The 71645-nt window shown below is 45.4% G+C and overlaps 1 protein-coding gene and 1 long non-coding RNA gene across 8 annotated transcripts; one reads left to right on the plus strand and one right to left on the minus strand.

Moving 5' to 3' along the window:
* The first annotated feature begins 3052 nt into the window (after positions 1–3052).
* Positions 3053–50786, plus strand: LOC128330709 (pleckstrin homology domain-containing family M member 1-like). Of its 7 annotated transcripts, none has more exons than XM_053263938.1 (13): positions 3070–3151; positions 12704–12863; positions 20970–21065; positions 21995–22242; positions 23278–23910; positions 26390–26834; positions 35433–35673; positions 35849–36772; positions 38459–38604; positions 40104–40297; positions 47724–47787; positions 48454–48611; positions 49968–50786. In XM_053263938.1, the coding sequence occupies exons 3-13, from the start codon at positions 21012–21014 to the stop codon at positions 50077–50079; spliced, it is 3219 nt and encodes a 1072-aa protein (XP_053119913.1). In that variant the 5' UTR covers positions 3070–3151; positions 12704–12863; positions 20970–21011; the 3' UTR covers positions 50080–50786. The 7 variants fall into 7 exon arrangements, 6 of the variants coding, with proteins under 6 accessions (XP_053119917.1, XP_053119913.1, XP_053119912.1 ...); XM_053263937.1 differs by having other exon boundaries at positions 3071–3217; XM_053263939.1 differs by having other exon boundaries at positions 3087–3217; positions 12719–12863.
* Positions 50787–60523: 9737 nt separating this feature from the next.
* LOC128330711 (uncharacterized) lies at positions 60524–61514 on the minus strand. Its single transcript, XR_008310220.1, has 2 exons — positions 61446–61514; positions 60524–60895 (listed from the first exon to the last, which is right to left on the minus strand). It is a non-coding gene; the product is annotated as an uncharacterized LOC128330711 (long non-coding RNA).
* Positions 61515–71645: the final 10131 nt, after the last annotated feature.

A 71645-nucleotide genomic window follows, 5' to 3' on the forward strand; every position in this document is an offset into this window, starting at 1 on the left:
TAGAGGTTTGATAATCAAATGAAAAATTAAAGTACATTGCTAAAAATATGTTTAAGATGTTTGAAATGGTTTTCTGAACAATGTCACTCATTATCTTTAACACATTGAAAATTTTTGGCGCTTTGTGAAAATGGACAAGCCTAATCAATTGTGCAGCATTGCTGACTGCATCTGTCACGTCCCCTTATGAGCAGGTGAAGAGCTGTCATTGTGTGTGATTGCAGGAGAGGCGTGCCGTTTGCACGCACAGGTCCTGAGTTCCAGTCCTGGACTCCAATCAGTTTCCAGGGACCAGGGGTGTAGCTAGCCAACCAGCGGCCCGTGTGCGGCCATGGCAGGCGCCCCGATAGCCCCGCCCCCTGCATCTGACATCAGACACAGGGGATAGCCATGCCCCCCGCGTCTGACATCAGTGGTCTGGCTCCCGAAAGGAGCCTTGAGGCTCCGTTCGGGAGAAGCAGCTTAACTGTTGAAGGGGCCGTGTGGCCCGTTCGGCAGTTAGACAAAAGCTGGTGCTGCGTTCGCAGCACAGCCCAGGAGCGGCTCTTCCCTGCAGGGAAGAGCCACTTCTGGGCTGCATTGCGAACGCACCCGTCTTAGCTCCTGAAGGGGCCGCGCGGCCCCTGCTCTGGAGCTAAACTACCACCCCCGCGTTTGATGTCAGACATGGGGGGCGTGTCAGGGCCGCAAATGGCAGCTCCTGATTGGGCACGGCTCAGGTTCTTTGAACCCGTTTGCCCAATTATAGCTACGCCCCTGCCAGGGACCATGCTTCCACTCCTGGGCTGGGGCCCAGCAGATCCCACTCCCCCCGACTTTTAACTTCAATAGGTGCTCTTTTCTGAAGGACTGTCAGTGTTCAGCACCCTCTCATACTCCTCCAACCCCACAGATTTCAGCCAGGTGGGTGGGCTTTTCTGATGGGTGCTGTTCTCTGATGCACAAGTGCTGTCTGCATGCACAGGTCCTGAGTTCCAGTCCTGGACTCCAATCAGTTTCCAGAGACTGTGCTTCCACGCCTGGGCTGGGACCCAGCAGATCCAAATCCCGCCCCCTGCTTTTTAACTCAAATGGGTTCTCTTTTCTGAAGGACAGTCAGTGTTCAGCACCCTCTCCCATTCCACCAACCCCACAGATTTCAAGCAGGCAGGCTTTTCTGATAGGTCCTTCAAAATGTCTAATTGCCCATGGTAGTGCAATATGACAGGGACAGGGAAGACTGATAGCAATTAGAGCACTTGTGTAAATCTGTTCTGTGTGTAATTCTAAATATCCCAAAGCAATAGCTGCTAGTTAAACATCATCTAAACACACACACCATGGCACACACAGTATTTTTAACATGGTTCTTGAGTGCACAAACATCAACAAGTTAATGTATCGTGACAACACATTGTTGCCAAGCTAAGCCAAGCCAAGCTTAGACAAGCTAAGAAAGGCAGGGGTAGCCTCGTGCATCAGAGTGGAAGCATGGTCTGATTGGAGTCCAGTGCAGGACTGGAACTCAGGACTTGTGCATGCAAACAGCTGTGCCTCTGCTGCAATCCCACACAATAAAAGCTCCTCACCTGCTCATAAGGGGACATGACAGATACAGTCAGCAAAGCTGCACAACTGTTAATGAATGACATTTTTCAGAAAACCATTTCAAAGATCTTAAACGTAATTTTTTAAATGTAACTTAATTACCCATTTAATAACCAAACCTTGAGTAGCTGCACCTGTGTCCAATAAATATGTTGGGGGTAGTGCAATCCGAAAGGGACAGGGAAGACTGTCAGCTGAGTGCATCTTTGAAGAACACTCTTCAGAAAAGCCCTCCTGGTTGAAATCTGTGGGGTTAGGTGCTGAACACTGCCAGTCCTTCAGAAAAGAGCAGCCATCGGATCTGCTGGGTCCCAGCTCAGGAGTGGAAGCATGATCCCTGGAAAGTGACTGGAGTCCAGGACTGGAACCCAGGACCTGTGCAATCTGACAGGGAAAACTGACAGCCTTGTGCATCAGGGAAGAGGACCTATCAGAAAAGCCCACCTGGTTGAAATCTGTGTGGTGGGTGGAATATGAGAGGGTGCTGCATTGACTGTCCTTTAGAAAAGAGCACCCACTGCAGTTAAAAAGCGGGTGCGTGGGGGAGTAGGATCTACTGGGTCCCAGTCCTAGAGTGGAAGCATGGAAACTGATTGGAGTCCAGGACTGGAACTCAGGACCTGTCCGTGCAAACAGCAGTGCCTCTGCTGAAAATCCACACAATGACAGCTTTTCACCTGCTCATAAGAGGATGTGTCAGTTGCAGTCAGCAAAGCCACACAATTGATTGGGCTTGCCCATGTTCCTGCAGCACGAAACGTTCTCAGACAATGTCCAGATTACGAAATGTTACCAATGTTAATAACAACACATCCAATAGCTGAATATGTGTCCAATAAGTTCTGCTGGGTTCACAGACTATCTCTTGCAAGCTTGTGGACTACACAAGCTTCTCTTTACTAATTCTGAAGTTGGATTCACAGACAATCACTTGCAAGCTTGTAGACGACACAAGTCTCTTTACTAATTCTGAAGTTCTGAACAACCAAGCTGTGCTGTTGGGAAAAGGGAATCCTGCTGCTCTTCTCTTCTAGTGACAGTAGACTCCACAATACAAAGAGTTAAAGGCTTCTGACAGGTTTCAGAGGGACTGAGCATGCCAGCATTCAAGATGTCAGTCGCGCAAGACAAGTTTAAGAGTTTCTGATAGATTGACCTTTAGGGTAAGGGCACTGGCTTCAACTGGAGAGACTGAGCATGCTCTCTTCTTGCCAGTTCTCCAGGCATTTCACAAAAAGTCACATTTGTCCTTTGGATGCACTATTGTAGTCATTATTTTTTATGTTTCAGAGTAATTTTGATGCAAAATCACACATACAACCACATCGGATGTTTTTCTGCAGAACCGGGATTGCCTTTCTTCGATATTTTAAGCAGGAATGAAAAAGTGAGATGGGTTTTGGGCAGAAAACGAATAGGAGCTTCATATGACCATACTGAGCATGCTCCGATGCTTAGGAGCATGCTCAGATACACAGGGAAGGGTTCGTTGAGGAGTAGGAAAGCAGAACGTCGCTACCGGATTCCCTCAGTCTCCTTTCGTCGGGGTCGCGCAATCGAGTTGGTGAGGCTCTTCCCCTCCCCCCTTTTCTGCTGTTCTCCTCAAGCTCCGCCTCCTGTGGGGGGTAAGGTGAGTGGGGGAGGCAATATTCTTGAGAAAGGGTTAAGAGAAGCTGTGGGGCGAAGTGGGGGCGAGCTAAAAAAAAAAACCCTATCAAGTTTGGGGGAGTTAATAGGAGGGGGGAGGGAGGTGCCGGTGAGGGAAAGCATCAGTCTAGATCTGTCTCTCACGTTGTAGCGTGACCAAGAAACGGCTCTTGCGAGGGGACTGTGTAGAGAGGAGCAGGCTTCATTCACGTGGTTGGAGTCCCCAGGAGAAAGGAGCAATTCATCTCCCCCACACAGTGCGGTGGCCTGGAGTGCACCCCTTTGCTTTCTCTCATTGCAAGTTTAAGAATGCTGGTCTCTCTTTTGGAGAGAAATAAAGCACTCCTCTTAGGAATGTTTGCCGTCAGCCATCTCCTTTTCCTTCCCCCAACAAAACTGGAGGGCCCAACCCCCACTGACAGGAATTTCACGGCAGCAGGGAGTAATGTGTGTCTGTGCACTCCAGATGAGCTTACAATGCATAGACCCATCATCACCAAGACCTGTCATCATTTAGGTAGGCTGTGTGTGTGTGTGCATAAAGAAATATTAGCCCATGAGTATTCATTGCATAATCAGATGTTTAACAGCTTTGGTCACTCTGGTCGATGACTTGTGTTAGGAGAGGAATGGAGGTTTGTGATCCTGATTCTCCTGGACCTCTCAGTGACTTTACATACTGTCACCCATGATATCCTTCTGGAGCAGTTCTCTAGGAAAGGAGGAGTGTTGTGCTCCAATGCTTTTGTCCCTATTGGAGTGACAGTGTCCAGAAAGTGGTCCTGGGGACTGTAGTTCTATTCTGTGGCGATTGTGCTGTGGAGACTGTTTTGTCCCGCATGCTGTTTGACTTCTACAAGAAACAGTTGAGCGAGGTCATCCAGGGATTTCAGATAAGGAATTAAGGATGTGTTGAACCGCTGTCTGAGATTGATTGGTAGTGGACTGGATGAGGGTCAACAAACTGAAGTTCAATATAGACATGATGGAAATGCAGCAGGTGGCTTATTTGTCTGACCTGGAAGGTGTTGAGTCTATACTGTATCCTGTGGATCAGGATGCTTTTACATGGTGGTCTCTTATTGGAGGCCCAAGTATGCCCTGTGGCATTAAAAAAAACTTTCACCGGATTGGTGCTGGTATGTCAGAGGTGACCTCTCTTGGATAAAGATATTCTGGCCACAGTTTCCATGCTCTGGTAAGTCTGGACTGTTGCAACACATTATACATGGGGCTGCCTTTGAATACTATTCAGAAACTGCCATTGATTCAAAATGTTACAACTAGGTTGCTGTACGAATTGTATATTTTACATGTTTTGAAGCAACTACACCAGCTCCTGAATCATTTCTGAACACAACTCAAAAGTGTTGGTTTTAACCCTTAAAGCAAAACAGCTTGGGACCTGACTATTCCTGCAACAACTTGGCTAATTTTAGGCTCTCCTCGGAATTTTTCTCCTATCAAGAGATAAGGTTGTGATTAGAAATAGGGCCTTTTTGGTGCTTGCATCCACTCCTTGAAACTCCCTCCCCAGAGAAAGGTGTGCCTGGCTTCTTTATATTTCTTTTGGCAACAGGTGGAGACCTTTTTTATTTGTCTGGGCCTTTTAGGTTGATCAAGGTATGAGTTTTAGTGCTATGATATTTATTTGCTTCCCTGTTGTGATGCTTTATTTTTTTTAAATTTTTTTAACTTAGCTGCTCTGAGAACCTGATGGTTAATGAACAAGACTTACTAAATAAACATTCCATCACACTCTAGTATGACCAAGAAACAAAGTGCACAATAAAATTATGCAGATAGAGGGATTGGCTATATTTATATTTCATTTATTTTTACATCCCACTTTTCTTCTAAGGAGCCCAGAGTGGTGTGCATGATTATGTTTATCCTCACAGCAACTCTGTGAGGTAGGTTGGGCTGAGAGATAAGTGGCCCAGAATCATCCATATTATAGTTGAACCAGGATTTGAACTCTACTGCTACTACAGATATTTATATACCGCTCTTCAACCAAAGTTCTCAAAGTGGTTTACATAGAAAAATAAATAATACATAAATAAGGTGGACTTATGTCCCTAAAGGGCTCACAACCTAAAAAGATACCAGCAACAGCCACTGGAGGGATGCTGTACTGGGGGGTGGATAGGGCCAGCTGTTCTCCCTCTGTTAAATAGAAGAGAATTGCTGCTTTTAAAGGTGTCTCTTTGCTCAGTTAACAGGGGTATGTTAAGCCCCCCCCCTCCTAGTCCAACACTCTAACAAATATACCACACTGACTCTCAATGTCTGGAGTTTCTGAGAACTTTATTTCATATGATGATGCACTAAAATTGTCCCAAGATATCTTGAGTATCAAAACTCTTGAACAGGGAAAAAATATGCTTAGCTTGATTTCTGTAGTGCAACTTCCAGAGAGCAGAAAGATCACTTCTATGTTTTAAGCATATGGCTGTCAGTGCTTCCTGTGCAGAAAAGTAAACCTGTGGGTGCTTGAGGTCAGTGCTGTAAATGAAGGACCCGGCCCTTCCCAACAGGGGCCCCATGGGGAAGCAAGGTGCCTCTGTGTGCCTCCCCGCCAGAGGCATTGCATCTTTCCAGAGATTTATTGCAATTTGAGCCCGTGTGTGTGTGTGTGTATATATATATATATATGTGTGTGTGTGTGTGTGTGTGTGTGTGTGTATGTATATACCCAGCTTCTTCTACCTGCCACCATCTACCCATCACAGGCATTTTGCAAACACAGAGATATGTCAGTTTCCAATACCTTTTCCACTTCAGTGTGACCAGAGAAAAATAACCCATGATGAGGCTAGGCAGGGCTGTGCTCCTCTATGCAAGTGAATGCTTGGAACTAACTCAGCTCATTCTCTTCAGCCGCAACTTCTGTAAAGGGTGAATGCCTCCATTCATGGCACTCTTTCATTTATGTGAATGTGCTGTCATAAAGCTGTGTAGGCCTTAAGGATTATGGGAGGGTGTGGAGTTTGGAGTCTCCCCCCCCCCTTTGATAAGCCAAGTAAACTGAGCTGCTTAATTGCTTCATTAGAAGTGATTGTTTCTACCCATCTTTGAAAGATGTCTCTTACCCTCCAAAAATAATTGGTTTTAAGTGTGTAGCAGTACACTCTCTGCAAGTGGTGTCTCTCCCCCCCCCCCCCACCGCCCCATGAGTAAGCTAGGAACCTACGGATCACTTTGGCTACCTCTCTCAACAGTGCTTAGTGTGTTTGCCAATTTTGTCCTCATTTCTCTAGACAGGGAAGCAGCGAATCACACTGAGCTACCATCATTGCTGATTGATTGTGGTTCTGATTTCATTCATCTTTGTAACAATGCTGAGAAGTCCATTCACTCTTTGTGCGAAGAATATAGACATTTGTAAAGGAATTAAAGGATTGGCTCTGCCCCTCCCACGGAATCTCTCCCCCCCACCCGCCCTGCTTATGCTTGGTTCTTTGAACCCTTGTTTTTGCACCCACTGCTTTTTTTGTTTAAAAGATGGTGGCAGGGGGCATGACTTCTGTGTCTCCCAGTGTCCATGTAGATGCACCTGTGCATTGTGGGTATATTTACAAGGCCAGCATCTCTCCCCATAACTTCCTGTTATGAATTCCATGCCACTAAATTTTTTTTTATGTCTCCTCAGTTGCCAAAGGGAGCATGGCCACTCAGATACTGAACGTGGCTCTCCTCTCATAGGAAGTTGTATATGGCATCTACATGGAAGTTGTATAAGGCCCATGGGTATAAGGCCCATCGTTGGCCCATCGAGCTCAGTATTGTTTACCCAGATTGGCAGTGGCTTCTCCAAAGTTGCAGGCAGGAGTCTCTCCCAGCCCTGTCTGGAGATGCCAGGGAGGGAAGTTGGAACCTTCTGCTGTTCTTCCCCATCTCCTAAGGTACCATGTAGTGCTCACATGTAGTCTTTCATTCAGATGCAAATCAGGGCAGACCCTGCTTAGGACAATTCATGTTCACTACCACAAGACCAGCTCTCTTCCTCTCCGTCTCCATCCTAATTTATTTTTCGGAAAGCTTGGATAAAGATGTTAGGAGGAAAGAAAATGAATACTGGTGAGATGGCTTTACTAAGAACTGTCATTCTTCCCAGCTGTAGTTAGTAGGAAGTGGTAGCAGGCTGTCATAAGAACAGGAATAACCATTGCTGGTGTCAGTGGTCCCTCTCTACTGAGAGCATGCCCTGAGGACTCTGAAGCATAATCCCCATTACTGGCCATGCCTCCACACCCTTGTGTTTAAAGGGGCTTAGTTACTCAGCTGGTTGACTGTACACTGGTAAAGTGTACCATCGATTTTGACTCCTAGCGTCCACAGAGCCCTGTGGGGTTTTTTTGGTAAAATACAGGAGGGGTTTACCATTGTCTCCTGCGCACTATGAGATGATGCCTTTCAGCATCTTCCTATATCACTGCTGCCCGATATAGTAGCAGCGGGGATTCAAACCGGCAAATTTCTGCTTGTTAGTCAAGCATTTCCCCACTGTGCATTTAGTCAAGCATTTCCCCACTTGTTTTAGGAACCCACAAATGCCTAGAGCTGCACCTGGGAACAGGTTGCCCCTGCATTTCTTGTCACAAGACATGTCGAAAGGATGATGCAAGGTGAGCATTCTGAGATCAACAGACATTGAATACTTCTGGAGAAAGTACAAAGCCAGTTTGTACTGGGTGGAGAAGCAGTTTTTCAAAGTAAATGTGCAGGTGAATTGTTGCATTCTGTAGCAGTGAAGAAAGCAGAGAGTTGCCTCCAAAATTGGTGCAAGTCTTGTAAACCAACACCAGGCAACAGGGGTCAAGAACCAGCCAGACAAAATTTTTTAACTCTTCGAGTTATGTTGGTACATTATTCATAAGAACAGCCCTGCTGGATCAGGCCCAAGGCCCAACTAGTCCAGCATCGTGTTTCACACAGTGGCCCACCAGATGCCACTGGAAGCCTACAGGCAGGAGTTGAGGGCATGCCCTCTCTCCTGCTTTTACTCCTCTGCAACTGGTACTAAGAGGCATCCTGCCCTTGAGGCTGGAGGTGGCCTATAGCCCTCCAACTAGTAGCCATTGATAGACCTCTCCTCCATGAAGTTATCCAAACCCCTCTTAAAGCCATCCAGGTTGTTGTCTGTCACCACGTCTTGTGGCAGAGAATTCCACAAGCTGATTATGCGTTGTGTGAAAAAGTACCTCTGTTTGCTGGTCCTAAATTTCCTGGCAATCAATTTCATGGGATGGTCATGGGATGACCCCTGGTTCTAGTGTTATGTGAGAGGGAGAAGAATTTATCTCTATCCACTTTCTCCACACCACGCATGATTTTATAGACCTCTATCATGTCTCCCCACAGTCTTCTTTTTTCTAAACCGAATAGCCCCAGATATTGTAGCCTTGCCTCATAAAAGGTGCTCTAGGCCCCTGATAATCTTGGTTGCCCTCTTCCGCACCTTTTCCAGTTCTACAATGTCCTTTTTTAGATGAGGTGACCAGAATTGTATGCAGTACTCCAGGTGTGGCTGCACCATAGTTTTGTATAAGGGCATTATAATATTAGCCGTTTTATTTTCAATCCCCTTCCTAATGATCCCTAGCATGGAATTGGCCTTTTTCACAGCTGCCGCACATTGAGTCGACACTTTCAACGAGCTGTCCACCATGAACCCAAGATCCCTTTCCTGGTCAGTCACCAACAGCTCAGATTCCATCAATGTATACTTGGTTGGGGTTCTTCGTCCCAGTGTGCATCACTTTACATTTGCCAACATTGAAGCGCCTTTGCCATTTTGTTGCCCACTCCCCCAGTTTGGAGAGATCCTTTTGGAGCTCCTCACAATCCATTTTGGATTTCACTACCTGAAAGAGTTTGGTATCATCTGCAAATTTGGCCACCTCGCTGCTTACCCCTGCTTCTAGACCATTTATGATTAAATTAAAAAGTGCCGGTCCCAGTGCAGATCCCTGGGGGACCCCACTTCTTACTTCCCTGCATTGTGAAAACTCCATTTATACCTACCCTCTGTTTCCTGTCCTTCAACCAGTTAGCAGTCCACACATGTACTTGTCCCCTTATCCCATGACTGCTAAGTTTTCTCAGGCGTCTTTGATGAGGAACTTTGTCAAAAGCTTTTTGGAAGTCCAGGTATACTATGTCAACTGTATCACCATTATCCACACACTTGTTGACACTCTCAAAGAACTTCAAAAGGTTTGTGAGGCCAAATTTACCCCTGTTCTTCTATGTGCTTTACAATTTTATTCTTGAGGATGCTTTCCATCAATTTTCCTGGAATGGATGTTAAGCTAACTGGCCTGTAATTTCCTGGATCGCCTCTGGATGCCTTTTTGAAAATCAGTATTACATTTGCTACTTTCCACTACTTTCCAGTCCTCCAGTACAGAGCCTGATTACAGGGATAAGTTATATATTTTAGCAAGGAGGTCAGCAATTTCACATTTGAGTTCTTTGAGGACTCTAGTTTTCAGTTTCCCCAGACAGTTTAGAAGATCATATCGTGTTACTTCTATCTGACTCAGTTCTTTAGCCTCCATCCCCGAAAAGCCTGCTTCAGAAACAGGTATATGCTCAGTATCCTCTGCCGTGAAGATGGATGTAAAGAAGTCATTTAGCTTCTCTGCAACCTCTATATCCTCCTTAATAATCCCTTTTACTCCCTCATTGTCTAATGGTCCAACCACCTCCCTGGCAGGTTTCCTGCATCTGATGTATTTAAAGAAGTTTTTGTTATTCCGTTTGATGCTTTTAGCTAAATTTCTTCAAACTCTCTGTTCGCCTCCCTTATTGTCACCTTGCATTTCTTTTGCCAGTGTTTGTGTTCCTTTCTGTTCTCTTCATTTGGACTGGCCTTCCAATTTCAGAAGGAAGTCTTCTTCCCTTTTATGGCTTCCTTGACATTACCTGTTACCCATGCTGGCATCCTCCTGGACATAGTGGTACCTTTCCTCCTTTTGGGTATACAGTCTAACTGGGCTTGTAGTATTGTGGTTTTGAGTAAAATCCATGCATTCTGGAGCAAAGTGACTCTCCTGATTTTCCCTTTTCAGCTTTCTTTTCACCATACTACTCATTTTGGAGAAGTTTCCTCTTCTGAAATTCAAAGTGTCTGTTAGACTTCCTTGGTGATTCTCTCCCTGCATGTATGCTGAATTTGATCGCACTATGGTCACTGTTCCCTAAAGGGTCGATGACACTGACATCATGCAGCACGTCCTGGGTGCCACTCAGGATTAAGTCCAAGGTCACCTTCTCTCCGGTTGGTTCCAAGACCAACTGTTCTAGGGCACAGTCATTCAGTGTATCTAGAAATCTGACCTCTTTATCATTACCTGACTGAATTTCCCCAATCTGTGTGGGTAATTGAAGTCACCCATTATTACTGCCCTGCCTCTCCTTGACGCCTCCCTGATTTCCTGCTGCAACTCCCAGTCACTGTCAGTGTTTTGATCCAGAGGGCGATAGCACATCCCCAGTAGAACATTTTCTTTCAAGCCTTGTATTGTCACCCACAGGGTTTTTGTGGAGGACTCTAGTCCTCCTAGGTTTTCTACCTTGTTAAGATTCTTTCCCTTATTTAACATACAGTGCTACTCCACCTCCAAGATGCCCCTCCCTGACCTTTCTATAGAGTTTATATCCAGAGATAACAATGTCCCACTGGTTCTGCCTGAACATAGGAACATAGGAAACTGCCATATACTGAGTCAGACCATTGGTCTATCTAGCTCAGTATTGTCTTCTCAGACTGGCAGTGGCTTCTCCAAGGCTGCAGGCAGGAATCTCTCAGCCCTATCTTGGAGAAGCCAGGGAGGGAACTTGAAACCTTCTGCTCTTCCCAGAGTGGCTCCATCCCCTGAGGGGAATATCTTACAGTGCTCACACATCAAGTCTCTCATTCATATGCAACCAGGGTGGACCCTGCTTAGCTAAGGGGACAAGTCATGCTTGCTACCACAAGACCGGCTCTCCTCATGTTTCTGTTATGCCCACTATATCTATTTCTGTGTTGGCAACTATTAGAAATAGAAATAGTTTCTAACTATTCCTGTGTTAGAAAAATTTGTTAGGATTCCCCCCCCCCCCCATCACAGACTGGTAGACTAGTGAATTTCCTGAGCCTTGCTAGGCAGGTTTGTGGCACACAACATTACAGTGTCGATGACTGCTCTGTTTTTTCAACCAGATTTTTTAAAACCGTTTGAGATACTTCCTTCGGGCCATTGGCTCATAGTGTTGGAATCCCTGGGCATTTCATAATAACCTCCTGCACAGGTGGTGGAGAATGAGTAGTTTCTCAATCCCAAGCATTAGGTTGTTTGTCACACTGGCTGACCTAACTAAAAAAACCCCACCAGCCCTGAATGCAAAGCTATGAGCAACAGCAAGTTGGAAAGTTGATATCTGCTGCTGACTGCTGCTCCTGCTGTGAGCCATGGCAGTAGAGAGCAAAAATGAAGGTGTCTCTGCTAGCAAGAATTACTGGAAATGTTTCTTTTATTACCAGCTGCCTATTTATCAAGACTGTTGCTGCAGTCTGAAGAGAGCAGGTGCAGGGGAAATCATCTTTCCTTAGGAGTGGGTGGGCTTTTGAAGATGGAGAATGTTCCAGCTAAGCTGGAGAATAGCAGTTCCTTCTTGTAAATCTGAGAAGCATCCCTGACAAATGCTTGCTGAAGAAAACCACTGAGCAAACAGATGCCACCGTTTCTCTAGTCTAGAGCCTGCTCAAGTTCTGAGCTGCTTTTGCCATTCAAGAAGTTTTTCTTAAGTGTCTCTGCTTTTCTGGGTTAAAGGTTCAGCCTCTTAAATTTGGCATATTGTGTTTGTCCCATAGAGTTGTTTTACGGAACTATTATTATTAGACTGGTAGCAGCTCTCCAAGCTCTCAAGCAAAGACTTGGCTGCACAAGATCCTTCCCTTGGAGATGGAACCTGAGGCCTCATACACTCAAGGCATGTGCTCCGCCACTGAGCTGTGGACCCTCCAGCATCCCCCTGCACAATCTTCAGAGAGGGGTTTTGGCCTTTTTAAAATAAATGGAAGCTGGTTCCAGAAGGACAGTGGACAGGGTCTTCCAATCTCTTTCTGTTTATGTAGAAGGAATGAGATCTGGGAGGGAGGGAACTAAGAGGTCCTTGCTCCCCAGCCAGCAGACTGGAAGGGTTCCTAAAATTCTTCATAAATCATCATGGATGAAGATGAATGTGCTGACTGAAGGGCATCACCTGTCACTATCCCAGGTAAAGGCCCTGAATGCAGGAACAGGCAGTGAGGAGAAAGCTTCTCATTCATGTTGTACAGAACAAAGTGTTCGTGTCTGAGAGATGAATGGCTTTTAAGTTTCCAGGTTCTGATGAGTCACCCTGTGACTTAGCTGTTGTTGCTTACAACCTTCTGTCTCAAGATAATGACCTGGCATCTGTCATCTGCTCACAGCTTCCCTTTTCTTAGAGCTGAAAAAGAGGAGATCCAAAGGAGGAGGAATATGACCACCTCTTCTGTTTCAAAGGACTACTTTCTGGAGAACACCAGTAGCTAGCAAGTATCTGAGACCCAGTTTTAATATCTGTGCGACTGCCTTGCTGATAACATCAAGGTGAGTAGATGAAATTATGCTGCCGGAATCTGTCACTTTAGGCACATTTCTGCTTTCTGATCATGATGTTATTCCGATTGTCGTATTGTGGTGGTTGATCAAGGTTTGGGTCAAGTGAGTGTGCCCCACAATGTCCTTCCATTTTTAACAGTATTTGTTATAAACATCCCAGGGAACTGAAGTAAGCATTCAGATTGCTTTGTTTCATGGTTTATAAAATGCTCAGGTTCCCACCATTCCCTTCTTCCTTTATCGTGTTTTCTTCTAGTGTTTGTTTGAAGAGAGGTTTTTGGGAACAGTGCCTTAGAACTGCTGCTCATTCTGGCACTCAGCCCAGTGTTTTGCGGAAGTCAAAACATTTCTTGTCTGCAGTAGCTCAGCCGTCTACCAGGAGAAGTACCATGACAATGGGAATTGATTCCCTGTTTCTTGGTGTCGGCAATCAAGGCTTAATCTGCAACCAACAAGCGGTTGTGGCAGAACCTACCGACAGTTCTTTTGCTTTGCTCTGTTGTTCTTGCTGAGTTTGTGTGTGTGTGCACGCACGCGTGTGTGTAAGTGTAAATATTGGTATCTGAGAGTGCCCCCATATTGTTCTGGACTTGGAGACAACAATATTTATTTTCAATCAAAGATCAGCTACAAAGTTTAAGAACAAAAACTTTCAGAAACAACTGTATTGTGACTGAGTCATTTGTTGCCATATTTTCACTGCTTCCACACAAAACTTCACTACCGTACAAGTTATAAATGGTTTTGTATCAGAAAGAAGTAGCGTGATATAAAACCCATCCAGTTTACACAGATATTTCAACAATGTCAGATGGGAGACATACTTCATGCAAGAGTCCTTATAAAAGGGGCAATCCAACAAAACATGCTGTATTATAGGGATGTGCATGAAACGCTTCATACACATCCAGGGGAGTGGCAAGCGGGGGCTTTAAATGGAGGGAGGGAGGTCTTACCTGCCCTTCCAGCACTCCTTTGCCACTCCATCATGGTGCTGTTGCTTCCAAATGGCTGCACCGTCTCTGCAGATAAGCCATGCCACACCACACCAGGAGATACCTGCATGGGAACAGGAAGTTCCTTGTTCCCAGCATCCCGCGAGTGTCACCATCACATAAGTTATGCTTGCTTGCTCACCCCCAGCCGAAACGTTTCAGCCAGGGGGACTCAAATACCTACTGTTTCGTTTCAGTCTCCTCCAAACCCACAGAGACAAGTTTGCTCTGCTAGTGGCACTTTAGAATATCTACCCTGCAAAAATGCTAAAGGAGGGATGTTGTGTCTAGCCCTAGAGAACTCCTCTTTCAACTTGGGGAAATTGAGTGGTGTTAAAAAATTTGCAGGTTCCCAGGCAAAATTTTCAGCCCAGACCTCCATATTCTGTTAACTTCATTTTTATATTCCATATCCTTCAGCCTCTGAAGAAATACTTGTTTGACCTGATTGTATCCTAGAGAAGTAAGGAGCTCTATCAAAAGGACATGTGAAAGTAACTTCTTTGCAGTTTGACTTCCAATTGGACAATTGCTCATCTGACAGGACTAGTGAAACTAATCCTGTTGAAAAAATGGAACCTTGAGCCTGTAGTTGATTATATACCTCCAAGCCCTCACCTCATTTTTGGGCATCCCAGTCTCTAATCTGAGTACTGAGTAGGGGCAGAAAGGATGGTCCTTAAGAATTTAATTAGAACTGTTGCTATGGCATCCTGATTAATATAGATTCCCACTTGTGCCCCATATAGAATTTGGGCCAGGGTTTTAGCCTCAACCAACTTTAAAGCTGCTGGAATTATTTCTCCTCCTTTTGTTGAACAATCCCTCTTAATGGTCATTGAAAATTTTAGTGCCATTTGCATAACATGCTCAGTATGGGACTTCCATATCCCCATAGAATGGAATACTACTCCCAGATATTTAAAATTAGGAGCCTGTTCAATTCTGTTTCCCTCAACAATCAATTTTTGTGGTCTCACTCTTTTTCGCAAATACCATGTGTAGCGGATTTAGCCCAGCCTTTGTCTCAAAACAAGCCCACGAGAGGGGAAGAAACATGCTGAATCACCCTCTCTCTTGCTTTCAGCTATAAAGGCTGTTCCTTTAAACTTAAACCGTTCCTTTAGTAGCTCAATCGCTGCCACTATGCCCACATTTTAACAGTTTAATCCTGCCCCCGATGGTGTGGGCAAAATTCCAGGGAACTCTCCTTTTTCTATTGGAAAAGTACACAGAAACCTCCACGTGCAAGCCTACACGTGATGAGAAAACCTGGTAGAGTAGCTGAGCAATCAAATTTGAGGCATGTATGCACCAGAGTAAAACCCCTTTTCCTGAGTTAAAAATCCACTCAGAGGCAGGTAAAATACAAAGAACAAAAAGAAAAAAACTTTATTCAAAATACTGGAGACTGCTTCAGTCTGAGTGTCTCTCAGCTTTTTGTACAGGTAAAAGAAACAGTCAGTAGTTGCAAGAATACATTAAAAAGCACCCTCAAACGATATTGGGGTGGCACACTTTAAAAATCGTGGTTACCCAGTTGCAAAGAACATAAATGTAAGAAGATACAAAAAACACCTTTGAGAGTCTTTTGCAACACCCTAGTTGGAAAGGGCGCTGGCTCCATTTTCCTTAGCTTAGTTACGTTACAGATAGACAAACTTAGAACAATAGCAAGGATGAGCAGAGCACACAAAAAGAAAGATAAGTTTCTGACACAGCTGACTAACAAATTGTTCTCTAGACTAAATCCCCTTTTGCTTGAAAACTCACCCTTCACCTGATGAGCTTCAAGTATCCTACAATCTTGTCTCCCAAGGATCTGCAGTCCTTTTCAGTAGCCAACTCCATGGCTATCCATCTTGTTGCAAGCCGAGCCTGGCCTCAACTGAGGACAAAGAAAACCTTCCCTTCCTGCTGCAAGGCCCTCTAGGTTCTGCCCACCGTGTGCTGAGTGGCTGATCCCTAGCCTGTCAGTCAGGATGGAGTTCACTTTCGGTTCACTCTTTAGGGGAGGGGAGTGCTGATCACTACACCATGATTTTTTATTTTTGGAAGTTGATAACCAACCTGTTCGCTTTAGAGTATTGGATTATAGATCTCACAGATGAGGATGTGCCCAAAGTGTTTCGGTGCCTCTTTGGAGAGGCGCTGAAATGCTTCGGCTCCCTGGCGCTGAAACATTTTGGCATCGGGCACAGGGTTCTCTTAAGAGGAGGCAGACATGTCCTACCTGCCTGTCCTCAAAGCCCTAGCTGGCCCACCACAGTGCTATTGCAACAGAAAGACTTCCCCCTGTTTTATTTAATTTTTATATAAATTCAATAGTTTCTCATCTGAATGACCTTGCTCTTCATCCCCCTAAACTTGCAAATAGGCATGTTTTGTTACTGCTTTATGCTGACGATATTGTCCTATTATCTCAAACCAAGATAGGGTTAAGCTGTGCCTTAACTTCCCTGAGTGTCTATTCTGTGAAGGAGGCCTTGGAGGTAAACTATACCAAGACTAAGGTGATGTTTTTTGCAAAACGCCCCCAAACCCATAAATGGACATAATATTGAGCAGGTCAAGGTTTTCAAGTATTTAGGGGTTGTATTTCATTCCACTGGATGAAATCTCTTCAGGGGTTTTATTTCATTCCTCTGGATGAAATCTCACCTTAGCTTTGTTTTTCACAGTGCCCAACAGACGGCAAATGTGATTAAATCTTTTTACTTCTCGAGAGGTGCTCTTTTGACAGCCAGTGGCTGTCAAATTATTGAAGGCCAAAATATACCTTCAAATTCTTTATGGTGCACAAATTGGGCCTTTTAATAACTTTTCAATATTAGAAGCGGTTCAAACTAAATTCTTAAGGGCCATCCTTCAAGCCCCCAGAGGCACAGCTAATGTGGCTCTTCATAGAGAGGTTGGGGTTACCACCTTGAAAATGAAAATCTGGTTTTGTATAATCAAATTCTGGCTGCATTTGGTTTTCTTCCCAGTCAGTTTAGCGCCTTTAGTGTTAATTGACAGCTTTACATCTAAATTGGAAATAGCTCTGAAAACGAAATTGCATCAACTGGGCACGTCCCAAGAAAACCTCATAGGGAGGGATTTAGATCAGGTGATATGTTTTGTTAGGCAACGACTATTGGACATAGATCTGCAGGAGGAGTGTGCTTGACTACCAAGGGGAATCTATATAGGCTCTCAAAACTTCATCCACAAACTGGCTGAATATTTAGATCATATGTTTTTACCTAAGTTTAGGAGAGCATTGACCCTTGCTCGTTTGAATGCCCTTCCCTCTGCACTCCTAGACGGGAAATATAAATGAGTTCCATATGCATTGCGTCGTTGCCCTTGTGGCTCGGGGGATATAGAGTCAGTTGTTCATGTTATTCTGTATTGTTAGTTTTATAGGGGTGCTCGTATTAAGTTTATTGCTCCTCCCTGAAAGAATCATCCTGGCTATATGGATTGATTTTACTTGGATTTTTTGCTGTCAAATTTTAAATCTGTTACTTCTATAAATGTGTCCAAGTTTTGTTTTGTTGCATCCAGACTTCAAAGAGCTTGTATTAGCAATTTGAATATTTTGTAAATTATAAATATATTATTTTAAATGTTAAGTTGGTCTAAGGACCGTAATTAATTTACTTACTTACTTACAGAAAGACTTCTGTGCAAGCGGCAGCTTGTACCTCTTGCCCTTCTAAAATGCTGCGCAAAGGATGCCGGGGACATATCCCATCACTGTGGCATTCTAGAGGTGCAAGCGGCAGAAGCTGCCACTTGCATGGAAGTCATTCTGTCTCAATAACACTGTGGCAGGCTGGCAGGTGCTTAGACAGGCTGGTAGGACCTGCCCACCTCTTTTTAAGGGAACGCCTCGCCACCCTTGGATGTGCACCAAAGCAGTTTGGCGCACATCCCTACTGACAGCTCTTTTAAGACCAATTGGAGTACGTCAAATGGCTGCAGCAGCATCTGCGTACAAAAATATGGGATATTAATCTCCACAATGTTAGGTGGATGAAAATCTGAGTAGTCTAACCTTTTGGCCAAGTGAATGTAACAATTAAATAAAGAGGGCACCAAGATACAGCCCTGCTTAGGTGGTAATCATTTCCAAGAGCAACTCTTGCAGGTTGCATCTCACCCTTAGGGAAGTGTTCGTATACAACCTTTGGATAAGGAAGGGTAAATGCCTGTCGATGGATGACTTAAGTTTTCCCCAAAGGATCGCTTTCAAAATTGAACCGAAAGCAAATTTAAAATCAAACAAGGCCACATATAAAGCAGAGTTAGATTTACAAATATATTTATTCTGTGATGTAAAACTTGGATATGATCAATGGTTGAGTGCCCAGATGTAAATACAGTGTGCTCTTCCCCAAATATACCTTCAAGTTACAACCAATCGTGGCGATTTTGATTTAGGTGCCTTGCGTATAACTTACTCACTACGCTCAGTAGACTAATGGGGAGGTAATTAGCCGGGTCACTCTTGTTGTCCTTTTTATATATATGGGGTCAACTATCACTACACCTCAGTCCTTGGGATGCTAACAGGTGAACCCACTAATCTAATCATCCAGTTTCCACCCCAGCTCAGAGTCTGCATATAAAGTTCTAAAGTGTTCTTCCCATGCATGTAGTGGGACTTGGTTGATTGGACTCTACTTAGAATTTTACCAAGGCCTCTGGCAGTGATCCGCCAGAAAAGAGAGGAATCCCTCTGATTTGGAAACAGAAAGTGGAGTGATAAGGTGACTGGATCCCAAACTTAATCTGGAGCTCAAATTTGTCTGGAGAATGAGGGTAGTGGTTAGTCAGTAATAAAGGAAAGGCACCTCTTTCTCTGCTGCTGGATGAGGACATCTCATGCGGGTTATCCTCTAATGTATTTTAGGTATGTTTTTAGGAGCTGGTAACTTGCTCTGGGCCTTTGTGGCCAGAACGGGCTATAAAACAAAACAAAATCAAATTAAACCCTTGAGAGCGGCAAAGGAGAGAGGCATGGAGGTTTTAGAAGTCAGGACAAACAGCTTCTAGGAAAACAGTTGAGGTTAGGGGCTGTTGAAAGTGAAAGCATTTCAGAATCTGATCTGTACTCTTTGCCTTCTTTATGATTATTTTAAGTTGTACTTCCTAATCTGCCCTTTGTACAGAGCCCAGATGTGTGAGCACTCCATGTTATCATCATTCTGGAGGGAAGCCACTGTGCATGCTCAAAGGCATACTCATTTGTATCTGTATGACAGTAAAAACAGCTGTTTTTACTGTTCTTTTAAATGTTTCACTGCTAACATCAAGCACCAGCCTTTGCCGCCTCCTATGAATTCCAGCACACTGGTGATAATGAACATTAGGAGTTGCCTTTTGCCAGTCCTCTGTCTATCAGAGCTATTTAATCTGACCAGCAGTAGCTTTCCAAGGCTTCAGGCGCAGTCTTTCACAGCCCTGCTGCCCAAAGATTCTTCAAATGGAAGATTCTGGGCATTTGAACTTGGGGCCTTCTGCATGCAAAGCAGGTGGTGATCCATTGAGCTATGACCCCAACTCTCCCACAATTCTGAAGAATTCTAATCTCTTGGACGCCTTGGAATTCAATGCTGGTGCTTAAGTACTTGCTGTATTATTCCATTGTGCTCATTTTTAGGCTGAGGGGTGTGTGACTTCTGGGCATCCTTTTAACTTATGCCAGAGGTGGGCTATATGAAGTTGGGCTTCTGAGGGGCCGAGGTTTAACGACTGGACCACTCCATCTACACCCTTTTCTCCATAAGGGCATTACATTAATGCAGATGATCGAATCAAAGATCTTTCTTGTCCCTCTGAACCAGCAAATTGACCAGCATATAGGTGAGAGGTTGAGGAAATAGCTGTTCATGGCCGCTGTGCTCAGCTTTTAAAACTGCAGTGTCCAGAGTTCAGCGAGTCTTGTGACCAGGCTAGTCTGCAGGCAGAAGGCTTATTCTCCCCCCCCCCACTTCTTCTCCCCAGGTGACTGTGCAGCCTTTGCTAGTGGCTATAATTTGTCTGTTGCTTGAACTTGGTGATGCAGCCCAGGCTGTCTTTCTGAGTGGGCTGGTGTTTGTGTGTCTGCCGCCATGTCTGCCTGTGTTTTGAGCGTTGAAGAGCCGCTGCTTATATCCGGGAGTTCTGGCTCCCGTGACTGGCAAAAGAGACAGACAACTGAAGAAATGGGGATGGGGAGGGGAAGAGGAAGGCTGGGGTTGGTGTGGACTGCCGCCGAGAGTGATAATATGATATTGGGTGCTTTGCCTTCTTCCTCGGAGGCATCTGAGAGTGGTGCAACAGGGACAGGTTGGACACTGGTGAAAGCTCAGCAGAGTGGAGTTGCTTGTGCTCAGATCCTGCCTAATGATCACATTTGGGGTGGAGAAGGGAGTTTGTCCCTGGGTCAAATTGGCTAGTGGCTCAATGTGATAGGTTGGGGATGGAGGGTGGGGGTGGGGTGTCCTCTGCTCTATAGGACCTTCCTTGAGTCACCAGGAAGCTTTGCACACCCGGCTTTTAGTTCACATCTCCTCCAGAATGGAGGGTGTGCGTTCACATATCGGCCAGATTTACCCCAAAGTCCCTGCAAGCTATTGGGGACCACTTCACACACAATTTGTGTGTTTTTTTAATTGTGTGTTAGAATGTAGCCCGATTTATATCTGGGGTAAAAAAAATAAATCACTTTTTGCATTGGTTTTGGGGGGCAACTTTGAACTCTCAGTAATCCCACAGTAAAGCCTGCTGTCTGGGAAAGCTCTTGGAGCCAGTGCTCTTTCAGCACTAAAAGAAACTCATCTGCTTTCTGAAACTCACCTGCTTTCTACTTGTGGTGGTTTGGATTGTGTAGACTGATTGCTTTGGGGACTTCTGGATGGATAGTGCTATTGTCCATCAGAGGCTTGGACTAGATGGCCTTTTAGTTGCTTCCGAGTCCAACTCTATTGTGTCTCTCCAGGCCCCAAATGTGTGTTGATGATTATGTAAACCAAGAGAGGGTAACTGTTCCATATAAAATAACATAGAGGTTGGGGTCTTGCACATGTGATGCTCAGCTATCCTTCTTTCTGTCTGTTTTCCCCCTCAGGTTAACATGTGATTCCAGAACTGGACAGAAGCAGTAGCAGACATGCATTCCAGCCACACAGCTCAGAATAGATACCAGCCACAAGACGCCACTCAGGTGAATACTGATATGAATACGACAAATATTACCGCTTTTCAACCAAAGTTCCCAAAGCAGTTTATATTGAGACAGAGATAAATAAAATGGCTCCCTGTCCCCAGATGACTCACAAGCTAAAAAAGAAACATAAGATAGACACCAGCAACAGACACTGGAGGGATGCTGTGCTGGGGATGGATAGAGCCAGTTGCTCTCCCCCGATCAGTAAAGAGAATCACCACTTTAAAAAGGTCCCTCTTTGCTCAGTTAGCAGGGGATAGTTCACTCATCAGTGATGATGTGGGTGTATTGGCCATAATGAGAGGAATCTCAAGTGGCAATGGAACAGTGTGTCAATGGAAGGAAGCTACCATTTTTGTCCAGCTGTTAGTCTTCAAGCTGAGCTCCTTTGGTGGTAGAGCACGTGTTTTGCATGCAGGGGGTCCCAGGTTCCATCTCCAGTTTAAAAAGCAATGGGTGATAGAAAAATCTTCTGTCTGAGATCCTGGAGAGTTACAACCAAGAGGTGTAGACAGCGTTGGACTAGATGAGCCAATGGTCCGACTCGGTATAAGGCTGCTTCACATCCTTGAGGCATTCAGTGGACTGATTTTAACCTGTTGTGGGGCTCATTCTGGACACAGCTCATTGGCCTATCTCCCCAGTTTCCAAATGGGACACTGACAGTCTTGATCATTGCCAGCATTAATTTCTTCCCTTCCCCCTCATTTCTTTTCTAATTTAAACATATCCTGGTCCCTGTAGTGATCTCTTATAGACCAGTGTTCATCTAATTCTTTTCTGAACCCTTTTCAGCATCTTTCTTAGAGCCCAGAGCAACACAGTGTTACCTGCCAGTCTTTGCAGAATTATAGCAATATTCTTGGAGTTGGATGGTTAATCTTGACTCAAGCTAATGCAGTCTGTGTTCTTTCGTGCTACTCTAGATGATCAAGAAGCAGCTGGTGGCCTCCATCAAGGCCCTGCAGAAGCATTATGTAACCTCTGATGCACTCGTAACCAGTGATGATGGGGACGCCAACACCCTCTGCTGTGCTCTAGAGGCTGTATTTGTGCATGGATTGAAGGCTAAGCACATCAAACCAGAGTCTGGAGCAAAAGGGAGAAAACTTGGGGGGCGTCTACCCCTTCCCCAGCCAGTTTTCTGGGCCCTGCTAAAATCTATCACCCACAGGTGAGAGTGGAGAGGTGAATTTACAACTGTCACCAAAACTTGCTAACTGTGTCTTGTTTAGCATCACTGCTGGGAGTGAGTGATTTGGGGTGAGGCTTCTAGATAAAGAAAATAGCTACAAACTCAAGGGGATATGGCTGATGAGGGGCCTTCTCCTCTTGACAGATCTCTGCAGTATATCAGCAAGGGTCTCTAATTCACAATAATTTAACAGTAGCAGCAACAGCAACAAAGGTCTTTTTTCTTAGACATGCATCTAGGGGTAGAGAGGATAGTCCTTCAGAACTTAGTTTGAACTGTTGCTATGGTATCCCGGTTTAATATAGATTCTTAATTGTATCCTATGTAGAATTTGGGCCAGGGTTTTATCCTCAACAATCTTTAAAGCTGCTGGAATTATTTCTCCTCCTTTCCTTAAAAAACACCTCTTAATAGCCATTGAATATGTTAGAGCCATTTGTAGAACATGCTTAATAGGGGACTTCCAAATCTCCATAGAATGAAATACTACTCCCAGATATTTAAAAGCAGGAACCTAATTTCCAAAGCTAAATTGCTGAAATAGAAAAAAATTCAGAGGGAAATCAGGAGTCCATTTTGTGTGCAAAAAGACTATGAGCTTAGTTGTACTGAGAACAAATTCCTGAACTATGCATATGCTCAGAGGCACCCTGTTCTTTAACTGATGTGTTAAAGAACTCATCCCTTGAGCCGCTATTTTGCATCTAACTCCGATTGGGATTTAAACCTTGGGATTTTAAAGACAAAAACAAGTAGATTCTGCAAGCCTGAAGTCTGCCAATCCTTAAGATAGATGATATCCAGCTGATGCAATTGCCTGTGTCTCATCACCTCATAATCTCCTGGTGTTCTTCCCTTCATTCTGTTAGTCCTTTGAGAGTGCATCACACCCTGCCTTCCCTCAGGTTGGTTGCACCTACAAGCAATACCCAGACCACCTTGCTTTCCACTCCCCTGTGGAGTTGCAGCTTTAACAGGTATCTCTCTCGTTTTCCATCACTTTCCCCTCTTCAGAAACATAATTTCTGAGCTGGAACACTTGGATTTCATCAACACAGACGTGGGCCGCTGTCGTGCATGGCTGAGGCTGGCTCTGAATGATGGCCTGATGGAATGCTACCTGAAACTCCTATTCCATGAAAAAGCCCGCCTCTCTGAGTATTACCACTCACCAGCCTTGCTGCTGGACACAGAGGAGGGTGAGTTCCTCCTGAGTTACCTGCAGGGCTTGTCCTCCCTGGCGTTTGACCTGTCCTACAAGTCAGCAGTTTTGAATGAATGGACTGTCACGCCTTTGTGCTTGTCAGGCCTGTGCCCAGCCTCAGAGCTCGTGGACCCCCTTGTGGGGTTGGAGCCCCGAAGGAAGGAATCGCTGGGCTCCCTCTCACAGTCTTCTGGCTCTGATGAAGCCGAAACTCATCCTGCCATCCTGCCTGTCACTAAAAGCCGACAGGCAGATAATAAACTCACAGCATCCAACCTTAGCATCAGTACAACAGGTTCCTCACAGCTCTCTTCTAGTCTTGGCTCAGACAGCCTTCCTCCTGGAAGCTTCACCCAGAGTCCTGACAGAGGTGAGGAGCCCGTTTCCGATGACTCTGAACTTGGCATGGCAACAGCGAAAGACTTGGACCAGTCCCTTCAAGAGTGAGTATGTAGATAAGAGATATGGACTCTGCTTGATCCAGGCCATGTAAATTCCATTGTAGTAATTGTTGCTTGTGGGGGGCGGTGTTGGGGGTTACCTTTTTATGACTGGCAATTTTTATGACTGGCAGTTATATCTATATGAACTATAAATATATTTTATATATATGTTTATAAATACCAATTACAGTATTCATCAGCCCAATTAAACATGTATAAATTGCAAAATCAATAACACATTGATACAAAGCATAAAAGCCAAAAATTGCTGGAAATCATTTTCAATGTGTCTAGGATGAAACGTAGCTGGGGATGTCACACTTCAATTCTTGGTACTTGGGTGCCATTTTTTAAAAATGGGACCTGAAAAGGTGGGAGGAGGATCTTGTTACTTTTGTATTATTTGCTTCATTGCTGTTACTACCGTATTTCCCCGAAAATAAGACAGTGTCTTATATATATTTTAGCCCCCAAAAATGCACTAGGGCATATTAGCGGTACATCAGAAATTACTGCTAGGTCTTACTTTCGGGGTAGGTCTTACTTTCGGGGAAACAGGGTATTTGCTTTCCACTGTGTGTGTTTTAGTAAATCTATAAACTGCAAAAGCAGCAGATAATAAATTATGCTCTACTGATAATGCAGTTATAGTGTGATGGTTTCTCTTCTGGTTTCTTCTTGAACAGTCACTGATACAGAAAGATACTGTCCCCAGTTCTGATAATGCTTGAACAGAGCTACAATAACCAATCTACTAAGTATATTGGACAGGTTACTTGTCAAGCCAATCTGACCGCCATTTATTCTGTTCATGGTCATGTCACTGGCCTGGTCTGGAGTCCGTTTGCTGTAACTGTCTTTCCACTCAATGCAATTGAAAATATTGTAGCTATGTATGCCTTTTCATCTTTTCTCAGTGTGGTCATTCACCAATAATGCAAGGACAGGTATATTGGAGAGCAGCTTGTGGAAATGCCAACTGTGGAGCATTCTACAGCGAATTGAGAAATACTTTTCAGAATTTGTTCCACTGGGATTAGGCGGTGGGACTGTTGAAAAAGCTACACACTTCAGACACTGAATGCGTCAATTCATGAAAACCAGCTGAATTGATTAATTCATTTTGTCAGTCTTCTAAGTTATATCTACTAATTGCACCAAGCTATTGGCAGCTTGATGCACTGCTGGAAATCTTCATTCTATTTCCCTTTACCCATTTTTGTCACTGTCCCTGATTTCCTTAAGTTTTTCTCTCATGCTGCTTGTAGATGGGTCTGCAAAATGATTTCAAGCAGTCTTTATATATTCAGTGCTGCCACTACAGAGCCAGCATGGTGTAGTGGTTAGAGTGCTGGACTAGGACCGGGGAGATCAGAGTTAAAATCCCCATTCAGCCATGATACTAGCTGGGTGACTCTGGACTAGTCACTTCTCTCTCAGCCTAACCTTCACAGGGTTGTTGTGAAAGAGAAACTTAAGTATGTAGTACACCACTCTAGGCTCCTTGGAGGAAGAGCGGGATATAAAATGTAAACAAACAAACAAATAAATAAATAAATAAAATACTGGTATTCCACCATTCCTGTTCCAGTAAGTAGCTTTAGGTCAGGCTATAGATTCCTTTAAACATATAGATTGAGCCTTCTGAGCGCGATATTTTAAAAACAAAAATAGCACAGGTGAGAGTTGGCAATCAGGTCTTTGGCTTGGAGGAAAACTCTCCCCCACCTCCATAGTCCTGATCTAGAATGAACACTCACATCACACATGCTATTTTCATTTAAAAAACAAGCATGGAAACTTAAACTAATGTTAAAGTAATGTAATTCTGGTTCTATTTCCTCATCTTGCCTGAATTGGACTGTGCCCATGAATGTTTTTCAGGCATTGTCTATTTCAGTTCAGTGAAATTTTGCAGATTTCCTCTGACCTAGGGAGTCTCTAGTGCTCCTCCCATCCAAGCATTCCTTACAAACTGCCCACAAGAAACTAATGAGGAACATCCTTGACCACTACTTGCTTGCAGTCCAGGTGGTTCATCAGTAACTTCAATATCTGTTTCTTAACCTGAAGAGGCACATGATCTGTTAATATCGACATCATTTAATTTACAGTTTTGATGCACATTTCCTATAAAACTTTCTTGTGTATGACAACAACCTTCACCATTCCACTTCAATGAAAGCTAAAATTGTTTTCTCTAAGCATGTTATCTAATTCAGTAGCTAGAACTAGCATGTCTGTATGCATGTTAAACTGGTCATATTAAAATGCCTTATTTTAGGGTGGAATTGGTGTAATGGCCGCTGGCAAAGTATGTGGTTATATTGGGTAAGTTGTATGTGACTGAAGACCATGTGGTAGATAAAAGATTATTGCACACTTCACCTGTTGTATCCATGTAGGAGAGAGGGAGATACGGTCGCCAAAGACCTAGTTTTCTCACTCTTGGATTTTCTTTTCTTATTTTTCCTTCAAGTGTGTTAGCAGAATTCAGCAGAGCACAGAGACAGTCAGAATCCTTTGGAGAGAAGCAAGTTCACATCCTGCCTGACTCTTCCCCATCACATTGCCCCTGTCCTGTTGCCAGTTCCTGCACTGCACATCTTCCTTCTACTGTACCAACTGAAGATCCTGCTGACATCAAACCACCTCCTACCACAGCAAACTCACAGCCTCTGAATGCAAGTGACTCACTTAAAACCAGTGAAGTAGAGGAATCCTCAATACCTGTTAACCCTGGGATCCAGCAGGCCTCCCAGGTAATCATACCATGCTTCAGCAAAAGAGAAGCAGATGCATCCCAGACTCATCACAACATCAGAAGAGAAACTAAGACTAGGATCGACCAAGTTAATGGCCATGAGAGAAGCCATCTAGAATCAGGACAACTCCTCTCACCAGTTTCACCACCTGCTTGTCCGGTAGGAATTGCTCTGCTTTTCTTTATACAGGAGAACCTCGTTGCTCGCGGGGGTTCCGTTCCTCACCTACTGCTGCGAGTAACGGAACCACACGTAACGAGGCATTATTGCTATGGGGAAAGGGAGGTTAGGTTCCAAAGTGGAGGGGAAATGGCAAAATAACTTACTGTAGCATGCTCCACAGCCTATGTATGTGCCTAGGAATCCCTCCACGTGCCCAGGAATGCCCCGAAATGCGCCTTCAAACCATGAAAAATCACAGGGGGAAGTCCATTTTTTAAAAGAAAGGAGCCACAAAATGGCTCCTGAAGGCAACATGGTGGGCGAAAATGACCTCCGCAGTCACTTCTGGCCCTCTAGGAACTGCAGATATGTGGGTTTTAACCCTTTCATATCCACAGATACTGAAAATGGGTGTCAGTGTGTCACCCCACAGATACGCGAAACAGCGAATAACGAGTTTCTTCTGTATTTCTTTCTGCAGAAATAGTTCAGTGGGAAAAGCTGTTGGGAAATCAAAATGAGAACTAAATGCTGTATGGCTTACTCTCTCATGAGCATTTATAAGCAATGGCCCATATGCTTTATTAGCTAGCAGTAGCCCTGGAGAGAGGGCAGATTAGAGGTCCAGCAAAGCAAAATTAATATGGCTTCTAGTTCACAACTTGCCCCCTCCAAAAACTTCATGAAGTCCATTGAGACGCTGTTAACATCGTCAATGTTATATTGGTTTTTAAACTGAAAACTGAGCTTTCATACAGCTATGGTGGCAAATGTAGAAACATGAATGTTTTGCTTAAAATTTTCAATAACTAGTAGTAACAACCTGTGGGTGAGTGATAAATGTGTGTGAATTAGTGTGTGTATTTCATGGCTTCTTGGCCAACTTTGGAATGTTAGTAGATGGTAACAGGCTTTTAAGAATAGTGAAACCCGGTGTGACAAGTGTTGGTATAAGCCTGTGTCCCAATATAATTCCTTTGGGAAAGTTCTGTGGATGGGTTTTGCTCATGTTCAAGATCTGACTGATCACTACTTCTGCGTGGGGTGAGGGTCAGAATGGCTAGTACTTTTGGGGTTGAGATTTGCCTTCCCCCGTGGATATGTTGTATGGGGTTTTTCTGATATCCTAATCTGACTTGTATTTCTAGAGTGTTCTATTTAAGTGCTTGCAGTCTTTCACATTTACCATCTTTGTAATCCTTTTACCATACTATGTAAGGTATTATCCTCATATTAAGAATGTAGAGGTGGGATGAGAATTGCATTTCATTGAGAAGGCCTTGCCAAAGGCTACTCAGTGGATTAATGGCCGGTCTGAGATTTGAACGCTGGAGCCTTGGCCTGATAGCTCAATCTCACCCAACACTATTCTATAAGCATCATTTGTATTGCAGCTGTTTTCTTCTTGAGGTACATTGTGTAGATGGATGGAGCCAGTTAGACTAAATGGCCATCTGGTTCCTAACAGCTCTTTGATTTTCAGCAGTCTCATAAAATTATGTGTGTCATTTTGCAGGGCCAGCTAGGGCACTGCAGTAGACATTTGTGGTGAGGAAGACATCTTACTCCCAAGTCAGATGAACAGCACATCTGGGGGATTTTAACCTTCTTTTTAATGGTATGGGTTGGCTCACTGGCTTGAGTCATCTGGAGCCATGTGCTCTTAAACAGGGGTGGGCAGACTTAAGGAACTGCTGCTGCTATGATGATTGATTGCCAGAACCTTGGGAGCTACCACCACCAGATAAAAGTTTGAGAAGGTAGAGCCAGTCAAATGGTGGCTTCAGAAGGTAGAGCCAGTCACAAAATAGCGGCTTGTACAAAAATTTCCATTGACCAAAACCCCTGAATTCTAGGATAATTTTGCTGCATTCCAAGAGGGAAGGGAAAGAAACTGCTTTGAGGGGGGAGGAAACTGGAGAAGAATCTATAGAAGAGAAAGTAAAAGCGACTCTGAGCAGGGAGAGAGAGAGAGATTAAAGGTGGCATGGCCATACCCCCACTCAGCCAACCAGCCAGCCAGATTTGCAGTGTTGGATGGATGGAGGGGAAAGTTAGACTAAGTGCTTGGAGAGCTGAGCTACTTCAGATCTGCCCCGAGCTACCAGAGCTTCTGAGCTACTTGCCTGCCCCTGTTCTAAAGGCACCTTTTCTACAAGGGCCTTAGAACTCTGCCTAGGTTACTAAGGACCAGATAGAGAATCCTACCTGACATCAAACTGAGCAGTTGGTCAGGTGTCCACAAGCATCTTGTAACTATTATGAATGAAAGATCTGAAAATTGGCAGAAGCCATTTAGCTCATGAGCAAGGCACTTGGCACTGAAAGAGTTGTGTGATGAAGCAATTACTTTAAAAATCAGCAAATCTTCTTCCTTGACGGTAATCTGGAACTTCCTCACTTCATTTCCATTTCCCCCTGCTATGAATGCCTCCAAAGGAAGGAAGCCTTTCTCATGGCTGGCTGATAGCTATTCTATATGTCTCATGCACATGTCAACAGGAAGTGATGTCATCCTGTTTAGCTCACCCTTCTTGAATACTATCTGCTCCACAAAGTTTCAGAGGTCAGCCCTTTTGAAGACTGAGAGATTGCTGGGTACTTCAGTCCTAGCTATGGAAGGTTCCTTGGCTTGGAGTCCCAGAACCAGCTGACATAGTCCTGTGGCGAGATTAGTGAACTGAGATTTGGGAGGCACAAGTTCAGATCCCAGCTTCACTTTTGATTCATTGTCTAGCCACAGGAGGAAAAACGAAAAAGAAACAGTGCAAAGTGTGGAGACAAAGGGGCCATGAAAAAGATGCCAATAATTGCAAAAACACAAATTGTGCTGCATTTAAAGATCCCGAGATCTATGTGGAGGAAATGAACAAGACACATATATCCATTTATCAATACCTAATGATGCTATATTAATAGTCTAGAGTAAATAGATAACAATAACAATTAGTAGTCTAGAATAGCTAGATAACAATAGCAATTATCTTGCAGATAGTATGTGCACATGCATATGACCAAAATATTGCATCTCAATGAATAAGACAAAAGTCATAATAAAAGATAAATGCACATTCAAACCCAAACATATAGATATTGCAAAAAACAACATGAATATGTGAAAAATATTGTTCTAGTCTGTATAGAGAATAAATCTGTATCAAAAATAAATGAATGAAAATCTTGCAGTAGTGAAAAATCCTTAAATGAGTAGCAGTGACACTGATCTTGCAGGTACTGCCTGCACATGCATATATTAAAAATATAGCATCTCAATAGATAGGACAGAAACTTCTTCTAATTATAAGAGTGAAGTCTTGCCAGGATGAAAAGAGTCCTTGAAAAGAGTCCTTATAGGCTAGCCTGGGATTCTTAAGCCCATTTCGGATAGTCCTTCATCAGAGAACAGAGACATTCTGTACAATAAAACAAGCACTAACAAATCTCCTGACCAACAACTTACATAGATAACCATAATGATGTGAATAACATCCTCCCCCTTATGCACAAACCAATACATACCACTTTTCCTCCTCTCTGATCTTGAACAACAATAATGGCCCAATCAACCAGATCTTTATGGAGGCAACCTTTCCTCCTACACCTTGTTGAGGGGAAAAAAGCTTACTAACTGCCAAGCCCCAGGGCTTGAAGATATATAGCCCAGCATCAATTAAGATGCTTCTAATCAGGTGAAGCCGCCTACAATTGGGTCTCCAAGAGAAATAATGTGAACATTTAGGCACCAGCTGTACAGTATCACCACATTCATTAAGGATGCAGCTTTATCTTGCTTTTCAAATTGTTGACATATCATGCTGCTGAGGCTGCCGAAGCAGTAAACTCAAAAATGCAGCTTATTTTACTTTTCAGATTGTTGATATGTCATGCTGCTGAAGCTGCATCAACAGTTAATCATATAGAATACGGAAACCACTATCTGCATTAACAATTCTAAAGTAAATTATTTCAAATGTTATAAATTACATCGGCATATTTAGTATAAACACCTTCTTCCTAATTATAGGTCTGAAAGCTCCCATGTACGGATGGTAAATGTCAACCTGATGTGTACAACCGACCTTCAACAGTTAGTTATATGAATAATATGACAAGATGAAAGAATTACAAAAACACTGACATATCACATGCCGAATTAAGCCCATATGGGATAATCGTGTTCAATCTATATATAAAAGTGGATTCCATTCTTAACAGTAATTGTTCAACATTCTCATGCCCAAATTTCTTTGGTTGGTATTTATAAATTATGCTGAACCTGATGTCTTCAGGGGAATGTTGGAAACTCCTGAAATGTTCAGTAAGAGGTGCTTCCAAAACCATATGTTTAATTCTAGAACGATGTTCAAGGATTCTAGTCCTAACTGCCCGATTGCTTTTGCCCACATATTTTAAACCACAGGGACATGTGATCATGTAAATGATATTTTTGCTCCTGCAAGTGGCAAAAAATAATAACTTGAACATCCGTTTCTCCCTGGAAATGTATATTTCATCAATTTCCACAGCCAAAGAACAAGCGGCACAATGGCCGCAGCGATAAAACCCTGATGGAGTCACATGCGATGATGGAGTAACACATATATCTGCTTTAACAAGATGGTCTCTGATGTTTTAAGTTCTTCTAAAAGCAAAAATTGGTGGTGACGAACACCCCGGAATATTTTTAACAATACGCCATTCCTGGCGAATAATATTTTTGATCTTAAAACTCAGAGGTGTAAAGTCTGAGGACCATATGAGGTGGTTTGGTTTTTTTTATTATTATAAGATCTCACTTCCAACAGCCATCTCCTCCTTTTTCTGTGCGCTTTCTTTTTGGCTGCAGCAACCACCTGTCTCGGGTACCCTCTGTCTAATAGATGTTCCGTAAGTATTTCAGCCTCTTTTTCAAAATCAGAGTCATAAGTGGCATTTCTCTTTAAACGTAAGAATTGACCATACGGGAGTCCTCTGCGCAAATGGTCAGGGTGCCAAGATTCATAATGGAGCAACATGTTCTTATCCGTTGGTTTACGAAAAAGTTGGGGAAAAATGGACCTGTCACGTCCTATATTGATGTAAGTGTCCAAAAATGCTATTCTATAGGGATCCGAAGCCAAACTGAATTTGATAGAAGAATGAATTGAATTAATCCATTGATCAAATTCAGTAAGTTTTCTGCAATCCTTAAAGATAAAAAAAATATCGTCAATATAGCGTTTGTAAAAAATTATGTGCTCAAAAAAGGGATTGCATTCTCGAGATAGAATAGTGGCTTCTTCTAATTCGGACATAAAGAGACAAGTAAGGCTGGGAGCCATTGTATTACCCATAGCAACCCCCTTCTGTTGAAGGTAAAATTGTTCGTTAAACCTAAAAAAACTTTCCTCCAAAACAATGTCTGCCAACTCCATAATGAAGAAAGAGGGAGGGTCCATGTTGTCCCGTTTGTCCAAAAAGTTTTGAATTGTAATCCTGGCTTCATCCAAAGGAATGTTGGAATACAGTGACACTACATCCAAAGTAACCAGTATGCATCCTTCAGATACTTGCATCCCTTCCAATTGGTTAATAAGATCTTTTGTATCTTTTACATATGAAGAAATATGAGGAACAAAAGGTCTGAGAAATGAATCTACAAAAACAGATAATGGTTCCAATAAGGAATCACAGCCTGACACAATAGGGTGGCCGGGAGGAGAGACCAAACTTTTATGAACTTAAGAAGTATACAAAAAACCGGAATGCGTCCATAGGGTTTCATCAAAAATTTAGCAAGAGACTCTGAAATAAGATTTAAGGATACCCCTTCTTGCACCACTATTTTAATCAAAAATTTGATTTTATCAGTGGGGTCATTGGGGATCGGTTTGTAGGTGGTGGTATCTGATAATATGCGGTCAATTTCCTTCTGATAATCCTGAACATTCATAATAACTACCTCTCCCTGTTTATCAGCTGGCTTAATAATAATGGACTTATCTGATCTTAAATTATATAATGATTGCCAGTCCTGTTTAGAGAAATTATTATAACCACTTCTACCACTCTGTATATGATCTTCCTGTAAGGAGCTGATTCTAGTCTCTATTTGCTTATAAAAAACTGCTATAGCTGGGTCATCAACGTTAGGACAGAAGGTAGACTTAGTTCTAAATCCCATTTTATCTGGAACTCGAGAGTCACCAATTTTTTTTCGTAATTTCAATAATCTAATTAGCTTAAATAACTCTTTTTTCAAGTTGAAATCATTGTGCAAAGGTTTTTGAACATAATTTAACCCCAAATTAAGGACCCGAAGTTCCTGTTGGGTCAAAATCCAAGAACTCAAATTAATTACGGCATCTTTCTTCGCAAACGTCGTCCCCTGTCTCTCTGAAAAGGAAGTTGGGCATACCCTCTCTTTGTTTTGGCAGCCTGATCTAATCTATTTCGTCTGGCAAAGCACCAGCTGTCTTCATCTGATGTATTTGGGGAACCCTCATCAGTAAATTCGCTATCAGAAATACTTAATGGATCTCTCCATCTAACTGTTTTCCTTTTACTCATGGAATTCATCCAAAAGTAAACGTTGTCTTTTTCAAAATCCTGAGAGTCACGGTTCATTTTCTGAACCTGAAATTCCATAAGTTTCTCTTGAAACTTGGTTAAATCTGCCTCTAAGTCATTCATCTTTTTATCCAAAACTTCAGAAGAAAATTGCTGATTAATATGATCCTTTAAAGAAATTGTTTTCGCAGTAGCTGTTTTCATTTCTTGTGATGACTTTTGGATAAGGAGGCGCATCAAGTTCAGAGAGCATTTATTCAGAATGGAAATCCAATGATGTTTGAAATTCTCATCATCAAGAAACATAGCTGGGGCCTTCTGAATATGTAATTCCCTAGGAATTTTATTTTTTTGACAATATTGTTTAAGCATGTTGGAATGATGTTGTAATTTAACAGATATCCGTTTTAATCCACAAAAACTATTCCATTCTGAGAAATCTTGATTGGATGACATAATATGGTCAGCTGTAGGGATGTACACGGAACCACAGAAGCGTGGTCCGGCACTGGGGAGAGTGTCTCTTTAAGGGTGGTGGTGGTAGTACTTCCCCCCCCCCCCGCCGCTCTTCCCCCTCCGGCGCTGGTGCATTTAAAAATCTTCTTGGGGTGGCAGAGTTCCTCCCTGCCGCCCCTGCCCCTGTCATTGTCCTTCTAAGCCTTAAACGGAGTACAGCTAGCGGCGCGCATGCGCCCTGCACACTGCGTGCGCTCGTCTCCGCCGCTGATGCGCGCATGCTGTGTGATGTATGCGGCGCACGCCAGCGGCGGAGACGAGCGTGTGCGCCGCTAGCTGTACTCCGTTTAAGGCTTAGAATGACAACCACGGGGGCAGGGGCGGCAGGGAGGAACTCTGCCGCCCCAAGAAGATTTTTAAACGCACCAGCGCCAGAGGGGTATGATCGGTGGGGGGGAAGTACTACCACCCCCCCTTAAAGAGACACTCCCCCGCCCTTCCGAACCTCCGGACCACCAGACTTCCGAACCGGTCTGGAGGGCTTTTAAATTGTGCTTGAACCGAACCATGCACACTACTAGTCAGCTGGCAGTCTGCCTAATATATGATCCCTATCCTCATCTGTAAAAGCAAACGTGCTCTTGAGGGCATCCATGGCCACAAACAATGAGGAATGAAAGCAGATGGATGAAACACAAACACTAAGCCTCAGTTCCTTATCTATAAAATAGGTACATTAATGACCTGCCTCACAAGGTTACTGTGAGTGCAAAGAAAATGCCATACAAATCTGAATAAGTATTTCAGATTCCTAGGCACCAGCATCAAATCTCTGTGGAGTTCTCCATATAACAGGCTTTAGCGTGAGTTTTCTGTAAGGCTTTACTGCGGACTCAAAGTTATCCCCAAAAACCTGAAGCAAAAAGTGGATTTTTAAAAAAACCCTGGATATAAACCAGGCTGCACTCTTAACATGCAGTGAATCGTGTGTGAAGTGCTCCCTGGTAGCTCACAGGTACATCAGGGTAAATCTGCCTCATATGTAAATGCATCCTCTCCATTCTGGAAGAGATGCGAGCTAAAGGGCTTTAAAAACCCTGTGTGGGGAACTTCTGTGGGATCTGGTGGCTGGAATTTTTCCAGGCATATCAAAAGTGCTATATACATTATTAATCATCCTGTGTTCAGTGGTAGGGATCTGCCCCCAAACTTATGAAAAAATACTCAAGAAGACCTCCCTTGTTGGTGAACAACAACCCTCTTCTAAATCCAGCTAAGCCAAGGGTTATCAGTCTCCCCTATTCAGTCCTTCTCACCTACCTCCGCTCTTGCTCATCAAATTGTGTTTGATGTAATTAATTATGTTTGAGGACTGTAAGCCCTCAAAACAGGAATTGTGTGTCACTTCTATACTGCCACTAATGTGATTAAAACAAAATGAAAAGACCTGTGCCAAAAGTAATTTGCTATGTGTCTGGAACAGCATAGCCTCACTGAATTGAACATAACATCTGTGTAAGGAGCCACCACATTTGGATGCCGACTCAAATAATAAATGTCTCCCTCTCTTTTTTTTTGGTTCCTCAACAGAAAACAAGTTGGATCACAGAGGATGATTTTTACCTTCCTTCTCCTCCTGAAGAGACAGAAAAAGGCCTTGCCAACTCACACAGTCCCTCACCTGAGAAGCCTTCTGATGGCCAATCACTGACAGCAAGCAATACCCTGGATCAGGGCAAGCTTCATGTGTCGTCATTGGAGGCCGCGAAACCCAAACTGTCCCCTGAGCGAGAATCGAAGGGCTTTAGTGTGGTTCATCGGAGGCAGATGGGTAACTGAGTAATGGTACAGGGTGGGGAAGATGGAGAGTGGGAACAGTATGGTGGCTCGCAGCATTTGTTGCTGCTGAAGAATCATTGTTTCTTTAACCCACCTTTGCTGGAGGTTGCCCCAACACAGTTCTCCATGTCTCTATAATTGTCTTCTTTTTCCTCCCCCCTCCCCAGGTCTCTCTAATCCATTCCGCGGCCTGCTGAAGCTGGGAACCCTGGAGCGGAGGGGGGCCATGAGCATCTGGAAGGAATTCTTCTGCGAACTCTCACCCCTGGAGCTGCGCCTCTTTGTGGACAGCGAGGAACGGGTGTGCATGGAGACCTGCTCCCTGCTCCGGTGCGAGTCGCTGGGGGTGGCTCACAGTGATGGCCGCTTTGAGCTGGTCTTCTCGGGCAAGCGGCTGTGCCTCCGGGCCTCCTCTCAGGATGAGGCAGAGGACTGGCTGGACCGGCTGCATGAGGCTCTTCAGAAATGCAAGCCTCAACAAGATGAGGACTGGGAGACTCTGGAGTGCCCAGAGGCAATAGAGGACCTCGAAGCAAACTATACTACTAATGGACCAACCAGCAACTTATCTGCCTTCTTGCAGTGTGGCGGAACTGGTGAAAATGGGTTGGACTGGACATGTGCCTTGGCACCCGAGTCTGATGCCGTCAAAGAGTCTGTTCTGTACCTTGAGACTGAAAGAATGTGGGCCCCTTTTGTATTCTCTTTGTCCCTGGAAGCCTTGAAATGCTTCAGAAGCAGGAACGGTGAAAAAACACTGAGCAACAGCTATGGGATTGAGACCATCCAGGACATCCTGCCTGATGTGAGCCTGGGTGGCCCTGCCTTCTTCAAGGTCATCACCTCAAAAGCGGTGCTGAAGCTAAGGGCCGAAAGTGCAGAGGAGGCAGCTGACTGGAGAGACTTGGTCCGCCGAGTGCTGATGTCCTACCTTGAAACTGCTGAGGAGGCACTGACACTCGGAGGCAACCTGGACGGGAACTCACAGACAGTCTTGAAAAACACTGTCAAGGAGAATGGATTCCTCCTGCAGTACCTGGTTGTCATCCCCACAGAGAAAGGACTGGACTGCCAGAGTTTCATATGTGCAGGTAAGGGAGTAGCAGGCTGGTAGCAAAGAATGGATGGGATCAAACTTTCCCTCTAAGGGTGCCAGATTGTCTTGAAGCAGATTTTGTCAAGAGCAGAGAGAGCTGGAAAGAGGCATCAAGGAACCTCCATGATGGTGTTTCTAACTTAAAAACAGCAAGAGACTCTTGGCTTCCCCCCCCCCCCTTGTTAAAATCATAATTCTGTTCCTCTTATTCTTTTGCCTGATAAAATTGAGGAAAGTCATAAAAGATCTTGTGTGGGTCAACTGATGAGAGTGACTGTTGAAGCAGAGTGCCACCTAGTCTACCAGCTGCAAGTTTGAGGTTCTCCTTGTCATTTTGCAGAAACAATAGCACAAGAAGGGGGTAGAGGGGAGAGAGAAGGCTAAGAGGAGGGCAGACTGAGAAGCATGCCTCTTGCATTGCGCACCACACCCACCTCCCAAACACCTCACTGATGAACCTCGTTGCTGTCTGGGCCTAACGTGTCCCTTTTTGTTCATGCGTCATGGCTTGGAGTTTTCCTTTGCTCCTGCAATACACATTGCTCTCCTCTTCCATCTCCCTTTTTTGATATTCAGATCCACCAAATATCCAGACACTATAACTAGGATAAACTTGGAATGCTAAATATTTTCTGAATGGGCATCTATCAAAGGATCCTTTGCTCTAGAGTTCAGGACTTAATTATCCTAATGAGGTTCTCCCCATTTTATGCTTGGGAACCTTTCCAGTGACCAGAAGCACTTTCTACTATTACAGATATTTATACTGCTTTTGAACCAAAGTTGTCAAAGCAGTTTACATAGAAGAAGAAGAAATAAATAAGAAGAAATGAAAATAGGGATTGCACAAACAGAGGTTCGTGCACTGTTTCGGCTCCAAGGTGATGCCGGGGGGTGGGGAGTGGTGAGCAGCACCTTCATAAGGGAGCACAGCAGATCCTTACCTGCTCTCTGCTGCTCCATGCAGCTTCCTGCTGCAGTGGTGCTCTCCCCAACAGCCCACATGCAGCAGCATGTGTGGACGCCATTCCCGTGGTCAGCAAAGTATTGCCGCTGCTGTTGGGGGCAGCGCTGCTGCAGCAGGAAGCTGCATGGAGTGGCAGAGAGCAGGCAAGGACCTGCTGGACCCCCTTTTAAAGGTGCCGCTCACTGTCCCACCTGGGCAATGCCTCGGAGCGCCGAACCAGTTCAGCCCTCTCCTGGACCGGTTCAGTGCCTTGTGCACATCCCTAAATGGAAGTGCAGAGATCATGTTACTCAACAGAGATGGCCGTGGATATTTTGGTGCTCAGACGGAACATCCAAATGATACTAGTTATTGTGGTCAAAATAATAATAATAGTAATAATAATAATAAACAATAAACAACTGACAATTTGCTGCTCTTCAGTGACAGGGCTGACCCCTGGTCCCAGTTTTCGGAAGGGATCTGTCTTCAAACCACAGCCTTCCTGGTGGTGATGGGGCTATTGCCAACTCAAGTGAAGCTTGAATCCGGGTAACTTCATACTAATCAAGTGATCAAAATGCACATCCTTGACTAGTCTGTCATCACAGCTAGAAATGAAAAAAGTGGGAAAGAGGAGGGGATTCTGGCTTGGAGCTTCAAGGCTGAGACCTGCTGCAGAGGACCAGTTTGCCACATTCTTAGAGACTTTACTGTTTGTGCTTCCCCTTCTAGGCTGCTCCAGACAGATCGGCTTTTCCTTTGTGAAGCCCAGGCTATGTTCATTTACAGGCCTTTACTACTGTGACAATTGCCATCAGGATGATGAGTCAGTGATTCCTTCACGCCTCATCCATAACTGGGATCTCAACAGGCATCCGGTATGTCCAAGCAGTATGGGAGAAGAGAGCCTGGGGCATGGACACAATGCTGGGAAGAATATAATACATTTTGAGTCCCCACCACTTTCCAGTATGCCTTGTGTACAATACTTGTGTCAAAACCCAGCATGAAGACTAACTGCCCTGCTGCAGTCACAAAACTATTGCAGACTCCAGTTAGTTTCTTAAAAACAAATTGCTTGCCTTTATTGTAATGGAGGAAAGCCTGAAGGTACATGTAGGTTTAGTTTAACTATCTGGAGATCTGCTTTCAGTCCTTCGTCCTCAGAGTTTCCCATCCATATCTCACCTTCTACCTACAGTGTCAAGTGACAAATTAGGAACTACAAAATTGCAAATTCTAACAAAAGAAATATAAATTTGATGTTTTAGTCCATGTATGCTAGACAGAGCATAGAAGCAATGCAGTCCCTCAGAAGGGTGGCGATCTAGACCTTTGACACTGTGCATGACTGAAGCTTGATCAGCTTCTGCACCATTATACACCCTAAGTTGTATAAATTTGCTTCATCTGCACAACTTACCTTGCTTCTGATAGTCATGAAGTAGAACAAAGAGTTATGCAGCAGGGTGCTAAAGGCCACCCCTATTTTCTTTCTGTCTATCTGTCTATCTTATAGTAACAAACCAGCATAGAGTGTAGGGCATAAAAATACACGAAAGGTTATACGTGATAGGAAGGTTTAAAAGGCATAAAAGACATTAAAAGGCATAGAAGAGAGATTAAAGGCATAGAAAGGCACAGAGAGGGATGCAAGACATTAAAAGGCATAAATGCATGAAGCCACCCCTAGCTATTTGTTCAGCCCCTTTGCTGGCTTCTGAGATTTCACTAGAGATTGCTCACACAGTACAGAGCCATAAGAACTAGGACTCCCCCCCGCCCCCGCCCCCCAAAAGTAAGCTCAGATGCTTAAAATGGTGAATTCTGTGCTCACTTGTATTTCTGCTCACTTGTATAGCAATAGCAATAGCACTTACATTTATATACCGCTCTATAGCCGGAGCTCTCTAAGCGGTTTACAATGATGTAGCATATTGCCCCCAACAATCTGGGTACTCATTTTACCGACCTCGGAAGGATAGAAGGCTGAGTCAACCCTGAGCCCCTTGGTCAGGATCGAACTTGCAACCTTCTGGTTACAGGGCAGCAGTTTTACCACTGCGCCACCAGGGGCTCTTGTATGACGTGATTGTGGAGGGAGGGAGGGAGGGAGAAAGAGAAATTGTGGAGATACAACCACTCTCTCCTCCAGATCTCTCCTGGACTGGCAGAAAGAATTTCTGTCTTTCCAATGGTAGATAAGGAAGAGAGCAAGCAAGAATTGCAGATTCTGTTCTTCCATTCATAGTTTTGGGGAGACGTTAGTTGGAAATTGGAACCTTTGTCAGCCCAAATTAAGGGCCATTCCATCTAACACCTCTAGATATCGCACCAGGACTTTTACAAGTTGTCCACATCCAAACATGTCTCTTAGGTCTGTCGCCAAGTACTGAAGTTTCTGGCCCAAATTCAAAGTCAGCCCTTGATCGACTTGAAGCTGGTGAACGAGACCCTCTACGACCATGTGGACCACATGAGCCACATCTGCAGGAGCCGCGAGAAACTGAAGCTCCTTGGGGACTACCTTGTCCTCTGCCGTAGTGGGGCCCTGAAGGAGATCACCAAGCGGTGAGTCAATTTTTCTTTTTTAAAACTTCCTTTTTAATTCTTTCTTTTAAAAATTCAAACAAGAAATCACAGGCTGTTCTTGTAAGAACTAATCTGCTTACTTTCCTTTCACTATCCCTACAACTGGACTAAATTTGTTCCAAATCAGTTAGGCAGTTCACAAATTAGCCCATTTGCACCTCACACGTTCATGCATCTGCCATCTTGACTTGGGGTGGATGACAACATCACAAACTATGTGGACACGGACACACACACAAAATGCTGCATGATCTCATAAACCTACTGGGTTTATGAGCACACACCTACTGCGAGCACACACACACACAAAATGCTGCATGATCTCATAAACCTACTGGAAAGTAGGCTAAAAACAGTTGTCTTCCCCACATGCTATGTTCATTCTTTGAAGGCTGACATTTCCAGATTAGTTAGTACACATAACAGGTTCGTTTAAGACACTTAATAAAAATGTATAGTTTTTTATTTCGTCAACATATTCCAGTTCACAGGTTTAGGTTCTAGATGAGTAATCATGGTCACCAGTCCTTCATGAAGTGGTCTACTTTCTGCCTCCCCTGCTGAGATCAGACGTGTTGCATTAACTTGTCCATTATCACCAGATCCCGAGATTTTTTCATCCAGTGTAAAGCAGAGAGTCTTTGCTGTGTAGGATCCACCTTCCCTCTGTATCTGCTAGGCCCCAAATCTTCACCAGCTATGTCTCTTGTCCATTTTCCTAAATTGAATGAGGCAAAGCAGCTCTTGTGCATGGGAAATGGCATATCATACAAGATGTCTGTTCCTAAGGATTTAAGCTTTCATCTTTTATATGTAAAACATTAATACCTTACCTGTATTTATAAAGCCTCCAGGTAGAGTAAAGAGCAGGTGGGATATTGAGCAGGACCTCCTTTGTTGTGTTCCAGAAGAGTTATTCTTCCGGTGCCAGAAGATGTATTCTTGGGTGTACAGGGTGTGTTCTTGGAGAACAAAGCTAGTTTCTAGCCTTTGTAGGCAGGACTGTATATATTGTGTGCTTTTTTACCTCTTCAGGAAAAGTTGAATAACGTATCGTTTATACTAATTACTAATTATACTGCGTACATCAGGGGAGGCTCAACTGTGGCTACCTTCATGTCGTCTGGTGGCCACCCAGGGATGGGCCTTCTCTGTCGTCGCCCCGAGACTTTGGAATGCGCTTCCCATGGGAATAAGAGTCTCCCCATCTCTAGCGGCTTTTAAAAAGTGTCTAAAGACTCATCTTCTCGGTTGCTGAAATCAAGGCATCTCATTGGGTTATCCTCGCCACGTGCTCCTAGGCAGGACTATGCAAAAACTAATAGAAAGCCTTTAGAGCCCGACGGGGATAACCCTGCCCCAGTTCTTATAGTCCTGCGTTGCTTCTGGCAGGTTTTCCTTCTCTCTCTTGATCAGGTCGTTATTGCTCTTCTTTGTACATTGTTTGGGCCCCCCGTTTCTTGTCTGTCTTTAAAGTTTTTTTTATTTTAAATTACTTGTTTTTTGTTTGTATACTCCTTCCTTCCTTTGTCCTCCCTTCCGCCCCCCTGTCTGTTCCCCTGTGTATGGAGCAAGCAGGGAGGGTTCTGAACGTTCGTGTCCCAAGGGGGCGAGCAAAACCGGAGTTCCCTCAGGGCGCTAGGGCTCCTGGCTCCCGCCTCCCGCCTTTCAGCAGCCCACTAACGGCTATAACCAAGCCGACGGCTGCAGAGATTTCCCACCTCCCTGTTCCTTTCTCGCTGGTCACTGGACCGTCCAAGCGGGCAGTGAGAGAGGTTCCCTTCTTCCTCCTGCCTGTGAGCGGTGAGGGCAGGAACAAGATGGAAGGGGAGCAAGAAGGCAGCCCACCGCAGAAGCGCCTGATGCGCAGCACGGCGGCTGCAGTTACTCTAGCGGCAATGGGAAGGGAGGCCAAGGCACAAGCCGCGTTTGCACTTTTGAACGCAAGATTGAAAGCGGGGGTTGCCAAGCCGCTCGCAAAACCTCCTCCCTCACAAGCCGAGATCAGGGCTATAGCCGAGGGAGTTGAAATGGCGGTGCAATCGGGTGCTTCAGATGGGAGACAAGATGGCGGCTGCACAGAAAGCTCCTCAGAAAAGCCCGCCAAAAAAGTCGGACGTGACACAGGGCAGCAAGGAACTAATGGATCCATGTGTGGTAAGCTTTGTTCATGGGGAAGGGGGTTCTGGTCAAGCTGGCCTAAAGCGGGCTTCCCAGGCTATACCTAGAACTGTGCCACCAGAGTGGCAAGCTTGGCTCAAAAATGCCATTGTGGATACAGTATTCCAATTGAAGCCCACAAAGAAACATAGAAAATCAAAAAAGCATAGGAGCCCCTCCTCATCCTCGGAGAGTTCATCTGATTCTAGTTCCCCTGTGCCTACACCTAAAAAGGCAAAATACAATCGAAAGCACACAAAGAGGGAAAAGAAGCCACCCCAAAAACCAGTGTCAATACATTCCTCAGAACTTTCGGGGGAGGAATCTGGGGTACCTACCCCCAAAGACATTGGACCCAAGGCAAAGGACAAAAAGTTAAAGCTGGTGCCAGTACGGGATGAGGACATCACCGATGGCCCGGGTGGATGAGGCCAGGATCCAGATCGGGACCTGTGCCCAGATAAGGAGGAAGGGGAATGGTCTGGGGTGGAGGATTTAGATCATACTCAGGTCTCACAGCGCCTCTTCTCCCCAGAAGACTTTAACCCTCTTATAACTAAGATTATCACTACCATCGGGCTACAGTCAAAGCTGAACTCTGAGCCAGTTCAGACACATAAAGGGGATTTAGTGTTTCCTAAAGCTAAGCCACATGATATATTGCTGCCTATGACAGATTGCTTTACAGAGACAAAGGAGAGTGGGCTTTGCCCGCATTGAACAAGAAAACTGTTCCAGCGACTACACGCTTCTATTCTTTCCATCACCCCTGTGCCTACACCTAAAAACGCAAAATACAAGCATAAGCACACAAAGGGGGAACAAGTGCACAAAGGAGACCACCAATCTACTCAAACCCCCCAGCACTGATGCGCCAATCGTCCAGTTCATTGATTCCACGGGATGGTGAAGCTTCATTGAAGGATCTTTCTGAAAAGAAGGCGGGATTTGTGTTCAGACGTGTGCATGACAACTCCTCTTGGCAACATGGTCCTCTGCAGCTGCATCTATGGTGGCAAGAGCTAGCCTATTATGGCTTAATGACTTGATTGATGAGACTCCAACTGATCCAGTTTGACTCAGACAACAGTTAGTGAAGCTCCAACGGGCCCAGACGTTTGTTGCAGATACCTCATTGGACTCCATTTGATTCTCCTCCAGGGCATCTATTGCCACAGTTGTGGGTAGACATCACCTATGGTTGAAGGGTTGGCAGGTGGACGTCACTTCATAGACAAACCTATCAGCAGTGCCTTATGATAGCTCCAAACTTTTTGGGGACTCAGCCCTCAAGGATGTGCTGGTGGAGTCGAAGGATAGAAGAAAAGCGATGCCAACTGCCCCAAAAAGGGGGATAAAGCTGCATTTAAAAGACCCTTCCAGCCTTTTCGTCCCTCATTTAGGGGGCGTGACAGAGATTTCAGAACACAAAGGGGAGCATGGTCTCGCCAGCGTTTTCCTTCCAAGAACTTCGCAAACTGGCAAGCCTTCAACCAGGGCAAGCAACAAGGCAAACAGCAGTTCTAACACAGAGGACCCGGCACTGGGGGGACGACTCTCAAAATTCTTTCCCATTTGGGAACAGACTGTAACGGACTCCTGGGTCCTGAGTCTAATCAAGTCAGGATACAGAATAGAAATGAACTCCCTTCCTCGCTCTCGGTTCCTTCCTACACCCTGTTCTCGTTATATTTCCAAACATGCAGATGTAAAATCAGCTATTCAACATCTCCTGGAAATAGGGGCAGTGGAAAAGGTGCCAGCCCATCTAGCGGGGAAGGGCATTTATTCTATTCTGTTTACCGTCCCCAAGAAAGACGGGTCAAAAAGAGCAGTACTAGACTTGAAATATCTGAACAAGCACGTGCAGGCACAAAAATTCCGGATGGAATCTCTGCGGTCCATCACGGAGGCCTTTCAACACAGAGACCTGCTCTCTTCTATCGACTTAAAAGAAGCATACCTGCATATCCCTATACATCCAAAAAGCAGATGTTTTCTACGCTTCAAATACGCGGGGGTCGATTATCAGTACAGGGCCCTTCCATTTGGCCTGCCCTCGGCTCCCAGGGTCTTTACCAAGGTCCTGGCACCAATAATGGCACACCTGCAATTACAGGGCATTCATGTCTCTGCTTATCTGGACAATCTGCTCGTGAAATCTAGGTCACCAGAGTCAGCAACATCTGACCTGGCGGTGACACTGGCTACCCTGGAACAACACGGGTTCCTAATAAACAGGAAGAAAAGCCACCTGATGCCCTCTCACAAAATCTTGCATCTGGGGTGCTTATAGACACCATACAGGACCGGCTCTTTTTGCCAGAAGACAGAATTCGAACTCTGGTCTCAGAAACACAAATGGCCTTCCATGCATGGGAGACACCTGTGCTATCCCTAGCAAGGCTTCTGGGCCTAATGGTGTCCACCTTAGAGGCAGTACCTTGGGCGAGGTTCCACCTCAGGGATCTGCAGTGGTTCCTTTTGCCGTTCCAAGCATTCATCTTGAGGAAGCGGAACATAATGGTACACATGCCCTCCAACGTCTGGATGTCTCTTTGTTGGTGGAGCTCCCCCAACAATCTAGCTCGGGGGAAGAGATTTCTAGAGTTCCCAAGGACCATTGTGACGACAGACGCCAGCAACAGAGGTTGGGGAGCCCATTTTCAGCAGTACTCTGTTCAAGGGAAGTGGAACCCAGAGGAACAGACGCACTCAATAAACTGGCTGGAACTAAGGGCCATCAGGCTGGCCTTGCTCAATCTGTTTCCTTACGTGTCAGACTGGGATGTCTTAATAAAAACGGACAATACCATGGCCAAAGCACATGTCAACAGGCAAGGGGGCACGAGGTCAAGATCCCTATATCAGGAATCAGCGCTTCTGATGTCGTGGGCAGAATGTCATCTGAAGTCAATTGCAGCCCACCACATGAAGGGAGACCTGAACTCAATCGCCGACTGGCTCAGCAGAGAGGACCTCCTTCTAGGAGAATGGGCACTCAATCTCCAGGTGTTTGAACAACTGGCACACAGGTGGGAATGCCCTGTCGTGGACTTATTTGCAACACCTCTCAATGCAAAACTGCCATGTTACATCACTAGATTTTATTGTTGGATGGCTGCGGGGACGGATGCACTGTCCAGCCAGTGGCCAAGAGGTGTCTTGTACACCTTCCCTCCAATTCCGTTGCTGACTCGCGTGTTAAGGCGCATAAGGGAACAAAAGGCAGAGGTCATTCTAGTGTCTCCTTACTGGCCAAGAAGACCGTGGTTTGCCGAACTGATTTCCCTCAACATGGACAAGCTGTGGCATCTACCAGTCATACCGGACCTGCTACTACAAGGACCAGTCCAACATCCGAACTCAGCCTGGTTTCAGCTAGCCGCATGGAGACTGAGCAGCGGCTGCTGAGCAGGCAGGGGGTGATGGAAAAGGTGGCTGCTACCATCCTAGCCTCACGTCGCTCATCAACAAATGAAGTGTACCAATGCACATGGAGGGTGTTTCTCCGATGGTCTTGTCATCACCTTATCATCAGGGGTCAGGCCAACCTAAACCACCGCCTTCAGTTTTTGCAAGAAGGCCTGGATAAAGGGCTAAGACTGAACACATTGAGGAGACAGGCGGCCTCTCTTGTATCTCTCATAACTGGGGAATCCTCAAAGGTTTCAATAACTCAAGATAACTTTGTTATCCCCGCCAGTTGCTCACCGATTCCCCACCTGGAATTTGAACTTAGTACTGAAAGCACTACAGCATCCGCCATTTGAACCCATTAGATCAATTTCTCTGAGACTGCTGTCTATTAAATTAGCTTTCCTGGTGGCCGTAACATCGGCAAGGCAAGTTTCAGAATTGAAATAACTATCAGTTCATAAATCTTATTGTATAATATCACAGGATTCCGTTCGTCTGATACCGGACCCGTTCAGCCGCCCAAAGGTGTTATCTGATTTCCGTGTGTCTCAAGATGTATATTTACCATCATTTTGCCCACATCCAACTCCCCCTCAAGAAAAGTTGTGGGATAAGCTGGATGTCCGACGATGCCTAAAGAAATACATTGCATGGTCTGCCAGTTTCCGTAAGACAGACTCACTGTTTGTGTCATACCTACCGGCCTCTATGGGAGAGGCAGTGTCCTCAAGAACAATTGCAAGATGGATACGAGCTTGCATCTCTCTGGCATATGAGATCCAAAAAGTCCATCCACCTGAACGCATACTAGCTCACTCCACCAGGTCGATTGCAACGTCAGCTGCCTTCACAACCAATGCCCCTGTGCAGGAGATCTGTAAGGTGGCAGTTTGGAAGAACCCATCCACATTTATAAAACATTACAAGTTGGACTTATATGCCTCCCGCTCAGGCGGCTTTTGGGAGGCGGGTTCTACAGGGAGTACTTCCCCAGGAGTAGAGCAATATGTGGGTTCCCTCCCGGAGATGTACTGCTTTGGTATGTCCCAATGAGATGCCTTGATTGCAGCAACCGAGAATGGAGCATTGGTTCCTTACCATGAAGGCTTCTTCTGGTTGCTGCAGTCAAGGCATCTCAGCCCACCGTTTATTACATAAATATATATATATATATATATATATATATATATATATATATATACATATATATATATTTTGCTCTACTATAGGAGAACTACTTGTTAGGATAGGTATGGGAATGGTTCTTGGATTCCAATTCCTGTCTTCACCCGATGTCGTGTTATGTGGTGATGGCACTGCCTTCAAGGCGCATACCTGTGTTCTATCTATGTTGTATTCAGTTTAGTTATTATATCTGGTTTATGTGTGTTTTCTCTTATTAACTCGGCCTATAAGAACTGGGGCGGGGTTATCCCCGTCGGGCTCTAAAGGCTTTCTATTAGTTTTTGCATAGTCGTGCAAAATCGAGGATAACCCAATGAGTTGCCTTGACTGCAGCAACCAGAAGAAGCCTTCATGGTAAGGAACCAATGCTCTGTTTTTACCCAGGCCTTTTAGCTTTTTAACTTTTAAAACTTTGGATAGTTTATTATTTGTTTTAAATTGTTTTTAGTATTTAATTGATGTTAATGTTTTGTTTTTGTTTGTTGTGAACCGCCCTGAGACCTTGGGTTGGGGCGGTATAAAAATTAAATCAATCAATCAATCAATCAATCAAATAATGTCTATATATAAACATCTTGTTGATCAGCTTTTGGAATAGCCTCTTCCTGATGCTGCTCCATTTCTTGTATCTCTTTTAAAGGCTTGATCACCGGCACTACCTCCTGGAATGTCCCCATAAATACAGTGTGGCTGACCTGAAGCAGGTATGAGATCTGCACGGAGGGCGCTGCTCAAACTACAGGCAGAGTTGTGCCCTATGAACATATCCCTGGCCCCATCTTACTTCTTAAAAACAAAGCAGAATCTCTCTGAGTCAACTCAGCAAACCCCAAACAGGCCAACCCTACATTCTTTAGGCCACAGAGTGCCACCTATGAAAAGCAGGAGCAAACAAGATATTGAAAACAGGTCTGTGCATGCTCAGAGGCAATCTTTTCCTTTTATTACTTTGGAAAGTACAAGAGCTTTGGAACTGTTTCTGGCTCAAACTTTCTCTCTGAGCCCTGAGAGAGGGCTTAAATTGAACTCCTGCCACTATTCTATTTAATAGATTTGCATCCTGCCTCTCCAGAATAATTTGGAGAGGTTTATGAGAGAGAAAGCACATGCCTAATTTATTTGTCCATTCTCCTTATTACAAATGCTTTGTTGTTCGGTTGGATCTCCAGATGGGAAGTTGTAAGCCAGCCCTCTGGCATCTTGGTATCATAACTGCCTTGGAAGTGTTCTGCTGACAGGCAGGATGGAAATATTTGTAAAGAAATCTGCCCAGTGGGTTGAGGACTTGCATGAGTGGTGGAAGGCAGAAGCAGAAGCACCTTCCCACCCCCACCCCACCCCACCCGCTAATAGATCTTCTCTGTTCGTAGATAGCGGATGGTCTCTTTGATACGTTCCTCCAGTCTCTGATTCAGTTTGCCTCCCATCACGTCTACAATTGTGACCTCTGTACACAGAGGGGCTTCATCTGCCAGATCTGTAACAGCAATGACATCATCTTTCCCTTTGAATTTGAGACGACGACCAGGTGAGCACAGTGGTTATTCTCTCCTATTGGTGGAAGTAGAGCAGCTGGCCCTGTTCAGCCCCACCACAGTGTCCCTCCAGTCTGTCCACCTTTAAATATATATATATTCCCCCGCCCCCACTAGAGTTGCCCCGGGACTCTGGAGCATGCTTCCCATCAAAATTAGAGTTTCCCCTTCTCTGAATGTTTTTAAGAAGGAAGTAGAAGCCTGTTTAGTCAGGCTTTTAGTTTATAGTTTCAAAGCTTTGGTTTTAGCGTTTTTCTTGTATTTTAAATTGTTTTAATCATGTTTTAATGGGTTTTATATTGTGACCCGCCCAGAGACGTTTTTTGTGGGGGGCGCTATATACATGTACTAAATAGATAAATAATTGAGAGCCCTTTGCGGGGGTAGAGAACTACCTTAGGGAATGCAGGAAACCAAACCATCTACCAAACCAGACCATTGGCCCATCTAGCTCCGTACTGTCTACTCTGACTGGCAGTGGCTCTCTCAGGACCGGAGGCAGGAATTTCCCCCAGGAGATGCTGGGGATAGAATCTGGGGTGGAATCTTCGGCCTGCTAAGCATGTGTTCTAGCATTGAGCTACAGCCGCCGCCGCCTCTTCTTCTGTGTGGACGCTGGAAAAAAACCCATCATCAGCTCCTCCTGAAACTGTTCTTGAATGACATGCAGACGCCCATCCCACAAAACGGTAGTAGTGGAGCCTCTGCCTCCTGGGCAAAGGAACGTGGTTGAGAGAATGACCAGTGAGCAAAGCTTGGTCGAAATCTGCGCTTGCTGGCTTCTCCTTACCGACTGTGTATCTGAGCAGCAAGTACCTTTTGCTGGGAAGACACGGCTTCCTGTTGCCTCAGCGAGGCTACTTCCCCTGGGTGGCAGGATGTGCCTGGAGCCCTTCTGACAATAGCTCCACGGAGTGCTTTCATTCTGAGGGCGGCAGCAGGCGTTTCCTGAGTCGCTGCTCTGCACAGGTGGCAGCCGGGGTCACTTCCTCTTGCACGCCCTGTCAGCCTCAGTTTGCTTCTAGCAGAGCTTTGCACTTCTGCGAGAGAAACACATGTGGATTGCTCTTTACCAACAGGGACACTGGCATCCAGAATCTAGAGGCAGCAACTAGGCATGCTGCGTTCTGGACCTTTGCTCCAAACTGAATGGACTGTACAGCTCACAGAGGAGTTCCAGGAGTTCTCTGGCCCAGCATTGCAGTGGTTAAAGTGGTGAGGATAACCTCACCGGGTGCTAGGTCTTCAAGCCCCACCTCAGCCACCTTCAGGGTGGTGTTGTGAGTTATGCCAGGGATTAATTTGCCTCTCCTTTCCCCCCTCCTCCTCCCCACCCCCACCCCATACAGGTGTAGCGAGTGCAAAACTGTCTTCCACTGCAGCTGCCAGGAAAATGCCAATTTCTGTCCCCGCTGCATCCGCCGGCAGAAATATCAGCAGAAGCTGCAAGTATCTCTTTGAAAACGACCTCTGGGCGCGCCACTGCTTCAAGTGGATCAGGCCAAGGCAACCCTGAGGGCACTTGGAAAAGGATAAGACTAGCAGAGACGCGCGGAGCAGCCGCCCTGCCCTAGTCATGCGTCACTTTCCACTTGGAGCACAGTGCGCAGTGATCACACGATGCTTCATCATCTTCAGCGACCTCAGCTGTTGGGAAGGGAGCTCACAGAGAGCAGGTGGGGAGGGCAGGGTGGTGGCTGCTGCTGCTCTGAGAGCCAGGTCCTTTTCTCCTCCCGGCGTGTTCTGCTGCCTTTCCAGAGAGGCGCTTCCTTTTCTCACATGCTGCAAGAACTGGATACTTATGACATGTGTGAAGCAAGGACTCCCAGGGAGACGAAGCTTTAGTGGACATTTTGATGCAAGCCACAAAGAGTAGTTTTGTTTTTCAATGAACACACTTTGTAGCAAAGTTTGTGTGCCTTCTGCACTTTACAGACTACCCCCCGCCCACAAATGCCACGTGCCAAATGTCTGCTGAATCCTCTGGGAACACATTCCATCCTTCCAACTCCTGGTGTCCTCTAAGCACAGTGGCCTTTTTACAACTGATAAACCACTCTCCTCCTCCTTTTTTTAATGCAAAGCTAATGGATCAAGAGATGATTTCTTATTTTCCTTTTACTCTTCTATGCAGATAAATAAAGTTTATTTAACAAGGAACTAACCCATATATGTCCACAGTTCTCCCATTTCTTTTCCACAGTTTCTTTGCAGAAGGAATTTTGGTCTCTTGTGGGCCATGTTTACATTTACAAAACTAAGAGAATATGTGTTCTGTGATAGTAGTAATAATCATGCTAAGAAGGGAAAATAAAGAATGAAGGTGAACAGATGGGATAGATATTCTGCTCATAAATTTCCCAGAAACAATTGCAACGAAAGCGAGAGAGAACAAGAGCAAGCAGCGGTGATCTCTGCCATCTGCCTCAGCTTCCTTTCAGTCAGTTGTTCATTCAATCTGTGAGGGAGCAGATAGAGCCTTCAAGAAGGAAAGCGTAGGTGAGTGCTTGGAAGCAGCGGTGGCTGCTCATTTGCTTGCTTGCCATGCTGCGTAGAGACGGAGTGACAGGCAGGCGGGCACTGAATGGCTGCTCCTGCACGGTGATTGTTACCAAGAGCAGCTGCCATAGTTTCTGATCGGGTCAGAGTACAAAAGAGTGGGTGAAAAGATGAGGTTGCTCCTTCTACAAACAGCTGCCTCTATTGCAGGGCTGCTCTACTTTGGCCCTCCTCCAGGTGTTGGCCTACAACTCCCATAATCCCTGGCTATTGACCACTGTGGCTGGGGATTATGGGAGTTGTAGTCCAAAAACTGCTGGGGGCCTAAGTTGAGCAGGCCTGCTCTACTGGCATATCTGTGTTTTCTCTCTAGACAACATGTGGCGGGGCTTGGGTCCAGCAAGCCCAATCTTCCCCACTGCCCCACCCAACAATGGGCAGGCAGGTGGTAGCTTGCATTTTCCCTTGGGGCAGTGCCAGTAGTCCAATCCTCCTCACCATCAGAGAGAGAGAGAGAGAGAGAGCCCCTGCCCAGTTGCTCATTCTGTCTCTCAACAGCATACAGGTGAAACTCGGAAAATTAGAATATCGTGCAAAAATCCATTAATTTCAGTAATGCAAATTAAAAGGTGAAACTGATATATGAGACAGACGCATTACATGCAAAGCGAGATAAGTCAAGCCTTAATTTGTTATAATTGTGATGATCATGGCATACAGCTCATGAAAACCCCAAATCCACAATCCCAGAAAATTAGAATATTACATGGAACCAAGAAGACAAGGATTGCAGAATAGAACAATATCGGACCTCTGAAAAGTATAAGCATGCATATGTATTCACTACTTGGTTTGGGCCCCTTTTGCAGCAATTACTGCCTCAATGCGGCGTGGCATGGATGCTATCAGCCTGTGGCACTGATGAGGTGTTATGGAAGACCAGGATGCTTCATTAGCAGCCTTCAGCTCTTCTGCATTGTTTGGTCTCATGTCTCTCATCCTTCTCTTGGCAATGCCCCATAGATTCTCTATGGGGTCAGGTCAGGCGAGTTTGCTGGCCAATCAAGCACAGTACACTCTATACTTTTGGAGGCTAGGTACCTCCCATAATCCCCAGCCACAGTGGTCAATAGCCAGAAATTATGGGAGTTGTAGGCCAACACCTGGAGGAGGGCCAAAGTAGAGCAATAGAGGCAGCTGTTTGTAGAAGGAGCAACCTCATCTTTTCACCTACTCTTTTGTACCCTATGAGAAAAAATAAAATTCAAAAATTCATTAAAAAATCATACGAGTGTCCGATTGCTTTGGAGTTTGGAGGCTAGGTACCCATGGGTGCCAGATACCACCCCACCCACTTTTGGAGTTACAAACCAGTTCAAACTGGTTTGAACTGGTTCGAATAGAACCACCCCCCGTTTGGTTTGAATTTGAACCTGCAGCTTGAACCTGATGGCTCGTTTGGTTTGAATTCAAACCATCAAACCACCCCTGTTCGAATTTGAACTGGTTCGAATTAGAACTGGTTCGCACATCCCTAACCAGGGGATCCAGGGCTGTAGTTCCATGGATCCTGGTGGAACAAAAGCAATACGCATGTGACTGCTGAATCAAGCAGCATGACCAATGTGGAAAGAAGTAGATCATGCATAGGGATACTGAGCAGCAAAGAAACATGTGCCTTGACAGCTAGAGGGTTATGCAGTCAATCACAGGGAGCTTGACAGTCTCCACACAACTAAGATTTGACTATGAGTTATTATTAGCAATGTTGCAGCTTATAGATTAGTAAGACCATAGGGCACTTCACACCATCGGTATTTGGGTAGGAGATGCATCCTACACAAGTTTGGGAGCTGTGTGCACTCCCGTTGAGCAGTCGTGTGTGAGTAAAAAGCAAGTGTGGGGAGAGTGATTGTCTGGGAAGCAGTAGCTGGGGAGGAAGATCCCCCCCCCCTTATTAAAGAGCTGGGTACAGCTGCTGCTTGCCACCTAATGGCGCAGCAGGGAAATAACTTTCCTAGCGAGCATGAAGTTGCCGGTTCGAATCCCTGCTGGTATGTTTCCCAGCCTATGGGAAAGACCTATATCGGGCTGCAGCAATATAGGAAGATGCTGAAAGGCATCATCTCATCCTGCACGGGAGATGGTAATGGTAAACCCCTCCTGTATTCTACCAAAGAAAACCACACGGCTCTGTGGTCGCCAGGAGTCAACACCGACTTAACGGCGCAACTTTACCTTTACATTACAGCTGCTGGTTAGGATGAAGCACTTTTGCTCAGATATCGCTTAGCAGATGATCACTCCCCGCCCCACACCTTGTTTTTTACTGACACACCATCAGTAAGTGGAAGCGTGCACAGTTCCAGAACATGGGTAGGATGCTTCTCTGACCCAAGGACCGATCATGTGAGCTGCCCTAATGTCTGTTTGCCCTTCAGTTTTTCAGTATTAACAAGTTTGTTTGCTTGTTTTAATAAGAACTTACTCTTGATCTCTGGAGTACAATTACTGGTTTGGCAATCAAAGCTGAAAAATAATTAGAGTCCCAGGCAGCTGACACGCCCCCCCCCCGAAAAGGATAGTAAGGGCCTCTAGAAAATATTGCCCTTACACTTTCAGAGGCCACTCTGCACAAATAAGAATCATGGAGGAAGGATACATATTTTGGACCAAGGGAAGGACTCCAGAAATCAAAGCAAAGGTCCAAAAATTATTTTATCTCCATTTGCAGACCTACTTTGATATTTGTGCAGTTTTGCTCATTGCCATTTAAGGTGTTCTTTCTTAGCACATTCTGCCGATTAACTCATTTTGCAACATTTTTTTTTTCTGCTTGGAGGGAATATTTTGAAATGCTCTTTAACATTCAAAACAATACAGAATTTCATAAACTACTGCTGGCCTACCACAGAGAGTTTCATTTCTGGTAGATGTGGACCTGTAGCTCCAAATTTCAGGGGGAAGTTTGGTAGTGGTAGACAAACTTCAGGCAGTGATGTCATTGCAAATTCAGAAGTGCAGGCACTCCCCATGACAGCCCCCATGGCCATGCACACCCCAACAGTCAGAGAAGCCGGGAAGTACCTACACTCCATCCCTGTGCGTCCCCCCCTTCACTATACCCCCGGCTTAAGGGAAGCTTGTCTGTCATTTCTGACCACCTCGCTGAGAAGCCCCTGTCAAGTTTCTGAGGAATGCCTGTTCCCTAAACTACCACTCTAGCATGACTTCCATTCCCACAGCAAAACTTGATAGCATGTTGGGCAAGAAGTGTGGATTGGCTAGCAACTTGGTAGCAGTGTGAGTATTGGTAAGCCGTCCTCCTCACAGGAAAAACTACAGCCTCTGAAGTTGCCCCATCTACCTACTTAGAGGGCTGAGGAATAGGAGGGGGTTAGAACAAGGCTGACTCCCCGTTTCCAGTTGTCTCTTTTCTTCTCTGGCAACCAGCAAAGGAAAAAGGGTGTAGATAGTACTTTCAGAGTCTTCAATTGCTGGGAGGTCTGGAGCAGGTCCTCCAATATCTTTGGGGTCATTTCTGTGGAACTAAGGTCTCTGAAATAAGGACAGAGAATTTTTGCAATGCCAATGCCAGATATCATGAGATCCAAAAGAGAAAGAGAAAGCCAGTGTGGTGTAGCAGAAGTAATGTCTAGGGAGACCCAATTTCATGACGCTTGTTGGGTTTGCTGCTTTCGAACCACACAACGCCACATCAGGCAGAATGGAAAAGGGAGAAAGCATCATGGCTTAGCTCTGGAGTACTGTTTATTCAACAGTACTAAGGAAAAGAGTGCTTCAAAGCACATGCAGAGTGTATTTTTCTCACCACTAACTAGCTTCAGCAAGTGTGTGTGTAGTCCCATCCAGATTGGGACTGTAGTGGGGATAAAGGGTTATAACCACCACCCCCGCCCTCAACATAATGATCCATTTCTGGACCAGCCCCACTCCCGCTCCCAGGTGCTAATCCTATATAATAAAACCCTAAGGCACCTGCGTCCATGTCTCTTGCGGGTGTTCTGCGCATGCGTGGCGCGCGCGCCGCTCTGCTCCACTGGTGAGGAGGCTGCTCGGATCCCCGGTGGCAGGGCTTAAGAGCCTTCCGCCGCCGCTACAGCCCCCAAGAGCAGCTGCTCGGATTGGGCCGCCTCTGTGGCGCCGCCCGGAGCAGACACTCCGGTGGTGGGGAGGCCGCTCGCCACCCTGGATCCCCGGCGGCAGGGCTTAAGAGCCCTCCGCCGCCACTACAGCCCCCGGAAGCGGCCGCTCGATTATGCCACGTCCGCGGCGCTGCTGAGGGAGGCCACACCCATGGCCTCTAAGCAGGGGGCCGCCCTTGATTCTCGGCGGGGGGGCTTAAGAGCCCTCCACCGCCGCTACAGCCCCCAGCGCAGCCGCTCCCATTAGGCCTGGCCACGTGCTCCTGACCGGCCTAGGAGCTGCTATGGACATCCTCTCTCCAGCGAGTCAGAGAGAGGACTGAGCCGGCGCAGGTGCGCAGCCGGCTCCCCTGTTCACAACTCTTCTAGCGCCCTTTAATGTAACGGGCTTAACAGTCACTAGTTAGATAATAAAAACCAAACACCCAAGGACCATACATAACATCTGAAGTGTGCCGTCAAGTCAGTGTTTCTCATACTGGGAAACATACTCGTGGTGATTCAAACCAGCAACCTCTGTCTTGCTAGTCAAGTCATTTTCCTACCACGCCATGTAGTTTAGCCCAAAGGTGTGTGTGGGTAGATGGACCAGCAGTGTGTTTGTGAGCTAATGACTAAAAGCCAGGCAGGCAGACCACACAGGCCCACAGACAGGCAAGAGCCTTGTATGAGCTACATCCTCCCTAGATTTGATCAGTGTTGGCCAGATCACTCGAGCTGGAGGCTTGCTGGTGGCTCGGGGACAGGCTGCTGCCCTTGCCCATGTGCCAGCCATGCCCCCTGTATCAGCATCAGATGCACACCGACACATGGAACAAACATGCTAACTCTGGGAGGGGGGGCATGTGGCTAGGGGGGACATGCGGTGCCTTCTCTGCTCCCAGCCAGCACTTTGTTCGCCAAATGGATGCTTTCTTCCTCTCCCTCGCTCGGAACGAGAGCTTCATTCACTGGCTAGGTGTAAGAGGGGGTGGGGGGGCACCCTGGTGCCCCCCCCCCGACACAGTGGCACAGGGACATTGGTCTCTCCTTGTCCAGTGGTGGCTACGTCCCTGGGCCAGATGCTTAGTCAATCTCCTTCTGAGCTGATGTCTGCATACCCACACCGCAGGTTTTGACGCATCATTTTCGAGCCTAGGTTTCCAGCCCTGGCATCAGCGGTTAATAACTTCTCAAAAGAGAGGTGCACTGGAGGAAGCCTCCTTCAAAGCTGTAGCTTCTGACTGAAAAACCCTTTTCTTTAACCTCCCATATATCCAGGCGGACAGGCTCGGGGACAGGCTGCTGCCCTTGCACATGTGCCAGCCATGCCCCCCGTATTAGCGTCAGATGCACACTGACACAGGGAATATGCTTGCTCTGGGAAGGGGGACATGTGCCTTGTCTGCTCCCAGCCAGCACTTTGTTTGCCAGCTGGATGCTTTCTTCCTCTCTCTCGCTTGGAACGAGAGCTTCATTCACTGGCTAGGTGTAAGAGGGGCTGGGGGGCACCGTGGTGGCCCCCAGACGCAGTGGCACAGGGACATTGGTCTCTCCTTGTCCAATGGTGGCTACGTCCCTGGGCCAGATGCTTAGTCAATCTCCTTCTGACTCTGAGCGCAGGCCAGAAAAATGTAAAAGAGTTATAAAGAAGCACATGCACAGTACACAGCATCTCTCACCAATGAGTAACCCAATTCCACACAGACCTGGAATTATGGGCCAAGCTTCCACACTTAGAAATGGTGGCCCCTAGCAGCAGGCCTGACCCCCAGAACCCTCGTGGTTTTAGAAATGGTTGTGGGGGGGAAACTGCTTCTAGGGCAGAAGCTTGGGAGATGGAGGACCAGAGCCACAGGGTGGAAACCTAATCCACCCATGCTCCCCCATCCCATCCCCATTTATTGTCTTTATTCTTAATGACTTACATAAGCTGCACAAAGGGGACAGCTTCACATGAATTCATCTCAATGGTCTAGATTTTATTACTTGACAAGTCCCTGTTTAAAAGAGCACATAGCAATGATTAAACTAGGGAGATGACAAAGGTGTGTCAAACTCCACCTTTCTCACTCAGCTTATCTGTTTTGTCTCTTCTCATCCAGTGCCACTGGCCTGGACTGGTCAGCTTTAATAGAGGACAACAATCTACACCCCCCCCCCCCCAAACTGAACAGATCTTCCATGCTCCTGCTCAGAACTGCATGTATGGGTGTCCAGTTTGGCTTTGAGGCTCAGCAAACAAGGCATTACTAGAAACTTGCGAGCTTGGTGTGAGAATGTAATTCTCTGTCTCCAAAGGGCTCACACTCAAAAAAGAAAAATGTGGTAGGCACCAGCAACAGCCACTGGACAGATGCTGCGCTGGACCTTCTCTTAAAACGCACATTTAGCAGAAAAGGGATACTTGATCTAACATGGACCAAATAAAACAAGTAAAGTTTTAACTTTAATTCCCAGTTGGAAGTCGGGCGTGCGGGGCCCTCAAAAATGCAGGGCCCGTAGCAAATGCTACATTTGCTACTACGTTAATCCGCCTCTGCTGCTTGGCCTCCTCTCATACTCGTAATAGCAGCTTGGTCTGCAGAAAATAGCAGGTGAAGCATTTAATGGCATGGAGACAAATATCATTACTTGCAAGGTCAGCAGAGCAAGCACTGTTAAAGGCATAGGAGCAAGGGCCACTAAGAAAGCTGGCCACTCTCTCAGATATCACGTGGAGTATAGTTAGACCCACTGATTTCAAAAAGATAGAGGCATGACTGACTGTCAGGAGGGCTGATGTTAGCAGTTACAAAGGAACTAAAGGGAAGTGGCTGCAATTCAGGTTGTGATGAGAATCGCTTCACCCTTGTTTTTGTTCCTGGAAAAATGAAACAATCCCATGAGTTATGTTAAAATAAACAAGACCAGAAAGAGATAATAATCTCTCTTGGCCTCCCACAATTAGCCAGCTCCTCAACAGCTCACAATTCTTCAATTGGTTCTTGGCAATTGTAATCATATATGTTTTAGTTGAAATCTTAACCATACCTTATTTGGAATTTCCACTGAAATCAATAGAACGTATTTTTAAGTAAACTTTAAAAAGAAAGAAAGATTGGAACCTTAATAGTTTTTTGGAAGTTCTATAGCCATATAATTTCATTAACCCCTTCTAACTTGGGAAAGAGGCACCTTTTAACATGGTGATTCTCTTTATTTAGTAGTAGGAGAGTAACTGGCCCTATCCACCCCCAGCACAGTACTCCCAGTGACTGTTGCTGGTGTCTGTCTTATGTTTCTTTTCAGATTGTGAGCCTTCTGGGGACAGGATTCCATCTTATTCATTTATGATTTCTCTGTGTAAACCGCCCTGAGCCATTTTTAGAAGGGCGGTCTAGAAATAGAATAAATAAAATAGAATAAAATAGAATAAAATAGAATAAAATAAATAAATAAATAAATAAATAAATAAATAAATAAATAAATAAATAAAATAAAATTATTTATAGAAATCCACACTAAGAAAGCGACAGTTTGGTTTACACCCACAAAGAAGTTTATAGATAATTGGTATGGTATGTACAGACTCATTTACCCTCATGATCACCATGTCAGGGCGGGTCACTGGCAATCCCATTTGCTGAGTCCATTTTAACTAGCAGGAAAAGCAAAGCCAAGAGTAACTTGCCCAAGGTCAAACAGTTCGTTTGTGCCAGAGCTGCATTTTCTAGATGGAAATCCAGAGTTCTACAATGCAGGATTGTCCTGTCTAAGCTGGAAGGGGCCAACTTCTGTCTTCTCAAGGGCCAATCTATTCCCCAGGTGGTGGTCAGTATGGCCGGGAAAAATAAGAAAGTTGGAATGTATTTTGCTGCACAACCTAATCCCATCATGAGTGGTCAGGCTACAAAATAAAGCTGGTGTCGTCTAGCAGAAAAGGCTCCTTAGTTATGAAACTGATGCATTCAGACACAGCATCACACACACACACACATATATATACACTGTGGCTGACATCTTATGCAATGTTGCAATGTAACGCCTTGGAAAGTAACATTCATGCACACAAGAACTGCACAAAGGTAGTTGCACAAAGTGGAAATAATGGTTGTCAATTGCACAACCGTGTTTGTACAATTCTTGCATTTAGTGCAGCAGTGCTCTTGTGAAACTGCTCAAACATTACACGGCAAAGCATATATAACCTTGTGCAGTATGTCAGCTACTAACATGTTCTAGACATGCTACATCCAAGATCAGAGACAGATGTAATTGCATAGAAGAATTCTGTTTCTTATGAGTTGAACATATTGTTATTTTCGTTATGCATGAAACTGTCAGCAAACCTTTTGTCACCCATTGATTAAAATATTGTAAGGCCATGTAAAAATTGCCCTGGGAACTGGCAACAGTTCCAGTTGGCCATCCTTGGTCTCAATAAGTAGAGTCAACTTTACTGCCAACGGTATAGTCAGCTGTACTGTCAACAATACCAGCCACTTTACTGCAAAACTGAGTTCCAGACTAGGTTAGAGAAGAACCTTATTGTTACATTTGAAATAGGTGTGTCCTGATCTGGATCAAGACCACAGTGAGGGAGGAGGCTTAGCCCATCCCCCCTATGCTGACAAAAATCTGCCCCGCTGCCATTTACCCTGGGAAGGAAATCACATATGGATGCGCAGTTTTGACCCAGAGAGTCAGCAATCACAGTACTCCTAGAAATGAGAACTTACAGATGTGTAAGTGAAAGCAAGCCCTCCAGAGAAGTATTCTGAAGTTTGGTCAAACTGTTGCCCTTGAAAATCCTGGAGAGGTGAAGGAAAGTTTAAGAACATCACATAGACAGGATCACAGCCTCGCTTTTTGTCTTAACGGATTGGGCATTAGCACTATACTTTCATCCTGCACTCAAATTCCAGTCCAGCTGCTGTCATGAGCAACAAGTCTGGACAGAGATGTGCATCCCCTTCCACAGAAAACAAAGGGGATCTAGCCTGTTCAATATCCAGCCTGAATAAGTGTCACAGTGTGAATGCACACCTCCTTCCATGTCAATGACGCATGCAGAAGGCTGCTCACAGGTATCAATGTCCTTTGCTGAATTGTAATGACAATCTTTACAACCCACCCATATATTTGGGGTCTTGGAAATTGCATGGTTACATAATAACACCCCCATACAAAATCTGAGATTTAAGCTTCTCCATCTCATCTTGAAGTCCCTACCCCCTGCCCCATTTTGAATGTATATCTAATAAAAATGACAAAAGATATTTAAGTATCTGCATTAATTCTTATTGTATTACCATATGTATCCCCCACTCCAAGCTCAAACTCTCAGTGTTGCCCATGCTTTAAAAAAGTTATCAATCTATTTGGCAAATGTAGATCTAGTAATCTCCTCAGCATTCTGGCGAGAAAATATTAGTTCTTCTAAGTGGTCTCTGTCCATCACACAGATGGGCTTCTATGCCAGCGTACAGAAGCATCCGGAACCCTCACAAGCTTCTCTCTCTCTCTTTCTGCCTTCAGCTAGGTAGTTAGGCTCCACCCCCTCCATACACCTTGGTCACATGCACACCCTCCTCCTCAGTTCTTTTTTGTCTGCCGGATAATAGACATCTCTGGATCACTCACAGGCTTTTCTGTTTAAAAAAGAAAATAAAAGACTATTAGGTATGTTTTGGTTTATTCCTTCTGTCCTTCTATGCAATACTACTATCTTTATCATTTTGCGTATTTTATTTTTTCTTCCTGTTTAGTTTTTTCCTCAGTTTGTCCCTCTGACTGAGGTAAATGCTGAGGGAAACTATCCCGCTGGATGTTTGGTGTGTTGGCCTTTGAACACTGTTCAAAGTGCTGGTCTGCCTTTCCTTCCTCCGATGGTCATAATTTTTGTTTATTCTGCTTGGATGAGTCACATATTACTGCATCTTGCCCCCACTGCCAGAAGTTCTCAAGGAAAGTGAGAAGGAATAGGGCCTCCCGCCTCCACTTACACTTATGGGAATGGGCTCTTTTGGCAGATTCTATGGACAAAACTGACATTACAGCTGAATGGGCTATGTCTACCGCGGTGGCTCCCCTGCCACCGGGAGGGCCTGGGACTCCCTTGAGGACTCCTTCTGCCTCCTCTGCGTCAGTCCCCATAACGGTGCCACAGAAAGCCCCTGAGGTGCAACTGGTGCCACATACCATTCCAACAGAGACCCTGACTCCCGTGACTCGGTTAGTCCACTCTGTTATCCAAACCCCTTCTACCGCTGTGAAAACACACAAAAAGAATATAAATAAGACCCAATTGGCTTCAGGGCAAGGAAAGCAATCTGAGCTGGCACTGCAGGGCCGGGAATCGGCCATTCCAAAAGCCATGCATGTGCAGCCGGCAAAGCATAGCCTGAGGGGAAAGCAGGACAAGCGGAGCTGAAAGCATGGAACGGAGCAGATTCCAGCTGCTGTACAGCTTGCGCCTTCTCGGTCTCCAGGAACGACAATCGCTTGGTGCAGCCACTCTTCATAGAACCCAGGCGGGAACCTCCCGATGGGAACGTGACACCCTGGGCTCTAGAGCCTCAGAATGGGACTCCGTGGGTCACCCTTCTGACTCAAAGCCTGATCAGTGGTAATCAGGGGACTCTGTAGAAGACTGCGAATAAGCTGACCATAGACCCAGGTTTTTCTCACCATATCACTCATTAAAGTACTACCCTACTTATGACTAACTACACCTTAACAGATGAACGTGTCCATGAGAGCAGTGATGGCAGGGGGCGCTATCAGGATGCTTACGCAGATGAGGCTGAGAACCAGTGTGACACAGCATATAGGAGACGCTATCGGCAGCAATCCCGATAGTCAAGAAGAGGTTAACGCTCTTGCTCTCCCTATGATCGTCCTGACATGTCAGCATCCCTTCATAGGGGAAGGTTGCCAGTTAGTGTTGGAGATGAAGTTCCAACGCATCGACCTTTTGCACCAACTGTCCTAATGACCACTAGGGGCATTGGGAGTAGAGACAGTGACTCAGATCTTATTCCTGCTGCAAGGTATGGCTGAATGGGTCAGCTGGAACAAGTATTCGCAGTCAACTTGCCTCTTCTTCACCATCCTTGGAGAAGATCCCAAGCTTTAAAGCCAGTAACTTGTGTCTCTGCTCTTCCACCTCGGACTCAGAAAATGGTCTGGGAGAAACTCAACTAAGCAGGTGACCATTTGGAACCCCATGTAAGAGTGGGATAGAAGTAGGATTTTTAAAAGTGTTTTTATTATAAAAAGGAAAAGGCCTTGCCTAGAACAACAAGCAGGATCTTTTGAAATGCGTCCAAGAGTGCTTGTTGTGCGGCAAGCTTCGGGGCTCTGTTGGTGGCCATAAGAAACTCTGAAAGACAATATCTTTCTGTTACAAGAAAAACAGATTGATTCGAGATATATAGGCATGTCAATTTGTTGCTGAAACCAGGGGCGTAACAAGGTTGGCTTGGGCCCAGAGACAAGTTTTTAAAATGGGCCCCCACCACCACCCGTCATCTGTCACCGCCTTCCTCTCCTTCTCCTGGCCCAATGTAGACTCTGCTAACTATCCCAACTAGTTAAAAGGTGTAAATTACAGCACAGCAGAACCAAATTTATTGACTGCCTGACTCCCTTAGACTTGAGGCGGTTTACATAATTAAAACAACAACAGCGGGGGGAAACACACACACACACCCCTAAAAGCCTGGCAGAATAGATAAATTTTCAGAAGTTTCTTAAAGGACAGAAGGGAGGGGCATTAGGACTCTCAGGAGGCAAGGTATCTCAAATAAATGTGAGGCTGGATGGGATGGGATACAGAACGGGCAGAAAGTAGATTATAATCATGCAGGAAATGAAATGGCCATGAATGGAACCTTGCACAACTACTGACCTTTCTCCAATTTGGGAGAGCTAGGAAGAGAGGCTTCTTCTCCTTCATCATGTATACTTTTAAAAGACCCATAGGATCTCATGTGCCAAGGACAGGTCTGTAATGTTTGAGTGATTTCTCCACTCTCTTACCTAACTTTGCATGTTAAGTGATTAAGAGTCAAAGAACAGCCTTGGATGTTAAAAGGGGTTTGATAAATGGAGCCAAGGAACTGTGAAAAGCACACACTTGTCACTCTTCTCTTGTGTGTGCCTCCCCAGTTCTGTTTTCCTAATGGGAGGAGGAAGGGGGAGTGGAGCGTTGCAATTAAAAATGAATAAAGGCCCTTTGCAATGCTCTGCTTCCCCTTTATCTCCCCCCCCCCTTAGGGAAACAGAAGCGAAGCCTGGGCGAGTGGGCAGCCATAATGCCCCATTAATGAATTAATATGCCCACTCCCACTGCCAGACATGCAGCAGGCAGGTGGGGGGGAAGTGGGCCATAATGCCCCCAAATGAATCAATGCCAACACGAGCAATGGCGCGAGCAGCACTCTAAAGCTGCCGTAGCTCCTCCATCGTCATAACAGAAGAACTGAATTTCTTAGAAGTGGCTGGCTAGCCTGGTGGCTGGAGAGGCTACAATTGACCTCCTCTCTTCCTTGCTCTCGTCGGCGTCCAGGAAGCAGAGCCAAACCACCCAATCATGTGCCTGCCTTTCCTTTCTTTATCATGTGGGGTGCCGCCAGCCAATGGATGGGGAAGGAGGAGGAGCTGACAAGGGAAAAGGGTGGGGATGGGGAGGAGGGAGGGGAGGAGGGCAAGGAAATACGGCGCGCTCGAATGAACATGGAGGAATTTTTTTAAAAAAAATCAAATAATTCAAATTGAAGGAGCTGCGGCAGGCGCTGGGTGGGGGGAGGCACGTGACATGTCTCTGGAGTGCCCCCCCAGAGGCCAGAGCCCCTAGACAGCTACCTCCCCTTGCCCGATCATAGTTACGCTCCTGGCTGAAACGGGTGAGCTAATGATCAATGCTAGCTGGCGAAATGTCTAAAGAATGCTGTAGCTTGGGTCTGAAAATCAATGGGACTGTTCTCATGACCAGCCTAACCTGGGCAAGGGCAGCCCAGCTGATGGTAGGCTGCTCATAAGAAGCACTGGGGTCCCCGCAGATCCCGATGCTTCCCGCCTACCTAACCCTTCACACCAACCCGGCCGTTAACTGAGATTTTGCAAGCGCACCCTTAACCTGGCTGCCATTTATTATGTGTCTCATTGGGCTGAGTTCAGCTCTAGGAGACACAGAATCTGACAGGGTAATCCTGTTGGAGATGAACTTCCAATGCATCGACCTTTTGCACCAACTGTCCTAATGACCACTAGGGGCATTGGGAGTAGAGACAGTGAGTCAGGGTCTCCCTATCTGTTCCTACTCTATGACCCCTGAACGGACTCTGCAGCACTTCCTGTGCTGCGTCACAATTCTTCCTTTCCTCCTAGAGAGCAGATGGAAACATCTCTCTCTCTCCCCTTACCTATCCACTATGTAGTCCTTTAGATTAGATATAGGTATTTCCTAACTAAGTGTATTTAACATCATACAAGGATCTCCATGTGTTTTCTCTAAATAGCTGCAATATCCAAACCATCTTCTGCTACCTACTCTGTAACTGGAGTGTGTGCTCATTCCTTAGTGCTCTGCTGTTTTACCTATTGTGGGTAAAGGTCAACAACCTCTAACAGTTAGCAAATGCCACCGCCATCCTGGCGGAGAGGAGGCTGCATCTTCTTCCCAGATAGAATCATGCCCAGATCATCAGGTCCGGTCTGAAGCTGTTTCCCAGACTAAACTTCCAGTGCCACCAACACATAAGAAAACAACACCTACAGTTTCAGCCCAGGAGACAGCCGGATCTACTATTATCCCGACTCAGGCATCGGTAGCAGTAAAATCAATGTCACTGGACTTGATATATCCAATCCTATCTGAAAAGATTTTAGAATCATACGACTCTACACATGATTCGGACCCAGACTCCAGTTCTTCATCCTCAGAAGAGGATGGCCCCGACGCCAAACGTCAACGCAAAGAGAATGAGACTGCTCCCTCGTCTCCATCTGGGGACTCGAAGTCTTTTTCTTCCTATATGTCTAAAATGGTGGGGGCGCTAGGCATACAGTTGCAGGAAGTTGTCAAGCCTTCCTTTAACCCTTTGTTTGATGTACTGGAAGAGGGTACGGCTAAGCTTATAGTGATACCTATGAACTAAGCATTGTTGGACATCACACAAGGGTTTTGGGAGAAACCCACCTCTGTCCATGCAGTGTCTGGGAAAGTGGAGAACTTCTATAGGGTTTGGGTAGAAGAAACAACTTTTTTGCATAAATACCCGATGTTGAACTCTATAGTTGTAAAAGCAGCTCAGACGAGATCAAAGAATAAGATGCTTTCTACACCAGTAGACAGGGAAGGCCATAGGTTGAACTTGATGGTCAAGCGCCTATACTCTAATGCGGCGATGTTGATCAAGATAGCCAACTACCAGGCCTTTATGTCAAGATATAATCATCTCCTTTGGGAGAAATTGTTGGAACATATAGAGTCTCGGCAACCTCCACAACAAGAAACCATACTTCCCCTGCAAAAAGAGGGTTATAGACTTAGTAGACAACTTCTACATACATCAAAAAATTCCTCTGACTCTGCTGCCAGGTCTCTGACCACAGCTGTTTCTTTGTGTTGTCATGCCTGGCTTCGATCGAAGACTTACCATTTGATGGTTCAGCGTTGTTTGGGGCTCAGACTGATGAGAAGATGGAGAAGGTGCAGAAAATGAGGGAAACTGCTAAATCTATGTGCTTCACCTCATCATCAACTACCTCCAAGTTTGGCAGGCCTTTTCATCCTCAGTGTACGTACCAACAATGACAGCCAGTGCCCATGGTCTATGATCACTCTTTTCAACAGCCCTAGTACTCCCAGTTCAATCCACAGTACAAAAAGTGGCAGTACCATAAGTCCAAGCCAGGACAGCAGAAATCTAAGTCTGGGGCCTTCCAGAAACGAGCACGACTACCCTTGGCTCGGGTCGAGGTTAAGACCTTTCCTGGACCGGTGGGAGGTGATAACCTCGGACTCCTGGGTCCTCACTATCAGAATAGGTTACGCTACAGAGTTTCAAGAATGCCCTCCCCATTCAGGGAGAAGGTCTACTCCTGCTACAACAATTCTTCAGTCGGAGATAGACTCCATGTTGTCCAAGGGGGCGACAGAGAGAGTATCACCTCACTTGCAAGACTGTCATTTCTCTCGTTATTCCAAAAAGGGACAGGGGATTAAGACCTATCTTAGATCTCCATCTCCTAAACACTTTCATTCATTACTGCCATTTCAGGATGATCTCCATCTCAGATATTCTGGCTCTACTTGCAAAGGGGATGTGGTTTGTGTCCATAGACCTGGAAGACGCATATTACCACATCTCCATACATCCACAACATCAAAAATATCGACAACATTAAAAAAACACCCATCCACAATATCAAAAAAATATTTCAGGTCGGGGAAGACACATTCCAGTTTCGAGCCATGCCTTTCAGGCTCTCCTCGGCACCAAGAATTTACACAAAGTGCATGGTGGTCATAGTGGGGTATCTCCAAGAAAGGGGGATTCAAATTTTTGCATACTAGGACAACTGGTTGTTGGCCGCAAGGTCACCAGAACGTCTTCTAGAGGACCTCCACATGATTGTGACTTATTGAAAGATCTCGGAATGTCCATAAATTACAGAAAATTGCAATTGGAGCACACACAATGCATAAGATTCCTCGGGGTCATGTTCAACTCAGTGTCGGCGACAATATGTTTGCCGGACGACCGGATCAGCAATATACAACACTCGGCCAGACAACTTGGCAGTCAGGCGTCTCATCCCGCGAGGAGTGTACAGAGGATGTTGGGGTTCATGGCTTCAATGACAGCTGTCTTGGCAACCGTGTGGCTGCGCATGAGACCTCTGCAACGCTGGTTCCTTGACTTTTCCGGCCATCAAGGGACCACAACTCCAGGATTTTACAGATCAGGGAAACATAGGAAACATAGGAAACTGCCATATACTGAGTCAGACCATTGGTCTATCTAGCTCAGTATTGTCTTCATAGACTGGCAGTGGCTTCTCCAAGGTTGCAGGCAGGAATCTCTCTCAGCCCTATCTTGGAGAAGCCAGGGAGGGAACTTGAAACCTTCTGCTCTTCCCAGAGTGGCTTCATCCCCTGTGGGAAATATCTTGCAGTGCTCATACATCAAGTCTCCCATTCAGATGCAACCAGGGCAGACCCTGCTTAGCTATGGTGACAAGTCATGCTTGCTACCACAAGACCAGCTCTCCGGAATGAATTTGCCAGTCTCTAGCTCTCCAAAATATGGCAATCCACACCTTTCAGGAAGGTCTCCCCCCAAGTACAGGTGACAAAAGATGCCTCGGAAGAGGGTTGGGGAGCACATCTTCAGGACCTCTGCATAAACGGCCATTGGTCCAAAAACGAGGCTCTCCATCATATAAACTGTCTGGAGTTTTTAGCGGTATACAAAGCTTTGAGGGGTTTTCTACCGAAGGTAAGAGGTCGTCACGTGCTGATTATGACAGACAATACTACAACCAAGGCCAACATCAACAGGCAGGGAGGGACCGGTTCTCGGTCCTTACTCTCTCTGACGCTAGATATTTGGCACTGGGCCTTTTCACATCACATGGACCTCTCTGCTTTTCACATCAAAGCTCTGGACAATACTGTGGCGGATATTTTGAGCCGATCAAGACACACTATTCACGAGTGGAAGTTAGATCCAGGTGTACTTCATGCTGTTTTTGAAAGATGGGGTTCCCCACAGGTCGACCTTTTTGCGGGTGAGCACAATCATCAGTGCCCTCAGTTTCACTCCAGGGCAGGGGTTGGAATAGGCTCACTGGGTGGCACATTAACAACCAACCAGTCAGGCAAATTCCTTTATCTGTTTCCCTTGGTTTCTCTTCTGCCTCAAGTTATCCAAAAGGTGGAGCTGGAGTGGGCAGACGGCATACTGATAGCCCCCTGGTGGCTGTGTCATCTATGATTTCCTAGCCTCCTCCACCTTTCCATGAGGCAGTTTCTGAGACTTCCTCTCCTGCTGTCGCTGTTGACTCTGCAGGAGGGGAGGATACTTCATCTGGACATCCGGTCTCTACGTCTAACGGCTTGGAGAATACGGCTGTCTGGCCACCAGAGTTAAGGGGGGTTCTGGCAGCAAGTAGGAGGCCCTCCACAGTAAAGTCATATGGGGCTAAATGGAAACAGTACTTAGAGTTCGCAACTACACAGGGCTCAACTGTCTCTGCTCAAGGTGATACTGGCTTACTTCTTACACTTGAAGAAGTCAGGACTCTCTATGCCATCAGTCAGAGTCCATCTAGTGGCGATCTCGGCATTCTGCGAGGCCCCTAGCCACAGTCCCTGCTTGTTTGGTCTAAAGGAGGTCAAGCAATTTTTGAAGGGCTTAGTTCATCTATACCTGGATGCTCCATCAGTAGCACCTTCGTGGGACTTGCCATGTGTACTCTCCGTGCTCATGGGGAAACTCTTTGAGCCCATGGCAACTTGTGACTTGAGGCTGCTAACCCTCAAAATTGTCTTTCTTGTTGCCATTACATCGGCCAGGAGAGTTGGGGAATTGAGGGCTTTGAGATGTGACCCTCCATTTCTGAGGTTTCACAAGGAAAAGGTTGTGTTGAACACTGATGTATCTTTCCTCCCCAAGGTGGTGTCTACCTTTCACAAATCCCAACCTATCTCATTGCCAGTCTTTTTCCCAATCCCTCGACAGATCTTGAATGTAGCTGGCATACACTAGATGTTCGGTGAGCTCTTGCCTTCTATGCAGATCACACTAAACAGTTTAGGAATTCGGTGGCCTTGTTTGTGACCTATGGAGTGCCCTGTAAGGGCCATAGGGCTTCATCTTAATCTATCTCCTCCTGGATTGTACAGACCATTAAATTGGCCTACCAGGTGGCTGGGCAGAATCCTCCAACCTCGCTGCGGGCTCATTCAACCAGGGCAGTGGCCACCTCAACTGCCTTTGCTTAGAGGCCTCTCCCTGAATTCGATCTGTCAGATGCTACTTGGGCATCTCCCTCCACGTTCATAAAGCATTATGCATTAGATGTGAGGGCTCACCAGGATGCCGCCTTTGAGGAAACAATTTTACAGGCGGTGTTCGATTGATTACTCCATCTCTCCTTATACCTGGTTCGTTATATGTTGACGTTTGCTGCGTTATCCTTGTTGGTCTTCAATAAAATCTGAGTTTGTTTCCATTCTATACCTTTGCCTTTAATTATTATACAGGTGGCTGATTTGCAAAAGGCCTTGGTGTCTCGTGCTCTGCCCCTCCCTCCATGGTTCTGGAGCTTGCGATGCACCCATCTGTGTGATGGACAAAGACCACTGAGAAGAACTGCAGGTTGCTTACCTGTAACTGGAGTTCTTCTTGTGGTCATCTGTCCAGTAACACACCCGCCCAGCCTGCCCCACTGCAGAGCATTATTCGACAGACTCTAGAACTGAGGAGGAGGGTGTGGGTCATGTGACTAAGGTGTATGGAGGGGGTGGAGCCTAGCTACCTAGCTGAAGGCAGAAAGTAAGAAAGATAAGCTTGTGAGGGGTCTGGATGCTTCTGTACGCTGGCGTAGAAGCCCATCTGTGTGACTGGACAGATGACCACAAGAACTCTAGTTACAGGTAAGCAACCTGCAGTTCTGAGCTATCTATCAACTTAGGTTTAGCAAAATTTATCATGGTTAACTTACAAAGTTGTTGAGAACATAAAAGGAGCTCTCCCAACAGTCCAGATTTAACGTTCTCCCCTCAGCTGTATTAGAGGGAAGATATAAAAGAGTCACTTTAAAGAATTGGCTGTACCCTTGTGGTGTAGAAGTAGTTGAGTCAATAGCTCATGTCTTGCTTCACTGTTCCTTTTATGAATCAATTCGCCTTATTTGGATTGAGCCTTATTTGAAGAAATGTTTTGGGCTTTCTGATGATCATTATGTTACTTTCGTTCTAGCGGACCGCCAAGAGGAGATTACTTACAGAACTGCATGTTTTTGTGCTGCGGTGTGCAAAATAAGATGCTTGCAAATTGGATCTTAATTTATTTTATTTGATTTTATTCTTGTAACTAAATTTATTGTTACAAATAAATTTAAATTTATTGTTCAGGAGCTATTTTGTTTGGTCATTGACTGTAGATAAACTAAACTAAAACTAAACAGTCCAGGTTTCAATTTGCTTGCAAAGTTGCTGAGCTATCTTGCAAAGTGTTTGTCTTGGTCTAGTCAGCTAAGTTCTTGGCTTATTTCATACAGCCAATAATTTCATTTTAACGAAATCACAATTACTGTGGCTAACATCAAGGCAAAGATTCCAACTTTCTGGCAGAGCTATGTATACTCACAAGTACTCGGCCCAAGGATAGGCCTTCCACACCTGCTTTCCAATGGAAGAAATTGCATTCCCTGTGAAATCCCTAGGGGGGAAAACAGATGCGGGAAGGGGAATGATGTTGAAATAGATATTCCTAAGTGGGATGCCTTCAAGTGGTGATTCCCGAGTGTCAGACAAACTTTGTCTGCGTGCTTCTGTGTGGAATGGAAAATGCGTTTTCAGAAAGCTGCTTTGTAATTGCTTTGTAGAAAGTGTGTTTGCAAGTCAGTGCCTCTGTGGGATGGAAAAGTACAGACCAAAAGAAAGTGTTCAGTCAGCTATCTGCCCAGAGCAGAATAAGTGGGGGTTTGCAGCAGCGGGGAGAGATAGGCTCCCCTGAATAGTAACTGTATTGTTCTAGGAATGTGAAGGCTTCTTCTATTAATTAATTATCTCTCTGCTGTGAAATAGAAACTTAGAGCGCAAAGTCCAGCCTCTACGCAAGCATATGTACGAATGTAATGAACTGATTGGTTCTTTGGGGCTGAATGTTGATGCCCAGCTATGTAGTTATGCCAAAGTATAAAAACTTGTGACCCAGGCAGCTGGGCACGTCTCTCAGGTTTTACCGTTAGGTACTGGGAGCGTCAGCAGCGCTGGTTTTCAATAAACGGTGATTTTGCTTCCTTCAATCATCCTTTGTTTGCCTGGTTTGTGGTTCTGAGGAATTTGTTGGCCCTCAGGTAACATAAACTGGTGCCGTTAAGACTCGGATGGTCTGCTGGTGATTACCTGCCCATCGGTGGCTGCTTGGGGGGTCACTTTCTCACGTCGTGGGGGAACAACCCTTCGGCACCACTCCTCCCATTTGAAAGGAGGAAGGTTTTGACCCCCAGTGGCGTGAGACCCAGACTCCCAAGCCCACCGAAGATGGGCGCGGAACGAGGCACACCAACGCAAGGGGTCCGGACAGAAGAAGTATTGGGGATCCCCAAGTAGGAGGCCAGGGAATAGCCCACCCTGTGTCAGAGCCGCTGCAGGCAGGG

This window comes from Hemicordylus capensis, chromosome 6 (genome assembly GCF_027244095.1).
Source record: "Hemicordylus capensis ecotype Gifberg chromosome 6, rHemCap1.1.pri, whole genome shotgun sequence".
NCBI classification, from domain to species: domain Eukaryota; kingdom Metazoa; phylum Chordata; class Lepidosauria; order Squamata; family Cordylidae; genus Hemicordylus; species Hemicordylus capensis.

Excerpts from the sequence above, each read along its gene's own strand:
- LOC128330709 (XM_053263942.1), top strand. The coding sequence starts at position 21,012 with ATGCATTCCAGCCACACAGCTCAGAATAGATACCAGCCACAAGACGCC. Across the intron at positions 26,835-35,432 it reads TTTCACCACCTGCTTGTCCG|AAAACAAGTTGGATCACAGA; the intron begins GTAGGAATTGCT and ends GTTCCTCAACAG. Across the intron at positions 40,298-47,723 it reads CTGAAGGAGATCACCAAGCG|GCTTGATCACCGGCACTACC; the intron begins GTGAGTCAATTT and ends TCTCTTTTAAAG.